Source organism: Cryptomeria japonica, chromosome 1, assembly GCF_030272615.1.
Source record: "Cryptomeria japonica chromosome 1, Sugi_1.0, whole genome shotgun sequence".
NCBI classification, from domain to species: Eukaryota; Viridiplantae; Streptophyta; class Pinopsida; order Cupressales; family Cupressaceae; genus Cryptomeria; species Cryptomeria japonica.
This window is the reverse complement of record NC_081405.1, coordinates 108,612,347-108,684,435: the sequence shown is the minus strand read 5'-3', so window position 1 is coordinate 108,684,435 and position 72,089 is coordinate 108,612,347. Positions and strand designations below refer to the sequence as shown.

Sequence of the window (72,089 nt, the reverse complement as noted above, 5' to 3'; positions counted from 1 at the left end):
GGAGACAAGAATAGAGTGTTATCACAAGAAGTAAAGTTGTTGAAGGATAGGTGACTTATGCTTAATTTTAAAAACATAACCAAAATATTGAAGGATGCTTGTAGTGATCAGCACTGGACGAAAGCTATGAAAGAAGAATTGGAACAAATTGAGAAGAACTAGACTTGTGAACTTGTTCCAAGACCGATTAACAAGAATGTGATAGGAAGAAAATGGGTATTTTTGAACAAACTAGATGAGGATAGTCACATAGTGAGAAACAAGGAAAGACTTGTACGTAAAGGCTATTCATTGGTAGAAGGAATATATTCTGAGCAAACTTATGCTCCTATAGAAAGAATGGAAGCTATCAAAATAATTTTGGATTTTGCAGCACATAAGAATTTAAAGTTCTATCAAATGGATATGAAGTCTACATTTATGAATGGAGAACGAAAAGAGGAATTATATATAGAAAAACTAGAAGGATTTAATCTCTCAAACACTCTGGATATGGTTTGCAAATTGAACAAGGCATTGTATTGACTGAAGAAAGCTCCAAGAGCTTGGTATGCAAGGAGTGATAGGTATTTGCTGAAGAAAGTATTTCAAAAAGGTACTACTAATAGTAATCTCTATTGTAAGGTTGTAGATAATGACATCTTAATTATTATTGTTTATGTGGATGATATAATCTTTGGAGGAAATGATGGTATGTGCAAGAATTTTTCTGATGAGATGGAAGAAGAGTTTGAAATGTCTATGATTGGGGAGATGAATTTCTTTCTTGGTTTACAATTTACTTAGAAGCATGATGGTATATTTAATTCACAATCTAAGTATGTTAAAGAAATGTTGAAGAATTTTGGAATGGAAAATGCAAAACTTGTATGTACTCCTCTAGATACCGGTTGTAAGTTGAGAGAAGATGTTGAATCACCAAATACTGATCATAGAATATATAGATCAATGATTGGAGGATTATTGTAACCTAATTGCTACTAGACCAGATATCATGCATGTTGTTTGTCTTGTAGCTATATTCTAGCAAGATCCCAGAGAAACATGTTGTGAAAATAATTTTTAAATACTTAAAAGGAACAAAGTATTATGGTCTATGGTATCCTAAAAGATCTAATTTCACTCTTATTTCCTATACCAATGTAGATTGGGTTGGTTGTGTCCAGATGACAAGAAAAGTACAAGTGGAGGTGCATTTTTCCTTGGACTCTAGTTGGTTGCTTGATCAAGTAAGAAACTCAATATCTCTATCTATTGCTAAAGCTGAGTATATTGCTGCTCCTACTTGCTATACTTAGGTATTATGAATAAAAAAAATATTGATGGACATTGGAATATTGTTTGATAAACCTATTTCTATCTTTTGTGACAATATCAGTACAATAAATATTTCTAAGAATCTGGCACTGTATTCAAGAATGAAACACATTTCAATTCAGTACCACTTCTTGAGGGAGAAAGTTTTGAAGGATAAAGTAAATCTTGATTATGTTCCTACAAAGGAACAAATTGTTGAATTATTGATAAATTTGCTAAAACAATTGCAAAAGATACTTTTGAATATATCTGCGAGAAATTGGGGGTTATTTCCCATCCTTTTCTAAACTAAATGCATCTAGAGATGCATTAGTCTAGTGAACTTCATGAATACTATTATTCTGGACTAATGATTTGGTGCTACCTCCTAGGGGGAGCGATGTAGTTGTAGGTTTTTGAATTTTTTTTTATTCGAGCCTTTGTCCTTGATGGCAAATGGGGAGAGAATGAGATGATGCAATATCTAGAAAAGGGGGAGAGAACATGAAATAGATTGATGACAAAGGGGGATATTGTTGCAAGATTGATCAGAATGAGGTTCTTATGTGTTTTCAATGATTTGAAGATGCTTTGAATGTCATTAGTGTCTAGTTGGTATAAGTGATGTTGAAGCAGTCACTAGTGAGGAGGGACCTCAAAGAGATCAATCCGGACCGGTCAACAAGAGTAAACACAAAGATATGATGGAGTCAATGTAGAACAGGTTATTTTATTTCATGAAAATTGATTACAACCAATCGGTAGCAACCAGATTATAGCATAACTGACTCACAGGCCCGGTAGAACATATAGAATAGGTCACAACCGGGACCTTGAATCTTAAGATCTATCTTCTACTCACATTCTCACTAATTGATTCTTCTATATATTGCATTCTAATGTGGAATTAAAATTATATATATCGATCCAAAGGATCCAATCAACCCAAAAGGGATAAAACCCAAAGAACAAGACCTAACGTGTAAAATAAACAAGGTCAGCCTCTGCCAAGAGATTCTTCCGGAAAATCCAAAGGATGAAATGTAGATCACAGGATAAGGTTGGCCACATTCCAAGGAACATTGGAATCAACGCCTAAGGCTCTGCAAGCTTCATAAGGGGTTCCAGTAGATCACCAAAATAGGTCTAGGAAACTAGTAAAAAGAACTGTCAACCGGTAATAGGAAACTATCAAGAAAATTGAAAGCGATATCTTTTCGAAAAATGATTTAAATACGATGCGGTCTGGAACTAAGAAAGATGATCAAGTCTTCAAGTATAATCCAACTCCATAGGATCCAGTGAGACAAAACTGGGACACATAGAAAGGAAATCTAAAACTGCAAATAGAAAGAAAAACAAAAACAAAATGTTTTTGGTTGATGCAAGATTGCTATGAACCAAGGATGCTCTTGCATCAGGCATCCGAGGTTATTGAAAAAGTGAGCCTCTCACTTTGTTGGGGTCTGAGGGAAACCAAGGTGGTCTACCTCTGCCTAAGAAATCCAAGATGAATCTTTAACTGGTCTATCCTTCCACTTCAGAAGATACTCCTTATACCAATTGCTTCGGGTACTACGCCCAATCCTACTGTCCAAAATTTCTTCAATCTGATCCGGTTCCTTATAGGGCAACTATTTCTCCAAGTATGCAATACTGTCCTCACTGAATTATTGTTCATGATGCTCATAAAGATATGCAATGTTAAACACAGGTGAAATACTCAGACTATCTGGTAACTCCACTTCAGATGCATTTTCGGAACTGAAATTCCTCAAAAATCTTGCAAGGTCCAAACTTCTTCATCTGCAACTTGTTATAAGTTCCAAGTGGGAATCTCTCTTTTCTCGGATATACCATCACTTCATTGCCAAATTCAAATTCCTTATGTCTCCTCTTCTCATCTGCGTTTGCCTTATACCTATTGGTCATGTCTTCCAAATGCTGCTTAACTTGAGTATGCAATGCTGCCATGCGATCTGCAAAGTCTTCTATTTCTGAACTTCTCTGGTCTTCACTACTAATATCCCTCAATTCTGATATACCTCTAGGATGCACTCCAGTAACAATCTCAAAAGGTGTTCTTCTGCTACTCCTATTCATTGAATTGTTGTAGGCAATCTCTACTTGTGCAAGGATCAAATCCCAACTTATGATTTTATCTCCAACTAAACATCTCAACAAATTTCCCAAACTCCAGTTAACTACTTCTGTCTATCCATCAGTTTGTGGATGAAAAGTAGAACTGGACTTCAAATCTATCTTTATCTTCTTTCAAAGTGTTCTACAAAAATAGCCAACAAACTTAGTGTCTCTATCTGAAACTATGCTCTTAGGTAATCTATGCAATCTCACGACTTCCTTGAAAAATAGGGCTGCTACATGTAATGCATATGATGTCTTCTTACAAGGTATGAAATGAGCCATCTTCGAGAATCTATCCACTACCACAAATATAGAATCATTCCCTCTCTTTGTTTTAGGCAATCCAAGTACAAAATAAATTCTTATATCCTCCCAAGGTCTTACCAGTACTATCAAAGGTTTATACAATTGCACATTCTGAACACTACCCTTTGCAACTTGACAAACTATACAACTTTTCACATATCTCTTAACATCCTTATGAATCTGGGACAAAAAGTACTGCTCACCAATGCTACTATTTTGTCAATACCAAAATGTCGAGCTAGTCCTCCACTGTGTTTCTCCTTTATTAGATTCTCCCTCATAGAACTCTTAGGTATGCACAAATGAAATCCTCTGAATAATATTCTATCCTGTATGAAGTAATCCAACCACTTGCTTCTGTCTACCATAACTGGTTCTCTACATGCTTTCCAAGGTTTTGCAAAATTCGGGTCATCATCATATAAGGTCTTCAAATCCTAATACTATCTCTCTCATCTCTATCAAAAAATTCCTTCTCCTACTCAATGCATTAGCAACTTTGTTATATTTCCCACTTCTATGCTTCAACACAAATGTGTAGCTCTGCAAGAATTCTACGTATCTCATATGTCTCTGATTCAACTTACTCTGACTATTCAAATACTACAAATCTTGATGATTTGTATACAACACAAACTCCTTAGGCAACAAGTAATGTCCTTGCTTCTTCAAGGCTTGAACTATGGCATAAAACTCCTGATCATATACTGAATATCTCCTCTGGGAATCATTCAATTTCTCACTAAAATAAGCTACTTCTCTCCCTTCCCGACTCAAGACTGCTCCTATTGCTGTTCCACTTGCATCACAATCCACTTGAAACTTTATTGAGATCCGGTAAAGCTAACACAGGCTGCTCAGCCACTTTTTGGTTCAACAGTTCAAAATTTTTGTTTGCTCTTGTGGTCCACTTGAATTCCTTCTGATCTCCTCTCATGGTCTCAGTCATAGGGTTACAAACTGAACTAAAGTTTCTGATAAACTTCTGGTAAAAACTAGCCAATCCATGAAACGATCTTACCTCTCCAATGCTTTCCGGTGTAGGCCACTCAACCATTTCTTTCATTTTCTCAGGGTCCATCTTCAAACCATCCTCAGATATCACATATCCCAAATAGACTAACTCATCCTTCATGAAAGTACACTTCTTAATATTTATTAGCAACTTTTCTTCTCTCAACCTCTGCAAAACTTGTCTCAACATCAACAAATGCTCCTCTTTTGTCTTACTGAAAATCAAAATGTCATCCAAATACACAATAACAAACTTACCCAAGAATTTCTTCAATACCTCATTCATCACCCTCATGAAAGTATTCAGTGCATTAGTTAATCCAAAAGACATAACAAACCATTCATATAGGTCCTTCATTTGTCATAAATGTTGTCTTCCACTCATATCCTTCTCTGATCTTGATATGGTGATATCAACTCTTCAAATCTATCTTTGTAAAGTATTTTTCTCCACTCAAACAGTCCATTATGTCATCCATCCTAGGCAAAGGAAACTAGTATTTCACTATGATCTTGTTTATTGCTCTAGAATCATTACACATTCTCCACTCTCTATTCTTCTTAGGTGCTAATACTTGTGGTACTGCATAAGGGCTCAGAATCTCGCTGATCAAACCTTTCTTCAGCAACTCCTGCACTTGTCTATTTAGTTCCTCATTCTTTGCCAGTGTCAACCGGCGTGTAGCTTTGTTAGGAAAACTAGCTCCAGGAACCAAGTCCATGCAATGACAAACACTTCTCACAGGTGGTAATCCATCAGGTACATTATCTTAAATGATGTCTTCTTATTCTGTCAACAAATCTTTTATCTCTTCTGGTTGTTATCCTTCCGATTCCGGTTTCTCAGTCTTCTTAGGAATTAAGGCAAAACACACATTCTCATGTCTCATTCCATCTAGGAATTTCCTTCCATCTACCAAACAAATTCTAGCATTCATACAAACTTCATTCTTCAATTGTTCCTTCAAAGGAAACAAGGTTTGCTTCATCCCATTGGCCACAATAGTGTATGTATTCTTTCTCCCATCATGTATTGCCTGTCTATGAAACTGCCAAGGTCTACCCAACAAAAGATGAAAAATATCCATAGGCATAATATCACACAAGAATTCATCATGATAATTCCGAATTTTTAATTTCACCAAACATTGTTCACTTACTAACAACTTAAGTTCATCCTGAATTCATGCTATCTGATAAGGCTTAGGGTGTTTTAATCTTTCCAAACTCAACTTATTCACCATCTCTTCTAAAACAAGATTATCTGAACTACCACTACCAATAACAACTTTAGAACACTTACCAGATACCTTACATCTAGTCTTGAACAAATTATTCCTCTACAAAGACTCTTCATCTCCTCTAGTATGACACAAAGATCTCATCATCAATAGTTCTCCATCTTCCGGTTTGTTGCCTAATTTGGTGGGGTTTTCTTCCACCACTACTTCTCTTTCGGTATTCTCTATCTTCTTACTCTTGATTGCACGATGTCCTTCTCCTCCACACTTATAGAAAATTCCTCTAAATTTTCTCATCTTGTCTCCCAAAATTCTCATTTCGATTACCATCTGGCTCTCTCCTCTGGTAGAAATTTCTATCATCCTTCTGGTATGAATTACCTTCTTTGTTCATTTCATTATCCTTGTTCTCATCTATATAGGTTCCTCTTCCTCCCTAAAATATTTCTCTGGTAAACCTTCCACCTCTGCCTCTCTGCCTTTGCTCATGTCTTTTGTTTAGATTCTCTTCTGCCTTTAGGGCATACTGGTAAGTCTCTTCAACACTCTCCAATTTGATCAAACTGAGTTCATCTTGTATAGACATCCACAATCCATTCAAATATCCATCAACTTTCTCAACTTCATCATCATCATGTCTGGATCTGATGTTCAACTTGTAAAATGCTTCGGTGTACTCCTTCACACTAGATTCCTTCTATCTCAAATTATGCAACTTCCGGAACAGATTCACATGATAATCAACTAGCATAAACTTTGAATTCAACTTAGAAATCATCTGATCCCATGTCTTAATCTTCTCTTTACCTCTTCTTTGTCTATCAACTTGCAAATACTCCCACCAAAGAGATGTATGACCTTTCAACCAGGTACAAGCATATTTCACCTTCCTCTCTTCTCTTGTATTTTCAAAATCAAAATAATTCTCCATCTCCGAGATCCAATCCATCAATTCATCTGAATCCAACTTACCATCATATTCTAGTGGGGTAAAATGCGGTTTAGCATTAGCCCTACTCAAAACCCTCAAAAACCTTTCCTCATCCGAATCAACCACCGGTGGGTTTTATTTTTCTATCGAGGCTTCTTCTCTCTCATCTTCACTTACATATTCGATATGTCAGCCTCTTCTCTAGGCTGTCTCCACGGCTTCCAACTGGGATGCTATACCTCACAACATTTCCATCACACCAAGGTTTGCATTCCCACGTGCTCCACCATTCCTAGCTCCTCTTTGCGCCATTGTTCACATCAGTCCTCTGCAGTTGTAGGTCGGATCCACAATTCACCACCCTACAACAAAATTTCAAGACACACAACCTCTGGAATGAAACTTCACTTTGATACCGCTTGAAGGAGTCACTGGTGAGGAGGGAGCTCAAAGAGATCAATTCAGACCACTCAGCAAGAGTAAACACAATGGAAACACAAAGATATGATGGAGGCAATGTAGAAAAAAATATATTATTTCATGAAAATTGATTACAACCAACCGGTAGCTCAACCGGATTACAGCATAATCGGCTCAGAGGCCTAGTAGAACATATAGAATGGGTCACAATCGGGACCTTGAATCTTAAGATATATCTTCTATGCATAGTCTCACTACTTGATTCTTTTGTTTACTACATTTTAATGTGCAATTACAATTATATATATCAATCCAAAGGATCTAGTTGGCCCAAAAGGGATCAAGACCCAAAGAACAAGACCTAATGTGTAAAATAAACAAGGCCAGCCTCCGCCAAGAGATTCCTTTAAAAAATCCAAAGGATGAAACGTAGATCACGGGGAAAGGTTGACCACATGGCATGGAACATTTGTCAACTCCCAAGGCTCCACAAGTTTCAGAAGGGGTTCCAGAAGATCACCAAAATAGGTCCAGGCAACTGGTAACAAGAACTGTCAACCGGTAACAGGAAAATGTCAAGGAAACTGAAAGCGATATCTTCCCAGAAAATGATCCAAATGCTATGTGGTCTAGAACTAAGAAAGATGATCAAGTCTTCATGTATAATCCAACTCCACAAGATCCGGTGAGCCAAAATCAAGACACATAGAAAGAAAAGCTGAAACTCCAAACACAAAGCAAAATAAAAAGAAAATGTTTTTGGTTGATGCAAGATTGCTATGAACTAAGGATGCTCTTGCATTAGATGTTGAGTTTTCTATGTAGTTGTGTTGAGAGATTTGCTTGACATATCTTCTTTGTTAAATATCTATTCATGTAGTTTGGAAATTTTGTTAAGCTATGTTTGGAGATGTTATACTTTGGACTTGGTGTTCCAAATTGCTGCGATAAGGAAGTTGTGTTTACTAGTATGTTTGACAATATTTGTCAGTGTTTCCATATGAAATGCATCCTTTGCATTTCTCTGCATTATGGTTTTTGGCATTGCAGTTTTGGAGTTAAGTTGATAATGTCCTTAGCTTAATTCTATTCATTTCACACATGATCTTAGGTTTTGGAAGCATTATTTCAAGTTTGATGGTGTTTACTCTAGGTTTGGCTGACCTCAGGTGTTTACACTTCATATTATTGCTCTGATATTTATGGAATTTTGTATAATATGTTTGATGTTTATAAGATGTGGTGTGGTACACACTACATTATTTTCCACTACAGGAATGTTTAGTGGTGACCTAATTTGAATTGTATTCAGTAAAGCTACTTAGCCAACCTTGGGAGACTTCGCATATCTGAGGATGATCTAAATAAGGGATAATTTGTTGAGGATGATGTGGGTGTTGTGTGTGATGTATATGTGAATTAAATTCAAATGTGATGAAGGTGTGTGAAAGAGGATCTATCTCTTTGATTGTTTAATGTCTGGTGTTTAAGTTGTTGAAAAGTGTTGACTAGTGTCAAATTTCATGCGTTAGCTACTAGAAGTAGTGAGGTGAAGGTATCTATAGATTTTAAGGTTGTAGAAGTCCATCAGTGGTGGATTATTTCTCTTTTATTATTCTTCATTTTGGTAGTGAGCCCTCTAGTATTTAGTCTCTTTTTCTTTCTCTTTGGCAATGAGCCACTGATAGTGAGAATTTCTCGTAAAAATTACCCTAACTGGTGTCACCCTAACAAGTGTTCATATATTGAGAATAGCTTCTCCATAGTTTTTCCCCTAGTAGAGTTTTCCACATAAAATTTTTCGTTTCATTGTGTATGGTGTGCTTTGATTTCTCATGTTCTTTCATGCTCATATCTTTCAGTGGAAATTATGTATTAAAGTTAAGTTATTGTAGATCTAATTTAAGAAATAGATTTAAGATTTTATACAACTGATTCACTCCCCTCCTCTCTGTTTTCTTCTGCGTTAGAATATTCAACAACACTTTTAAGTAATTTCATATTCCAATCAAGAGAATCTACCTTTAGGATAGTATATATTAAAAGACAAGCACATGGCAACATCGAAATTATCCCAAACATAGGTAAGTTGAGATCTAATATCACATAAATGCAAGAGCACATAAGGGATCCAAAAATTTGGGGTCATTATGTGTATAAGATAAATAATTTATATCAACATCATCCCCCTAATACACTGGAATTAAAAATACAAAGGAGGAAGAACACATAAGAAGAAACAAAGGGACTTTGGGTCAACATGGAAGAGACCAAAAATTCCTCAATGCTTTGCATTATCCATAAAAGACAACACAAGAGCACATTTATGACATGATATGTGTACAAAAAATAGAAGAATGAAGATACAAACCAAGGAATACCACAACAATATTGGTCCCTTTGTATTGTTGTTCCAATGGAGAACCAAGGTTTATCCACATCTATTTCCACACAAGGACCATTCCCTAAGCAAATATCACTATGTTTATCACTAGGAGCTAGAGTTAATGCTCTAGAAAATATCAAGGACAACTCAAAAATATTTTCTATAGTTTCAACTATATCATTGGAAGTATCATCAAAACATCAGAAGAGGTGGCACAATGGTTTCATTGGTATTACCACAAGCATAATGAACCACAATAGAAGAATAGGGAGAAGATTAACTCAAAGTTGATAACTTAAGGTTTCTGTTAGGTTGGGCTAGCTAATGATCATTCTTAGGAGTGGGTATAGGAAAGGAAAGTTGAGAAGGTAGGACTGTATCAACATCCAACTATTTAGGGGAAGACTTGTTTCTTGTAGCAAGCTAAAAAGACATAACAAAATGATTTATATGGTGTTCTCTTGAAATATGATTTTATCAATTACAATTTAGAACTTATATAGGAGGAGGTTGGGTATCACTCAACATTAATTATTTCTCTCCCTTTTCTCTAGGAATGCAAAGAGCACCAAAAGGAACCTCTAATGATTGAGAGATATGAGTAGGTCTACATGGTGTGGGGAATTTTATACAATATACTAAGTTATAAGATGGTAGAGGGGGGAATGCAACATAGACATTAGATGCTGTAAGAATGGGAAGGATTCTAGGTTCAAAATGTAGTTCACTCATTACCTATGAGGTAGGAAGAGTTACTTCTATATCCATAGAAATCATAGGATCCTTGGTGGTAGTAGTTACAACGAGACCCAAGGAAATACCTAAGAGTAACTCGACTATTCTCTTAGATTTGAACTTTTGGTAGGCAAGGAACAAGGAACCTTCGTTAGGTCAAATTAATTGAGGTTCTTGAGGCCAAAAGTAGTCAAGTGTAAAGTTTCCATGTCTACAAAAGGGATGAAATTCACTATGAAATATAGTATGCACTTGTCTTTCAAATGATAATTTCAAACACTTATGGAATATACAGGGGAGTACTTTCACAAAAGTAAGCCAAGTATGATGGAAAAGGGCACATATAGGGTTTTAGGTCCAACTTTAACTTGAAGCCCATTATAGAGCCAATAGTGGGAGAAGTAAAATCATCATGTACATTAGTCAATACTTTAAATTTATCATAAGTGCCTTGATACAAATTATATGTGTATATTAATTTTTTGGTGATCACATTAACCATACATTCTAGATCAATAAGCACCCCACTTGTGGGTTTTCCATTAATTCTAGTAGTAATGTATAGAGGGCCACCAAGTGCATGCATTGAGTTATCACTTTGAGTGAAGGTGATACTAGGTTCATGCTTAGGTTTAGGTTTCTATTATTTAGGACAAGGTTATATCACATTAACTAGATGCTCATCTTGGTTGTTTAGGGAATCCATGTCCATGTAATCTAAATTAGGCTCAACAACATTTTTATGGAATGGGATGCCAAAGAAGTAGTGAAAATTTACAAGTTTTGATTAGGAGGTACTATGGATTTATTCCCTTTGTCATTCAGACCAACCACTATATGATATTATAGTCAATGAGGTCAAGTGGAATTCATGTCTTAGATGCATACATTTCTTGGTATCATGTCCAAGAGTATGATGATATTGAGAAAAAGCTTGTGGCTTAAATGAAGGAGGTAAAGGTTTGGAAGTCTCTATGGGATGGATTGGGGGATGCAAAAGAATCTCATCTCATTTGTTCACTTCATGTACTATCTTAGACATCATTTTTTCATTTTCAAGCTTTTCTTTTTAAGGAAAATTCCTATTATCTTAGATCCTTTTGGTTACTATTGCCAAATAATGATTTACATATTTCTACATAAAAATAAAAATAGATTATACTTATCAAAAAACTATATGCAAGTTAGTAAAAATGCTTACTATGACTATAGAATTCTCATATGACAATATTCACAAAATTTTTATCTATTCTTTTTTCATTTGTCAATAGATTCTTCCATTGAGGGATTCATGGGTTGCAATTACAAAAGGCTACTTCTAGTCTCAGTTATGTTTATATGTTGGAAAGTTGTTACTACTACTTACAAGTGCCGATGCTAAAGCATATATATGACCTTCACTTCCCTATATGGAGTTAAATTAAAGAAATATTGGTTTGGAAGTGTCATTAAAAATTACATTTAATTTTGTTCCCATTTTAAGAAAATGTCTTTATCTAATTATATATCAATAAAGATAAAAATCATGTGCCAAATTGGACTCATTTCCATAGTGTTCACATTTTCCTATTCACAAAAATTCCTACACATTTATCAAAACCTTATCACCTTATGAACACATTCCCATAAAATCCACATTAATTGCCTCTTCTAAAGTTAAACATTCATTTTCAGCTTACACAACACTAGTAACTTGCTAGTTCCATTTCCATGGGTTTGACTCCTAAAATTCTAATATTTAAATTAAAATTTGGTCCACCTCCACCAATTGCATTAGCCAATATGAGCCAATTAACCATATCTTTTGCATGATTTGTTTCTATACCCTTGTATTTAAAGGTATTCAACTACATTAATTTACCATCCTCAAGTTTTACTCAAAAACCATTCACATTTAAGAAGCAATCAAGGATCAGGTCTCTATTAGAGAACCTAAAAAGAGTCCAAACATGCATTGTCTCATCCAAGAACATCATGATTGTTTGTTGTACTTGTGATTGGTCCTTAACACAGCTATAAGATCTTTTTTTTTTCTCTTTTTAACCTAGGAGAGTGTGACCCTAGTGACGACCACCTTTTAAGGTATTCTTAAATTCTACTCGTCCTTAGAGAAAAGAAAAAATCAATGAATTTAATGAACTAGAGTCTAAAGGTGGACAAGTTCTTAAGATCAAATCCATCTGAACTAGAAAAGATTGATGCTTGCATAATCATTGTAGACCCATCACATAAAACCTAGACAGAGAATAGATATGATATAAAATTTAAGATGAAAAATACATTGAAATTATTGACTTTTTAATTTTAGATCATCAAAATTTATTACACTCCTACCATCCTAAAAATAAATTTTTCCTTATATAAGTACATTTGCCATCCTAATAAAATATTTAATATTGCAAACTTATTTTCATAAGTCTTTATGAATAAAATAAAATAAAATTTATTTAAAAAAGAAAGACTTGGGCCAATATAAGGAAGCACCAAGGTAAAGAAACTAGAGATCAGAGAAGACAGAAAAGTTTATAAGAAAAGCCTTTTTCAGAAGGTTCAAAAGAATTACTAAAAACAAATTAGAAGCACCAGGATAAGAAACATGAGAGGAGAGAAGACAGAAAAGCCAAGCCTATAAAGAATGTATATTTTCCTTTGCAATTGTACATATCTGTGATTTAACTTTCAATATTATACCTGATAGGCTCTATTTTTTTTTAAAACACAGTTAGTTATAAGAAAAGAGGATGTTGAGAATAATAATGCCGTTTATCTAGCATACAGGTATTATTAAATATTTTACGAAGTAGCAAGAAATATTAGACATGATAATAAATTCTAAACACCATATTTTCCTCTGTTGTCAAACTCATAGACGAATGTACACAGACAGTTAACTAAACACATTAGACACAAATCTTTAAAAAAACTTATAAAAGATAATGAAAACGACATACATTCATTGATACTTATAACACCCAGAGAAGCTACATACTCCTTGAGCACTATAATTTCAGGATACATTTATATTTTTGGGATGCGAAATGGGAATCACAAATACAATACTTTAATACTAGAATTGAAAGATACAATTATTCTTTGGTAACCATGGAAGTAGGATATAGATAAACATCACAAATAACAATTTCTCAATAAGAAATCAATTGCTCAGGTCCCACCGAGGTTTTTCCTGATAGTATCCACCTCATAGGCGTTAATCTGGAATGCCTTGGCCAAGACTTCGTTGGGAATGGCCGGATTAGACGCAAAAAGAGCCAAAGGAATTATTTGGGCACCAGGAGCTTGACTGTTAAAAGCTCCTATGAGAGAGGCAGTTGTGTCTCCTGTGTTCTGAACAAAGTGTATGAGGGCCTTGGGGAACAGAAAAACATCTCCTGTTTTGATATCTGCAGAGAAGAGCTTGTTGGTAGTGTCTACAAACCCAACGGTGAGATTTCCTTGCAAAACGAAGACGATTTCAGAGGCTCTTGGGTGAGTGTGAGGTGGAACTTCTCCTCCCACACCCACATCTACACGAGCAAACACTACGCCCAAAGTGTTTATTCCAGGAAGCACTTGTGGTGTTGTAAAAACAACACTTGCTCCAAACAGATTGCCTGATGTGTTTCCTTGGTTGCTCAGAATAGATGTGGTAAAATCCTTTGCAGTAGCGTAATTGGGATTCATACAAGGAAACCCATTTATGAAAACTGTGGATGACTTGGTATCAGCTACACAAAAATCCTGCAAAGAATCTGGGTCTGAACTTATTGTGGGCACTAATAAGAGCATTATGAGGGGAAGCACAAAGTATGCCATAGCAGTTATGTGTGCTAATTTCTAACTAGAGAAGAGGATAACAATGAACTTGGAGCTTCTGCATTTGATCGACTGTTTATATAGACTTTTAGAAAGTTCTAAAGAAGAACAAGTCTGCAACTCCGACTTGGAATGAAATAAAGAAGAGTATAATTTGATGGCCGGCCAACAATTTTGGACTGACACGGCCCTGGAATCTCCCGTTCTAGCCTGTTCTCAAAAGTCTCCGGACTTATTTCTAGAAGATTTGATTTCGTTTCGTCTGTAAACGTATGAGATGGTGTAAGAACAGAATTTATGGTGAAACATGACAGTAGTCTTTATGATGAGAAGTCAAAATCTTTCTTATGTATCATCTAGTTATAATTATCATGGTGCATCTGATAACTGACCTTACAAATGTTGTGATATGGTTTTAGAATTTAAAATCTTACATTACAGTTCCATTTTTTTTGAATGTTTCTTTTTAACTTTGTTAATGAAAGTATACTTTTGCTAATGTTAATCTATATTAATCAAATTAATTCTATAAGCAATTGTATATTAATGTAGATTAATTTATTATAGTAGTTAGAATTGATATGTGTGAAAGGAAATATAGAGGAATTGAGTTATTTTTTTAAAATGAGAGAATATTATTTTAATGTAGTGTTGATATATTCATCTTAGTATTAGAAATGAAATATTTTTCTTAGGTGCATCTTGATATTATATTAATTTTGATTTTTTTTTTTTCTTAAATTCATATTATAAATGATTGGTATTGCGTATCCTTCACTCTATAGATTTCTATGTCTACAAATGTCTAAAATTCTAAGGTTTTCTCTTCTATAAGGATGAGTAGTGTTTAAGAGAACACTTTAGTGAAATAATTGGTTTTAATGACAATTGTCTCCGAGGTTAAGCCTTTTGTTTTGAGAAACTTTATGGTTGTGGAAAAGATTAAAGACACAACTCCTTAATAATGCAAATGTCTAAACATGAATCGATGTAGATAGGTTCATTTTAGTGCTTTATTGTGAATAGTCTCTATGATTAATTTTCACTTCAAAATCTAAGGTATTTTATAGGATTGGATATGGATGAATGCATGATGAATGCCTTTCAATGCAAAAAACACTAAATTACTATACTAACATAAACCAAGTAGGATCATACTCATGAATAGAAAAAGTGAGAGTCACTACAACTTGTATAAGAAACTTTTGAATTCTATTGACCAATCCCAAGTTATGTGGCAACCTTTCTACATTTTATAAGATTGACCATTATCAAGGGAATCAGAATAACATGAAAGGAAAGAATGTTTAGTCATGAGGTAATAATAGGTATAATAAATGACAAATACATATGAAGATGGGCAGATAAAAATGAGGTTTGATCTAATATATGAATATATGCGTATGCGGAAATCAGTGAGAAATTAGGAAATGAGTACAAACTTTGACAAGTGAATTTCATTTATTATTTATCAATGCATGATAATTGTTAGCGAAAATATAAAGAATATATAGCTGAAATAAAAAAGAAAAATAATCAAAATTAAACTCTAAAAAATATCTAAATATCTAATTGAGGATTTTTTAATATTTTCTCATGTCACAATACAATATGGATACTCAAATAATCATGCAATGTTTTTGTAGTGTCATCATGATGTATTGATTTTCTTTTTGTATAAATTGAGGAAAAAGAAATAGATTTATGATTTTTCAAATGAGGAGATAAATTGTTGAGAGTAATTCACCTATTCTACTAACTTAAGTTTCTTTTTATTAATTTAATTTTAAAATTCATTTACATGTCTATTTGATTTTTTTAATTTCCTACATTTAAGAATGTGCAATGATTAATTATAGAAGCTATTATTTTGTGAAGGAATAAGTGGAAGAGATTGACTTTAAGAACTATTTAATGTTAAGAGGATAATTGATAAATTATTATATTATTAACTAACTATAATGTTTTTGATTAGGGAAAAAGCGGGTTTTAGATCCAAAACAACCAAGTTACAAACGAAAATTTAAAAATAAGCAGTCTAAGTTCACCAACACTGAAAAGTTATCAAACATACAAAAAGATAGTAGATGAAAGGTTCACTAACTGTGATGTTATTTTAAGTGATAAATATCAAAATTAATTAATTGATACTAAAAATGATTAATTAATAATTAGTTGAATAGTTAATGATAATTGATTAGTTTTTTATTAAGGAACAAATAGGTTTTGAGTGGACCTAAAACCCCTTACAACAAGTCTTGAAGGGACCTAAAACCCTCAGATTTTGAACAGATCCAGAACTTACAGAAGAATGCTGCAACAAAAATCAGCAAAGACTGCCAGCACCCCACCCTCAGCCAAAACGAAAAAATCATTGAAGACCTAGCTGAACAAAGGAGGACAAAGCCATCCTCCAAAAAGCTCAAACAACACCAAGAGATGTCGAAACAAGAAAATACAAGGGTTTTATCAAGGCAACCTTAACCTTCATCAGATACCAATGATTTTTCCAGGCACCCATAAATTGAACATTGAGTTTGAGCAATAATCCCTAAACTACAACCGCTAAATTCTTGATGATAAGCATACATGACCAATCTGGGACCAAAGGGTTTTGAAAGGCTCCCCAAACCTTCATATTGGGTTTTGAATTGGCTCCCAAAACCAACCATTTGAACCCAGTAGAGACAATGCAACTATAAGTCAACACCCAACCAACATAACCCCTTACCACCTCAATATGAAGGAGACCCACCTCAATAGAAGCTGAAGCGAAAGAGACCTCAAGCTGAACCAACCAAACATCGTTCAACCCCACCAAGCAACACCTCCCATATTGTTCAGCAAAAAACATCTCCACTTCGATAGAAGATAGCTCCACCTCAATAAGACTATCCAAAAAAGACCACAAATGTTGAATCAAAAAAATAAACCAACCCAGCCTGGAACTCTCCACCTCAATATGAGAGATCAAAGCCAAGCCAATAGAAATAGTAAATGAAGTCCCGTTAGAATCCATACCAATAGAAAGAGCCCACCTCCATAGGTCCATTGAGAAAAGCCTCAGAAATAAGGACATGAAATGAAAAGCTTTGCACGGAAAAGAACATTGGACCCAAACCATGGATCCCATTGCAACACGCACAGTGATCAAAGGGAAAACCTACCAAAATGAAACCCGAGCTAGAGCCCTCCAACTAACAAAGTCGAGATAGACCAACAAGGAGGGCTATAGATGGCAGAATGGGGACAACCAAGTCTTGAAAAAAGCAGAACAAAGATGGGGGCACACACCCCCAAACATAGAACCAAAGGAAAAAATATAGAGGCAACCTAGATCCACCTCAACCATATTTGCAACATTCTCAACCTTGTCTGCAACACCAACAATATCTTCCCCACTTGAAGTCCAAACCCTCGGGCGTCCTTTGCAAATGCACATGCATTGGCTCCATCTCTTGCACATCTTTAAATCTCTGCACGTCTTCCATTAGGCAAAGACCAAACCAAAAGCCATAGTAGCCAACATGAAGGGGTGGGGGTCTCTCGCATCCTTATTAAGCTTCATCTTTCACTCCCTCAGTGGTAGAGCATCCAAATCTACACCCACCACACCCGCATCTCTCGTAGCTCCTGCCACACGGTCCTCTGCACCCCTTCCGCAGAAAAGGAACCACAATAATAGGAAGAGGGGGAACAAAAGCATCATCTTTGTTTGTGTTATCTCCATCCTCACCGTCCTCAATGCATCCTCCTGCAAGAACCTTCGCAACTCCCGCTCTTCCCATTTCAAAAATTAGTCATAAACCATATGGATGTTATTATATGATTTTTTTAAAAACTAAATTGAATTAATCAATGTGGTGATGTTAGAGTGAATTAACTATGATTAATTAATGTTATACTATGGTTAAATTTAAGTGCCTACAACTATACTAAGTCATTCAATCAAAATGGGTATAAAAGAAAATGAGAATTATTGTGTATATATGTAAATTAAAAAATTATATTTTAGCTCCATTTTGAAATGCATGTGAATTCTAAATGTATATATATGATAATGTAAATAAACACAAACAAACATTGATTTGATGTAAATATCAAAACATGAAGGGATATTAGGGTATACCTAAACTAATAGACCCAAGTGGAAATTGTTGTTTACTCTTTCATCCTTCACACACATACTTATTGGGAACCTAGAAACTCGAGAAAAGATGTATAATATAATGAATGAGCAAAGACAAGCATAATTGTAATATGAATTAATTATAAACAATAATTAGAGAGGAGTGAGTAGGGTTAGAAGAGTTATTCCGTTAAGAAACTAGTAATGACATATTGGGAGCTTAAATTTTATGTGATAAGGACCCATATTGACATGGTATTGAGTGTTTTTTTAATACCCATGATTCTCTACAAGCTCGATAGAGAAGTGTGTTAGTAGTAGAATTTCACCCCTCTTCAAATTTTTGCATTGAAAAAAGCACACAATTAGGGCATCTAGGGACATGTAATAGATGAAATGTAAATGTAAACTTAGTATAAACAAAATTTAATATACAAATTAAATAAGTATTATGTTTACATCATGTAATGTTTTAAGCTACAACTCATATATACTAGCTAGGACTCAAACCTAGGACCTTTCGTTTGCTACTGGCTTTCTCTACCAACTCATCATTAGTCTAGGTGAGGCTTAATTCTAACACCCCACATTAAGATATAACACATGTGCTTGGATTTCATAGTCTAGCTCTAATTCAAACCTATGACCTCTCATTTATGATTGGAGTGCTCTACAAATTGAGCTACTTGTCGCTCTTTGGCCAACCCATCATCACTCTAGGTGTGGCTTATTTCTAGTATAATAATCAAATAAATGATGATTAATGATGGGCATGATAAGCACATATGTCATGAAAATATGAATGTTAGTAAGATAAGGTGATTAGAACTAGATGAAAAAGCTCAAGAAGGCATTATTTATGCATTGCAATTCTTTGACACTCCCACACTCTTCTTCGAAATATGTAAGATTTGAATGCAAAAATTGGTGTCATTGCATGTCATTATGTATGAATTCATTTATTATTCATCATGTTCCATCATAAATGACTTTAAATTAATATTTGGTTCATTTAAAGCATCATCACACATGAATTTACTACTGAAGGTGAGAGTATAGTGCATATTATATAGAAAAATAATATCATATACATCCAAGGGGTGCATTAACTCATAGTCCCCATGAAAAGTGGGAGGTTTTACTTTCTTGGTAAATGCCAAAATATGTGGCATAACCTCCTTACATGAAGATAGGGAAGGAGTTGAGAAAGTTGTCACATAAGACCAAAAGAGGGTGAGAAACCCAACTAATAACTCACTTAGGAAGTAATAAAATAGTGGTTATGAGAGGTGGCACAACAAACCAAAAGAGGGTGTGTAACTCAACTACCATGTGAGGTGGAGAGTTACACATGTAGCTGAAGTATTTTTCCATGTGTCCTCATATTAACCACCCCTAATAACCTAACCAAGATTAATAATATATGTGTAGGAAAAATAAATACCCCCTAACATAAGGAAAATAAAAAACCTACACTAACAAAGCTCCGCCAAGATGCCTCATAATCCTTGGAAATGTATATCTCTTGAGATGAATTCTTAAGTTCTTGAATTACCACTTCACTAAACTCCAAAAGCATAGATCCATTGATTTCTTGGAAAAAACATCTATTTATCATCAAGTTGTTTCTTGATTCTTGAAAGGCTCTAATTCCCAGGATCACACCTCTTAAACTATTTGGGCAACAATCCATATTGAGTTCACCAAGTCTCTTATCTATCTTAAAAAAAGACATCACAATATTTATATTCTTTAACTGTGTTAGCATCAAAAAGAAAAGAAAAAAAACAACACATCCTTCTCATACAAGCATCATCTATAATTGAGAAGATTATTTAAGATGGCAAAAAATCCTCCAAGCACTAGTTCCTCCAAGCTCTAATACAATCATATTGTATTTTATCTATTTAGTATTTGTTTGATTTTTTAGAGGCTTCACTACTTGTAGAGTGAATAAAAATAATGAAAGTAGTATATTTAGCCATGTTTAAATGATAAATATAATAGGTGCTCATTTCATGTGATATTGCACCCATTTACCAAAATATTTCAATAATACATATAAAAAATATGAAAACTCCTTATTGGAGCAACCAAGATCTTCTTATAATCACAAAATCTCTATAAACAAGCAATTTGAAAAATGAGAAATATCATAAGCATGTAATGTAAAATGAACGAATGGTCTTTGTTTATATTAAAGTCACAAAAGAAGAGACGAGAAGATAGGAGTGAAACTTTGACTACCCCTCCAAGTATGAAACAAGTGCAAGACTCTATGGCCAAGTGTTGGGACACTTGGTGAGTCTACATGATGTGAGAAAAAAGTCTAGGTAACCTCTAAGGAAGGTTAATTATAGTGCAAATAGAAATCTACTACGTAGGCTAAAAGCTAAATAGTTTTACAAAACTACTTTTAAAACTAACACCCCCTTAAGAGATAGTTAGGGAGTAGGCTAATCACTGAAAAAAGTGAGTTTCAACAACATGGTGCCCATTATTTTAATTCTTTTCAGGGTCTAAGAAAATGAGACCCTATCTCTCCTATCCTGTTTACCATCATGGCTGATAGTTTTGGGAGATTTATTCAGAAACAAGTTGCCAATGGTTCCTTAAAAGGCCTGAAACCTTCTTCTGCTAGCCCGATCCGTTCTCACCAACAATTTGTGGACGATACTATTTTGATAGGGAGTTCGCTTGTTGGAGAAGCCAGGGTTACTAAGAATATCTTTAGTCTTTATGAGAGAGCTTCAGGACAAATGGTGAGCATAGCTAAAAGTTCTATATTTTTTCTCAACACTCTTGAGGCTAGACAAAAGAATATTGTTGATGTCCTTGGCTGTTTGGTGGGGGTTTTTTCCCTCTACCTATTTGGGATTGCCTTTGGGGCCCAAGCCTCCTGATTCTTTTTGGCTCTCCTTTATTGACAGATTCAATAGGAAATTAGTGGGATGGAAAGTTGCTTTGTTGAGCCAAGCTAGTAAAGTTCAACTTTTGAAATCAACACTTCAAAATCTATCAGTGTATGCATTAAGTTTATTCAAGATCCCCTCTAAGTATGCAGACCTCATTGAGAGAATTCAAAAACACTATATGTGGTTAGGAGTGGAGGAGAGGAAAAGAATCCCTTTGGTGGTGTGTGAGAGTATGTGCAAACCCAAGAGGTTTGGAGGATTGGGTCTTAGGAGTATCAAAATATTTAATTCTACTCTCCTTGCTAAGCAAGTCTGGAGAACTTTTAGTTGCAGATGAGAATGGAACACTTTGTGGCATAACAAGTACCTTCATTATTTTTAAAACTTTCATGTTTTTCTTAATTCCCCATAGCTCCTAGTTGGATCTCATCTTTGGAATAATATCATCAAGGCTAGGGATGTTGCTTTACTAGGGTCTTATTGGAAGTTGGGAAATGGTAGGAGCATTGTCTTTTGGGATGATTGCTAGATTGGTAAGACTTTGCTGGCCTTAGATCTTGTTCTTGGTGTTTTCAAAGAGGAGTTTATTGTCTTATTTGGCTTGAGAGTGGTAGATTATTGGGTTGATGGGGGGTGGGTTAATCTATCCCTGGTTAGTCCTGCCCTTGGCCCACTGCAGTCATCTTTGAATTCCTTTTCTTTGGAGGATTTTAACTCTGAGGATGCTCTGGTGTGGAGCCGTTCTTCTTCTACATCTTTCTCAGTCACCTCAGTAGTGTGTCAGCTTGGTAACTCACCTCCTTCTCCTTGGTGGTCCAAAATATGGATCAAATGTATCTGATTCCAAAAACCAATATCTTTTCCTAGCTTCTTTTCCTGAACAAGATTCTTACCACATATAATCTCTTCACTTGAGAGGTTTTTCTATTCCTTACAGGTGTTATCTTTGTATGAAAGATGTTGAATATGTTGATCACTTATTTTGCATTGCCCTTTCACTATTGATGTTTGGAATCAAGTCTTTCAGCGATGTGAATTATGCTGGATCTTTCTTGAATCGGTTAAGGATCTTATTTTGCAATGGAAGGCGCCTTCTAAGAACCTTATCTTACAAACTCTATGGTATTTTGTGTTTCCTCATGTTGCATGGGGTATTTGGAAAGAGAAGAACAACCGTATTTTCAAGGACTCTTATCTTCAACTTGATATTGTCCTCAAAAAAATAAACTGAGCTATCAATGACAACCTTTCTATTGTGAACCCCTGGTCGAATTTCAATAGTAGATTGGTCTGCAATGACTATGAGCTTAGAGTTGCAAAGGTTTGGGAGGTGCAAGTGGATATCTCTTTGGCCTTGAAATCTAATCCCAAATGCAAAATTGTTAAATCCTAGAGTAGGCCCCCTCAGGGATGGGTCAAGATTAATTTTGATGGGGCGACCAAAGGTAACATTGGGCCAACTAGATGTGGGGGAGTGTTAAGAGATCATAATGGTATGCTCATTTTAGCAGTGGCGCTCCCCTTGGGAACCCATTCCAAGGCCTAAATCTTGCTAGGCAACATAATTTCAAATATGTTTGGATAGAGGAAGATTCTAAAAATATAATACAATATATCAAAGGTAGTTCTAAGTCATCATGGAACGTGGAAGGATGGATAAGTAAGGCTAGGGATATCATAAAATATTTTGAGAAATGTCTTATTTCCCATATTTATAGGGAATCAAATGTTGTGGTTGATTACCTTGCTAATAAAGGTGTTGGTAGTGCAAGACAAGTGACATGGACCAAGGAAGATAGGGTGGAAACTGAATTCAACATGCTAATTTTCCATGATAGAATTCAAGGCAAGATTATTTCCTTTAAGGACAATGAGTAAGGAGGCATCTACTACAAGAACTGATTCTAGAAATATCACCCTCCCTTTCTACTTGGCATGTTCTAGTAGCGGGTGGATTAACTATTGCGCCAAAGTTTGGCACACTTTGTGGGTAGCCATTTTACCTACTTGGGCCTTTCTCCTCAGTTTGTTCGCTGCTAATTTTCTAAGCTCTAGGGTTAATTTCAGAATGGGGGGCATTAGAAAGAAAGTTGAGCCTCTGAATTGTGAGCATGTGAAGAAAAATTAGGACATCTGGAAGCTACTCAAGAAAGGGGGTATTGTTCCTTACATTGAAAGATTGTAGGGAGTTAAAAAAGATGTCACTGGGTATTTTGAAATGCACTGGAGGGATGGGACCATCATCCTGCATGGGGGAAAGGTGACAGTGGATGAAAATTTGATTGCAGAAGTCATAGGCCTTTCTTCTAATGGTATGAAGTACTATAGGGACAAGAAATAGACTGATACTATGGTGGAGAAATTTCTCAAAACTGAGAAGGAAAGGGAGAAGACACTAGTACATTTGGGGCTCAATTTTGATGGCTGTTCGTTAGAATTTTGACTATTTTTCATCGGACTGCCGACAAACGTAGTTGCCGAAAACTTGTAGTTGGAGATTCTGACGGTGCTCACCAATGTCGGAATTCTGACGGTGGCCATGACCGCTCATTAGGCGAGATAATGTCATTCGACATACAACATCCTCATTGGATGTTTCCTGGGTGGACGTCAGAATTCCGACGCCCGTCTGACGAGAGAATGTCGTCGTACATACAACATCCTCATTGGATATTTTGTTGACTGGAGTCAGAATTCCAATGACACCCATGACTCTTCCGATGACAGCCATGGCCGCTTATCCAGCAAGAGAATGTCATCGGGCATACAACATCCTCATCGAATGTTTCCTGGGTGGACGTCAAAATTCCTATGTTTGGATTGTACCCTCACTATATTCTTAATTGTTCTAATGCAAAGTCCATATTAACTCTTCCCAAAGTTTCTTCAGTACTGGTAATGGCTAATACATATTACAAGCCAAGATTTCAAATGCTTCCTTTTTAAAACTATCAAGTCCTATAACTTTGATAAAATTTCTTGACATCCTCGTATATTAGTAGAAACAAACAATTGTTTCTCACCAATGCAATTGTCTTGTCTACTCCAAAGTGCCTTGCTAAACTGCCATGCTTTTCCTTAATTAGAATTTATCTCATTAAACTTCTTGGTATGCACATTTGACTTAAACATCTCATTTTGAATCAAGTAATCTAACTACTTACTTTTATCAATGCTTATTAATTCCTTACATGCCTTTTGTGCCTCTATGAATTTAGGATCGTCTTCATACAAATACTACTATTACCCTAAAGTCCACATCAGACCTAGTGACAACATCCCTCCCTATGGGTTTGAAGTAGTCAAAAGCCAAATTGAACCCACAAGATGCCACCAAATCTCTTGTCCAATTTTCTGTCTCTTGCTCCCTTAAATCTCTGGTAGACATCATTAAACATATTTCATTCATTTGTTCTTACCCCACATGGACTTAAAAGCCTCCCAAACAATTAAATTAAAATTGGGAATAAGCACGAAAATAAAATAACTATTCAGTTTCATAAAAAAAGGACCAAATATAAAATCAAGTTCAAGAATTACTCTTTATCAGCAATATGAATAGCAGCTACCAAGTCAACCTGCACATAAATGAAAACCATATTAGGGCTGCTAGAAAATTTTAATTATAAAAATTTCAGATATATAAAAATTAAGAAGAAATTATATTTCACTATGAGCTGAAAAGACGAATTATATTTTCAAATATGAAAATCAAACTAATTTTCTTTTAAACACAAGAATGATAATTCTTTAACCTAGAAACTGGGCTGAAGAATCGACCACAGTAATTTTTTGTGATAACTAACAATCACAGTCTGCAAATCCTCTCCATCAATTTCATTTTTACGGAGCTTGGTAAAATCTGCCAAAGAACTAAATTCTGGAAGTTTTTCGATGTAAATATTTTTTCCATTTTTATCTTCAGTCGATTCAAACCAATTCGAAAATTCTCTTACCACAAGCAATTTTATCAACTAGAAGAGCAATAATGTAAAGAAAGGAGCAACTAGAAGAGCCTAACTTTTCAACTCACAACTTAGCAAACAAGCTTACCTTGATAAGACCAGTATTTTTGTCCACTTCATACTTCACTTTACTTCTCTTACTAATTTCCACAACCTAGAGTATTAGAGAAAACATTTTAGTCGCTTAAATATCAAAGAATAGAAAACATGTAGCCAGTGACCAAAAATTAACATTTGAATATCAATATCAATATCAATATCAATATCAATATCAATTTCTTAATGAATATTTGCAATGAAAGTATGGTGCTAAATTTCAATTGTTTAATTCAATCCTAAGAATCATTTCATAGGTCAAGAAGTATGCAAATAACTGTGGCTACCGCCAGGATCAAGTAATAACTTAAACATTGAATGATGGGAAGGTTCTCCAACCAAAAACAACATGTTTGTGGAGCATATTTTCAAGTAGATTTATTTAGACAATCATTTATTCAAGAATAACATTTGCCAAATAATTTTAACAGGAGCAAGGCATACGACCCCAAAGAGTAAAGAAAGAAAGAATGAAGTCACACAATGCAATATGTACTTACACAATTAAAAATTGCAGGAGCTTCAGGTCCTCCATCCAGATGTTCAACATAAAGGGGTTAAATGATGTATCTAAATATAAAAACAAAGTAAAACCATGAATTACCAATAATTCCCGTCTTACAGGTACATGAGAAACAACATTAAAATGCACTTCTTTTCTGGTCTGAAAAGAATACGTGAAGATACCACAAGAAAAAGAACACCCATATTTTTTTTAAAACCAGACAATTATTGGAAATTAGGGGATAACAAAAGGGAGTTAGATTCTAGGAATCCCATACAGATTTGAAATAAACCTTGTTTATTGGCAACCAGAGTGTTTACATAAGAAGATAATGGTACACATGCAGTGTAAATACTCCCAGCCTTCAACTTATTCATACATATAAATTATAGCAGGCAAACATTGAGTAATCATTAGCATACACAACTGTGACATTATCCAAACCATCCAACATCACCCTATAATTGAATGCTACTAAAATAAGACTGTATATGCAAACATCTTAATGTGCAAGTATCTAAGCTAGAGTATTAATTAGATGTTCGTATAAACATAAATGAGAAAAAAGAAGATGGACCTTACCAATCTTGAGATCATGCCAAGGATGTGCAACTACAGACCTCCGAGACATGGATGAAATAATTCTTTCATTCAAAGGTGGATGAGGAGGGTGTGAATCCTTAGTTTCATTGCTTGCAACATTGGTACTGTGGGTAGTCATTGTTGAATCCTATGACATGAGATTCTTTGTGTTCACCTATTTTGTCTTTGAAGAAAGATATTACTTAAGCAGATTCCCTGTTCACCCAGTGGAAAGGGGAACAAGTAAACCCAAGCCTCTGATTACACTTTTGATTAACAACAATCAACCAATGATTGAGCTTAAATTTAAATAGATCTTGCATGGAATAATAGTATTTTATATATGTCACTACCTGCTAATTGATACAAGAACCATATTCTAAGTATTTACTTTCAATAAATAGTGAGTAAAAAGGAAAATGATGTAACTAATTGAGCTGAAAATTTGTAACTCTCAAGCAAGAGGGGAAACAAGCAGGTCCGGGTCATAATTATGCACAAAACAATTAAACTTTCATGAGCCAATTAAATATATGGTACATTTCATTACCTACTGAGATGGAAAATTGTTCATAAATGGCACAAGTTCTAAATATATATTTTAAGTTTAACAAACAGGGCAAAAAACAAGTAAAAAGAAATAAAACGTAATTAATTTAGCTAAAAATGAATATATTTCATAATTAACAAGCAACAGAAGAAACAAGGATGTCTAGGTCATAATTACATGCAAAACAATTAAAGTTTCATTTCATATTTCTGACTACCAATGCCAAGAAGATCAACAATTATAAATTATAATGACTTTACTATTTGGAAAACTCTTCAATATAAATATAAAATATCATCCTCTTTCAACAAGATTTGGTTTTACAAAATGATTTGTTGAATAATAAAGAAGCTACATGTATATGATCCAGATGGAAAAAAGTGCAACAAGAGAGATAACAGATCTAGATTGAAGGGTTGAGATTGAAGGATTGGTTAGAGGATAAGAACAAAATCACTATCAAACAACAATAAAGACAAAGAAACACTATGCATGCACCATGAAAAGAGCATCTTGAAGTATGATTTCAGACCTCAAGAACACCTATTGAAAATCACACACAGAAAAATGACAAGGTTGCATTCATAAGAACCCAAGGAATAGTAAGGAACAACCTTGCATCTTTTGAGACTTCTATTACAGTGAGTTGATAGACTTAAGTACAAAACCTTCTACAAACATCTTCAAGGTTTCAGTTTCAAGGCACAAACACAATCTAGAATTAGTCACAAAATACTGTACAAGCTATCAAATAGGAAAAAAGAATAGTCTCTGCCGAAGACAAAACACTAAAAATGAAAGACTATGCTAGAATAGCAACAATACTATTACCAAAAGAGATCAAATGCTACAACCTCATAATCCATATCGCAAAGACAATCACTGTATAATGAGAATTCTCAGAGAAATAATTGAACATGGGGGTTGTTAATAGGGTAGTTCAATGATAGGAAGTTCAAGGTTAGGCAAAAGATGCCATAAACCCAGAAAATGCAGTCATTTGAAATCTCAGAAAAGTGCAATGAAATATTTTTTAAAAAATAGTGAGCTAGAAATAAGGTTGCATGAGGACAAACCAATGATATTTGTGCCTAATGAAGATAGAGCATTTACATTTATACATAGTGACCAAGGAGTAGTTGCAGGCTTTCCTTGGACTATTATAGCAGTCATAGTAGAATGATAGCAATAGCTCGAGATTTGTCTAAAATCTTGTTAGGACAAAGACCATGACAATGATCAACAAGAGAAGAAAAATAAATAGAGAAAGCTTTAATGATGAGGAAGCACAATGAGAAAATAAGTCACAGTATGATGAAGGATAAGCAAAATGACCTTGTAGCAGCAAAATTCCCACCCAAAGAAAGTCTAAAATACAGTAATAGTGGGATCCAAGAGTTTTGATCAGTCAATAGCCTAGTTGAAGGTATACTATAAAGCTCATTGATCAATCAAAATATCATGCAAATACTTTAATGCTCAGTTGCATCATCATGAATCAATTCAAAGGCATAAGAGAGGCTTGAAATTTATTTATGTAGCAGTCATATCACTGTCATGAGCCATCAAAGAGTATTCTTAGAATCTCTAATGATATCTTAGTATGAGTTGAAAGTGCCAAATAGGTAAACAAGTTTTGTTTACTTAAAATGACTTTCAACCATTTTTACTTCTTGAAGTTCATATGAACAGTTAGACTCTATCATGCAACCACTAAAGGGGTTTAATTCATCACTTGATCGAATCATGTAAACATCACTTCAAGGCCTAACAAAGTGGAGGGATTTTGAAGTAGTTCTAGTAGTCTTAGTGCAGTTATGAACCCTTCAAGAGTTAGTTATGACTTGAGATAACTATCTAAGAAATGTCATTAAATAGAGAAGGTTTTTATTTTATAGGAGACTCTTAAAGCCAAAATCAGAGGAACATAAGTACCATGAAAGACAATTCTTCTTCAAGAAAACCAATAAGGAAGGTTACCATTAAATATTATGGCCAAAAAATCAAAGAATGACATTAAAAATGATAGTGAGATGCTAAAACGCAATGAAAAATAAAGAAAAGGAAGAACATACAAAAGGCACTATGAATTTACACTCACTGTTATAGCATTTTAGAGCATAGGAAAGTCAATAAGGTCCCTAGTTTTAAATCACAATTCAAGGATACAAGGATCAACCATGATAGTGAGGATCTTATCGAGATAGATAGTCCCAAAAAGCTTAAGAGTTTGCAAATACAAGGATAGAGTTTGAAGGAGGTTAGAAAACTGCTAGACTATAATATGAAAAGAAATAATGAATGAGCTTATACTAGTCATGATCAACAACACAATGAGTAGATCAAGAGGGGTCATGATGAGTAGATGTTATGTTGATGAAGGTGGATAATCCTTTACACTATTAAGACATCCATTGAGAAGAAACAAGTTGTTTTGTTCACTATCATGAAGGAAAATCATAGGTATGAAAACAAAGGAGTTCACTATCAAATGTCCATAAATGCTAAACCATTTGTAGGCATTCGAATAATCATTGACTTCTATTGCATGCATGGTAATCCATAAATTGTGCCAAGCTAGTGCACCTGAATAATCGTTGCATACGTGGAATAATGGGAATATAACAAAGAACCTTGCAAGGCACCTTTTTTGTTATTTGATTGTTCGATATCTACTGATATGACATTTAGGGTATTCTGTTCCAAATTCATGTTGTTTATGATATATAATATGATCATAGGGACAATAATCTATTGCTTGATACTCCATTCCAATATCTTTCATAATGGTAGATAATTCTCGGTATGAGCGAGGTAGAATATTTGATGGTGGTAACAAAAACTCACATATCAATCTACAAAAAAGAATATAATTTGTTAATATAAAGAATATTAATGGTACACAATTCACCATTTATCAACATAACTGCCCTCATCATGGCGTCTAAAAAAATACTTAAGGAGGAAAATAGTTGGAGTGAGATGATACACTTAAATTTCATGGATAGATCATAATGAGCAGTTGAGGAATATGTTGAGGACCAAGAACTGTACAATGGACCACATACTCTTGTTGAAAAAGGAAATTGTCGTAGGCATCCCTCTACCTTCTTTAATTCTTCATTCTACTCACTCTCTTCTGAAATTGCATGTTCATTGGATGCATTGTTTGCTATATGCTTCCCTTTCCATGCAGTAGTCTAGGTTATGCTTTGCTACATGAAACAGCAAAAAACAAAACTTTCATATTTTGCCTCATAGAGGCTTGAAGGACAATTAGGTGCTGCTACACCAATTGACTATGAGAATTCTATGAAATGCTCCAACCATTGGTCCATTCTCATGTCTTTTGGTCATCTAAGACTCTTTTTTACTGTTAGGACAATCATTTATTCCCCTTTAGACTATGACATGATTTTACAACTAACTTGTGAACTCCTTGACTATTAGGACAATCATTTTTCTTTGTCCTTTACTATAGCTTTCTGTTCCTTTCCATGATAGTGGTCACACAATATTAATAAGACTATCTTATGTGATTCCTAAGTGACTACAACCTTACTATATTTTCACCTTTGACTCTTTAGATTTTCCATCTTGTGATTGATATGAAATTTTGAATGTCCAAAGACCTCTCTAATAGCTGAAGATAAACACAAGAACAATTACTAATGAGTAGTGACATGATTGTGCTCACTATTTTGTTGTCTTCTTGGGTTAAGTATACATTGTAATAGCATCTATGACCTACAAATAGTTGTATTAAATCTCATAGCTATGAAAGTGATCCCCACACTTGTAATTTTGATCTTGATATATTATTTCGACCTTTTACTATGGAAATGAACTTTACTCTTTTGATCTTTAAGAATTTTCTCACCTTTGTTATCTTGGCTTGGTAGTATTAAGAGACATTGGAAGAGTTTGTTGTGCTTAGTTTGGGTAGCAAATTTCTCTTTTTCTTCTCAAGCAAACTATTGAGCCAAATAATTGTTTTGGAGATTTCAAGTGGCCATGCAAATTCCTATGTTGTCCTAATGATATCAAATTCTAATGCAATCCACATGCAATTTCCTTTTATATTATATTTGATTCTAAACAAACGAATTGCATGGATGAATAGAAAGAAGACAACTTTATTACCTTAGAAAGATTTTCTTTAAAGTAGATGACATTAGATTTTATTTGTGCGAAGGAAAAACAAAGGTCTAAAAAAGTTTTAGAATAACCAAGAAGTAGATCAAATCTATGGTGATTGTGTATATCTTTTCTCTATTTGTTGTTGCTCTACTCTTTTGTGATACTTTTCTTTCTACCAATTACTATGCAAATTGCAACAAAAACATGGACAAGCCCATGAACTATTTCTCACAACTGATGCAAGAAATGGTTCCATTGAAATGGCTGTAGAAACTTTGGAACAAGTGTCCTCTAACACATAATAGTTTATTCAAGTCCTATAGCACACATAAGTTATATAACGTCAAATGACTCTGCACCCTCAAATGAACATCAAATAACTCTGCACCCTCTAATATCTAAAGGAGGTTAAAAGGTTTATAATATATACATTCCTATTCATGTTGAATCGTTCCTTCAATTGTGCTTGCAACATGGTATGTTATGCATTTTTCCTTCATTACATACAATGTACTCCTTAAAATGCAAATTTTTATCAAACGCTTTAACATTATTGAGTTGTTTGATAAATTGAGTGGATTTTGGATTTTTAGAGACTATTCATAGCCTCTAAGTTTAAAGAAAACAAGAAGCCTTTATAGTAAAAGGGCAAAAAACAAACAAAAAAGAAAATAGTTTTCTACATTTTGGCATTGTAGGAGTCAATGGATGGCATATGCATGTCCCCTTTCTTTGTGCTCAAAGGTCTTGCCTTAGAAATTTAAGGTTTTAGATTCTATCCTTTCATAAACTATATGGTCTTGGTCAACTATGTTGTATAACCACCTGGACAATGTATGGGGATGGAAATGCTTAGATTGAACTATTTGATGCCCTTTTTGCTTGTTGATATGAATTTTACCATCGCAAAAACTAGTTAGCAAACACAACCTTGAAGGGATATAAGAAGATATTCAAGAATGACAATTGATGAAAGAGGATAGTCATCATTTGTGTTTTCAAGATAAGGATATTTTTCTCTCAAGCAAGGATAATCATTGTATGAGAACATGGTGAACAAATATTGAATACACGTGCAAAAATGACACTTAGAGCATATAATAAGAACTTAAGAAATCCAAAATGATGTTCAATCATGAAGGACAAGAGGGTATTAAGAGAGATCACACATACTGATATCTTACCAATATCTATAAGAATAAGAGTTACAAAGAATAGAGAGTTAGAGGAAATGCAAAATGAAAAAAAGACAATAAGTTAGATAGTTGACATACATGACAAACATCATGACCATGTAATAAAAAAAGTTCAATTTGACAAACCCATGATCCAGAGAGATGACATGATGTTCATTGAAGATCAACAACAACAATTATATAATCATAGGAGAAGCCATGAACACTCAAATGCGGGACATTCAACATTGGTGCAAGGTTCACAATGATAGTCTATTTTTCAAAGGGATGATAATAGAAGATAATAAAAGATGACATATTTAAAGCCATTCACCTTTCATTCAATGAGAAGACTATAGTGATAAAAGGTCATTGTACAAGAAAGAAGAAAATTTATAGTGAATAATAGTTAGAAATAAATAGATAGGACCTCAAAGTCATAAAGGCCAAAGAAGCTTTATCACCATTAGTGAAAGAGATAGTATGAGTTGATAATCACCATGATAGAGAGCAAGTTTCATGATCATGTTGAATGCAATAAATAACAAAAATAAAGAGCAAAAAACCAAACTCTGTCATTTGAGAGTAGTAGAAAATGACCATGTAATGTTTTGACAAGAGAACACACATAAAACAAATGGGATATTATTAATGTGATAATTTCAAGACCCGATTGTTATTAAAAACACAAAAATTTCAGCTTGCGACTATGACCAAAATCTATCACAAAGTGAATTGCAACTAATATTGACTTAGAGTTTAGGGTTTTCAAGCAATAAATTACATAATTTTGCAATATTTTTGCAAGTTCCAATAGTGTCTTCAGTTGGGGATGAATGGCTAATGGACATTGTAAGAATCCAAAGAAAATCTCTAGGATGTGGACCAAAATTATGAAAAACAACTAAGACACATTGACACAAATAAAAACAAAATTGGAAAACGTAATCTACTATGCATAGAATCAATATTTTTAAGAAAAGAAGTGCATGCCCTTGATTGCAAAAAAAATGTTACTTGAGGAGTGTGCGGTTATGGAGAGATCACTCCAGGGGGGAGGGAGGAAAGAGCACCTTCAACTTTCGTAGACGACGCTCTCGACCTGTGCTTGGTTTCTTTTTAAATGAACCTGCATTATGTTTTTTTTAATAATAATACCCAAGTTTGTTGTACAAGAAAAGCATGGGCAACACAAACTCAGCTCGAGATAACTAGAAAGTTGTTTTGGTGATGTGAATGACCTTCCTCGATGACTTTCTCATCGGTGTAACTCCCTTTGATACATCAGGTCTGCATCGGTGTATGTCTTACCGATAGCCTCATCGGCTATCGACAAGACCAAATGTTCCCTTCGTCGCTAGTGTAAGTCCTTTCGATAGATTTCATTGGCATGTGCTACCCTGATCACAGGCTTCTATGCATACGAATAGCTTCAAAAGGTTCCAAAGAAGGTTTCCAATGGACAAGGCATATTGTGATCAAATTTGATTTTTTTACAAAAATGCCCGAGTTTGTCAGAATTTCGATGAAAAACAGGTTTGCATCGGTGTATGTCTTACGGATAGCCTCGTTGACTATCGACAAGACCAAATGTTCCCTTTGCCGCTAGTGTAAGTCCTGCCGATGGATTTCATTAGCATGTGCTACCCCGATCATAGGCTTCTATACATACGAATAGCTTCAAAAGATTCCGACGAAGGTTTCCGACGGACAAGGCATATTGTGATCAAATTTGATTTTTTTTACAGAATTGCTCGATTTCATCGGAATTTCCAACGAACTTGAGCATTTTTGTAAAATAAATCAAATTTGATCACAATATGCCTTGTCCATCGGAAATCTTCGTCGGAATTTGAGGCCAAATGTATTAGTGAGATGATGAAGTAGACTTCCAGTTATTATGACATTGGTGCTATCAAAGACATGTGAGCTTAGCTTCTCAAGGTACTTATGGAATATCTCACCCTTGATAGGAGTTTTACTAGTGTTTATGGTCATCATTTTGTTTTATTCAATTAGTTTAGACATCATATTAGGGTCTCTTTCCCTTTTTACTTGTTGTCTTCCCTCTGGGCTAGCTTTAGAGACCATAAGAAAAATCTAGCTAAGTACCCTATCCTTCATTAAGGGTTGCTTGTTTTAATTGATACCCATTTTCATGCCCTCCCTGCCCCTTCTCCACACATACCTGCCTCTTGTGGTGATCATACCAGTGCTAGGGAGTCATAAAATGAGGAGTCCAATTCTTACTCGGAGGATGAGGCTTTTCCTCCTCCCAAGAAAGCTAAAATTGAAAAGACCCCAAAGGATAAACCTATTCTGGGTAGGGGTAAGAAATTTTTGAAGCAAGTTGTTATTTCCTCTTGTTCTACCTCAGTGTGTAATGATTCCCCTACCTCTAGTGGCCAAAAGGAGACTTTCAGGGCTGAGGATTCTAGTAAGAGAGTCAGCCTGGATCCTAGAATTCAGATCAATGAGGCCCTCCTCTACCTCCACATCAGGATATAAACAAAGGCACTGGGTCGATCGCTTAGGGGGACCTTAATGCTAATTGCCTGAAGCTCAATTCTAAGAGGGATGACTATATGGATATTTTGGGTACGCTACGAGATCATGCCATTGACACCTTCAACCTTTTTAAATGGCTCTTTCACTAGAGGGTGATGAGCAGCAAGCTAGAGGCTATGCCTACTTCCAACCATCAGGACAGTCAGAATGGTCGAGCTCATTGGACCAAGGATGAGAAAAAGTCTGTTGTGGCTTGCATCAAAAAAGCTATTGAAGCTATTGATCACATGAAAAAGGGGTTAGGGATAGATTCATCCAAATGGAGGAGAATTACAAGAAGAATCAGGCCACCCTTATGACCATAATATCTATCAGTCACTAAATTGTTAAGAAGACTGCTGATGTAATGAACATTATGGTGAATAATCTTGATAGTGATCAACGGGACAAGATGCTAGTTAACCTGGAGGAGGATAAAGACAAGAATCAGGTGGATTCTGGCCCTTGTAAGAGATCTAGGGGGAATATGAAGAGGAAAGCTGCCTCCTAGACTATGGATTATTGGGAGTTAAGGTTTGTTGCTAATAAAATAAGTCAATTGGAGGCTAAGTTTGCAGAGACCTTAAAGAGCCTCATGTAGTTTATGTTCTTATTTCTGGTTTTGTTTATGTCTCGGTGTTGGTTCCTGGTTCATCGTTGCTGGTTTTGGGTGCCTTTTTGGATTTTTGCTTGTTTTTTGGTTGCATTTTGTACTATTCTATCTTTAGTAGCCTGTTTTGTCTTGTATTACTATTTTGGGTTTAATGCTTTGATTCTGAACCTTTTAGAATCTTCTTTGTAAAGGGTTTCAGGGTCCCTTCAAAACCTGTTTGTCTGATAAGGTACTCATGTACAAATATAAATATCTCAAAAATAGAGAAAAGGAGAAAACATAGTTGGAACAAGAATCCTCTCTAAAATAGAGAAAAAGAAATATTAGACCTCCTACAAAGATGTTTATATGAAGACAAATATGATGATGAACTCCTTAATCATGTTAAAATTTGTATATTATTTCAAAAGATGAATTGGTGTTTGCTAGAATCAATGAACCTCCAAATATGTAGATCAAGAGATACACAACTCTACATGAGTGAACATATAGAACACTACTCAATCATGACATTAAATTTGTAGACAGAACTATGATCAAAGAAAATGATAAAAAAGGCATGAGTGACCTATAGTACACTACTAAAAAGTGTTTGATATTATAGATAAATATTGGAATCTCATAAATGTGATCCACTGAGATGACTGCATAAGAGAGATAAAGGAGTAGGTATATGTGATTCCCTTACAAGTTTGTGAAGTTCATAAGGCTCCACTAAGGTTTCTCCATTGCTCCACTAAAACAAGGTAGCATTATCATACTTGTGTTAAAATTTCCTCCTTAATATTAATGAGGAATTGATATTGGAAAACTAACTAAAATTGGGCACAAACATGTGCACAAGATTGATTCCTAATATTATGTTAATAGATGCTCAAGAAAATTTCAAAATTGGATCCATTGGAAAATTGGTAATGTCCCGCTAAATATTAAAATGCTATTTCTGTGAAAATAATGTGGATTTTATTAATATCTCTTTTAACACATGTGGGCGAAAAGGATGGGCATCAATCTTGTCAAGTTGATAGTGGATTTTTTTCTCATGATTACCTCCTCACTTATGTTATCAGAATTAAATGTATTAAAAGTACTTATCCCACTAAGGCTATTGTGAGTATTATTGCTATCAGGTATATTATTAATATGCCTAATAATGCTAAATTATATGGCATTACTTGCAATGGGAAACTCTTCCTCCCTCACATGTCTTGTGATGGATATTTAGGTTGATTCTATCTCAATTTTTATGATATTAGTGATGAAAAATAAAATGTTGATAGGGAAAATCTCCAAATCTGAGGGAACTGCAAGAATTTCTTTATTGCTATCATAATTAGTTGTGAGAGAATATGGTTATGGGTTTGTAAAACCTACATTATTTTCAAATGCAATAGTACCTTGTGTCTGATTATGGAGAACAACATAAGGGTTTCTAGTAATATTGTTGAGTTAAGCTTTGCAAATTGCGATCTTGAGATAAAGGGTGGTTCTAGGAAACACTCAAAGGGTATCAATTATGACTCTCTCTATAATATTTTTTATTATGAGTGTGATGGGTTTAGAGAATAACGACTCATGATTGTGAAGAAAAGAATTGGTAAATACCAAAAATTCATTGATAAATTCCTTGAAGAAGGGGAACAACTCCAAAGATTTTAAAATGGGTATTATATACTTAACCTACTTTCCCTTATGCCCTAGTTAGTTTGTGTGCTAAGCATTACTTTACTTTGGAGGGTTATTGCATAATGGTCCATCGCTACCATTTTCTAATCCAAAACCATGTAAGGCATAATGAAAAGGTTAATATTCCTTTTTATTTTTTCTCCTCCTTGCGACACAATATATAAAAGGATGCTACTCCTCCCCTACACAAAGGTCTGCTTATAGTCTTGTATAACTATGCCCTAGCTATGGACCCTCATGGGAATCCCTCGATGATCTTTAATGATAATCCTTTACCCCCTCCTAGTGTTATTACGATTCAACTCATTTCTAGAAAACCCCACTCCTTGGAAAGAGGTAATCCCTTAGGAAATAAAAAATCTAGAAAATGTCATACTCCTTCTCGTATTACTCTTAACAATGAGCTTCTCAAGATAACCTTGAAAACAAATAAAACCCACTTCTAATTCCCTGGGGTCATCAAATGTAAGGAAAAAAGGACAGAAAGAAACTAAAAACAAAGGACTTGCTATAACCCTTATTGAAGATAGTGAGGATGATAAGAAGACTAGAAAGAGGATTACTGAGGATGAGGTTGGTGTTTTTTTCTCTAGTGGTTGTAGGTCATCTCACCTTGCTAAGGTTTCTACTAAAGATAGTAATCCTAACCCAAAAAGTAGAAGGTTGGTTGAAGAGCAGGAAGAGGACATTATGTCCCGAGTGGGTGATTTTTTTTTGGATATTAATGAAGACAGTGAGGAATCTAATTTTGAAGAAGACACGGTGTAGGAGAATGAAGAAGAGGGATTCCAAGAGGATGATAATATTTCTAAGGAAAATGAGGATAATACTAATAAAGATAATATTGGTGTTGATGATATTGAAGGATTGAAGGAAAATAATAATATCCCTATGAATAGCCAAGATAAAGTTGATATGTTTGATGAGATTAGAGTGTAGATAGCAAACCACCATATGAGAATGAGTATTTGGGAAACACAAGTGGAAGAGGTTTATAGAAAGCAAAAAATAAAAGAAATTGAGGGTGCCATTAATTCCCTAATTACTACCATGCATAGTATTATGAGAAAGGCTACTATGGGCACCTTGTTGGGTTAGTCCAAGATTAAGAAATAACTCAAGTGGAGTAGCCAAACTAGTGGAGCAAGAGCATAAGAAAGAACAAAGGCAATATGACTTTTCCTTGATGGAAAGAGGCCTTAATTGATCTTCAAAAGAACTGAGACATTATCTCTTCCCTTAAAAAGGATGTTTAATTTTGTTTATTGTGCTTCTCTTAAACTCTGATGGTTTTTTGGCTAGCCTGGGTGCCATGCTTATTACTCTTATGGTTACTATAGGTTCTATTATAAATTCTATATGTCAGTGACTTAGTCTTTGTAGTTTCTTTATTGTTGGGTCTTACAAGACCAACCTAATTGGTTTTTGGATGACTACTTCTTCGTTTCGTGTTGTTTCTAATAAAAAACAAATTGAAAATCCACCAAATATACAAGTAAAATAATAATTGATTATTATAATTTACTTTATACTTAACAACTCTTAAAAATCAAGTCATATGCTCACAACATCAAAATATACTTCTAGAAACATATTTAACATGTGTATGAAACACCATCCCATTGTCTTCTAATTTTATAATATATTTCCAATGAAAAATATATATAGTCAAAAACCTATTCTATTTAATTAGAATAAATTTATCAAATGTATACAATAAAATATTTATTCCACATACTAGACAGCAACAGATGAATTTGAAATGCTTAGATGAAAAAATTCAACTATAGAAGGAAATATTTTAAATCATCAATAACGATAACTACAAATATATCTATTAACTGATTTAATGCAATGGACGGCAAAGTATATTTAATTATAATTGTTAGTTAGAGTCCGACCTGGCCAGCTTGATAGATTTGCTTTAGATCTACTTAAACCATATAAAGCCTTTTTGAAACGCGCTTTTACTTTGTCACTAAATATAAAGTCTTCGCGGGCTCTCTCGCCAAAAAAATAAATAAATAATGTAAGTAGTATACCTGTGTGAAGTTTTATATGTATTTATATGATCTTATTCTATTTATTATATGTTTTTTATAAAAAAATTTTATTATAGCTATTTGTATTTTCATCTTTAGTTAGTCTTTTGCAATTTGAAAAAATGATTGTTATTTCATTGTAGAAAAAAAATGGTATTCAAGGCATCACCACTATTGTCAACTCGTTGCTTTCTAGTTTAAATTTTTTTCAAAATTATCTAATTTTCTCCACTCATCCGTCCACCTTGAGCTTACCAAACACAATTGATGTGACTGATACAATGTGTTAATAGTTAAAGACATTCAATGCACTCATTATAATTATCTTTAGAGTCAAACAATCATTCATTATAGTAAACAATTACTAGCCACACATTTTAGAGAAATTCAATGCATTCATTCTAATTATTATAAAAATCAAACAATTATTTTTTATAATTATTATAAGAGTCAAACAATCATTTATTCTTATTATGTTTAGCATTGTTCATATTTAGAAGACTAATCTAAATAATAACACCTTGTCACATAATGATAATCATAAATTATCCAAATATATTAGAGTAAAAAATCATATATCATGCAAAGTTGAAAACAATAATACTAGAAATAGCCAAGACAAAAATTAGCATAAGTATAGTTTTTTAGCCACTACTTATTCACTTGAACAATAGAAATCCATCATTGAATTCCAAGCAACTCACTAAAAGAGAGGCATTCATTATAGGTTTGGTATTGGAAAAATTCTAGTGTCTTAAATTCATTTGGTATTATTGTTTGATTGTTAATCCATTTATTCCACCCATTTATATTTAATTCTATAGTTTAACATTTATTTGTTAGAATATAATGTCTCTATCTCAACCTATTTTAGCCAAACTTTATTTACTTTTATTTATATACATTTTATTGGTTTACTTGAGATTAATTCTTCGAAAAAAAATTAATTTTTCTTTTATTTTGGTAATCTTCTATGTATCAACACATCTCAACTTTTTTTTTTGTTAGTATCTTAATTTTATTATTACTATTCCCTTTCTTACACCATTGGGTTTCATTGGTATATCTTTTCCCTTTTCAGTTTGTGTCCTCCATCATGATATTTTTACTACCACCATAGGTATTTCTCTTCTTGTCCTCCTAAGTTATTCTTAAATGGGGGTGTTAGTGTTTTTATTGTATTTATTGACACTTAGGCTTACTTAAGCCTACTTTAGTCATCCATATCTACTTGACACATGTTCATGCAAGTTGTCAAGATCATTTAGGAGTTGATTACAGAGGTGTCAACTTAGTTTCGACACCTCATGCTAGTTTAGTGGGAGGCAACTCGGCACCACTCATTAAGTGTTGGGTTTGACTTCTGGTTCAACCCAATCACTCTAAACATATTTACTCTCCTTCTCCATCTTATTTACTTGGTCGAATTTGCTCAATTTTGTATGATCTTTTGCTTATTTTAATCTCTTTCATTAGAGACAATTTTTATCAAATTTATCGCATGTTATTTCTAGATGACAAGTTGACTATATGATTTCAAAAGAATTTAATTATTTGAGTGTTCCTTTAAAATCTTTAAGAAGAAGGTTGAATATTTCCAAAAATATTAATAAAACTTATGTTCCCCATATATAAATGACTTATTAACTAGTTGACTCATTTACTTAGCTTAGTCTCACTTTTATTTTCTATTTTTTCTTTTATGATATTAATTTTTTTAAATGAAGTTAGCAGAGTGATTGAGTTTACTAGGCTTTATATTCCTTATGTGAGTCCTCAATATTGGGTTTCATTTTAATGGCACATAAAATAACCAGTAAACAAGTGAGAACCTTTTTTCTATTTTTTTGATATAGATATTACAATTAATTTTATTAAATGAGAGGAAAGTTAAATTTATTTTTGGTTTGGTTACTAATTAATATTCTAGATTTTCTATAAATAAAAGAATAACAAATACAACCCAACAAACCTAACATGCAAAATTCACATTTTATTACGAATTAAATACAAAACATGAGAATTTCAACATGAATTTAATATATCTTAAATCAAGACAAGCTAGAATTTATGCCTACTTTGCCCTTCTCTTGTACACCAACTAAAAAATTCTAATTATATGTAAAAATTATAATTTTTTTATTGTAAGATTACATAGTTATGTTTTTACCTACAATATAATTTACAACCAACAAGTATCTATGAATGAATTTAGATTCTTCTTTCATTTAATAAACTTTTTTTTGGTGCTACAAGATGGGAACATAATAGAAACTATTTGATTCATAGAAACTATTTGATTCATATACCAGTGTATTAGATTATATCGATCATTTCTAATAAATCTGTACTTTTATTCTTATTTACCATCAATTTATCAATTAATTTTTATAAGATTTAACCCTTACCATCTTATCACACAAATCTGATTTTGAAACCTTTTTAAAAACTATGACTACAACACAATATCCATTGTACTATATATCACATTAATCTCTATATATATATATCAAATGTCATCAAGATAGTGTGCCAATCTTACTTATTGTCTTCATTTTTCAATACCTCTCATACAATTAAATCTTCATTTTATATTGTCTTCAATTTTTGCTTTTAAGATCCCATAAAATTTATAGTTGTAACCAAAATAACTAAATAATAAAAATAATCTAAGCAATTGATAAAATATACACAAGTTTCTATGGGTAGATGCTCAAAATAAAAGAACCGTCGAAAAAACATTTATTTCGCACCAAAATTTTTATAAAAGGAATGCACTGCTGTGAGTGCACATAACAAGTCGAAAAGCTGGTAGATTATACAATTTGCTTCTTTAAAAACAATTCAATCTTAAAAAACAAAACAAATCAAAAGGCAGTGCATACATAAAACAGATAATTGGCAGATCAACAGATATTATTGAAGACAACAACCAGTAATTAGTAATCAACCATCAACAATGAAATCCATGGAAGGCAGAATGTCGTAATACTAAATCAATCAATTACTCAGCTAGCACCAAGCTTCTTTCTGATTGTCTCAGCCTCTGTAACATTGATCTGGAATGACTTGGCTAAAACATAGCTGGGAATTGCCGGCTTGGAAGCAAAAGTGACCAAGGGAATGACAGAGTTACCAGGAGCTTGACTGTTAAGAGCTGCTATAACAGAGGCAGGACTATATCCCACGTTCTGAACAACGTGTACGAGGCCCTTGGGAAACACAAAAACATCTCCTTTTTTTATGACTGTAGAGAAAAGCTTGTTGGTTGTGTCCACAAACCCAACTGTGAGTTGCCCCTCAAAACGAAGATCATTTCAGTAGCTCGTGGGTGTGAGTGAGGAGGAAGCACTGCTCCCACTGCCAAATCTGCGCGGGCCATTATTATGCCCAGTGTGTTTATGCCAGGGAGAACTTGTGTTGTTGTGGCAATCACACTCCCACCAAATGGATTTCCTGATGTATTTCCTTGGGTGCTCAAAATGGATGTAGTAAAGTGCTTTGCAGAAGCTTTGCTGGGATTGATACAAGGCAACCCATTCATAAAAACTGTGGAAGAGGAAGTGTTTGCTACGCAGAAATCCTGCAATGCATCTGGATCTGCACTTACTATGGGCACTAGTAAAACCAAAAGTAGAGAAACCCAAAAATATGCCATTGTAATTTTGAATAAGCAGAGAGTGAACTACAACAATATTGAGCTTCTGTCCTCCAATGCTGCTATATATAGATATCCATGCACAAACAAATGAGGAATTTCTTAAGTCAATTTTGAAATTTCGTGCTCGTTTTTCCTCTCATTCAAAGTTGGCGCTATCTGGAACTTAAAGAATAGTTCCTTGTCTAATTAAAACATAAGAAAATACAATTGGCCAGCGAAGAGAATGATGATATTTCTATAGTTCTAAGCTTTGTATGCTAGGTAATCTAGCCTAAATTTTAGGTTAAGGAATTTTACGGACGATGTACATGCACTCCAAGCCTTATGGAATGCGCTCCAATCTCTATGGAATGGATCTGCAGTTTACTTGTTTCAAAATTTGCGCCACTTTTTGGCAATTTATGAGTTATCATATGTTAGCAGCCGACTGCGGATGATCTTGACTGAGTCATTTGGTGGACAAAACGATGCCAGAGCCAACGAAAAGCGCGTAAGATAAAGTTCATAGGCATAAGAAAAGTTCAAAGCTAAGCGAGTCTACGCTAAATATCCAGCGAATTTTCTGAGCTTTCCAATTCTTTGTCTCACCCTGAAATAAAATTCAATACGGTGACGACTTTGCCGTTTACAGCAATTAATGGAATTATGAATATGAATATTTCTAAAAGAAACTAATAAATAACAATTTGCTGATATTAATTATAGAAATTAAATGCTGTAAATATTATTATTTAGGGATTTCTTTCACCTTAATTAGAGTGAAGGATGAACATAGAGATAGAGATAGAGATAGAGATATAGAAGGATGGATATGGAAAGAGAAGATTGTTTCCACCTTGATTTTTTAGGTAGAGTCAAAAGCAAGATAGAGATAGAGATAGAAATGGAGGAGAGGGATATGGAGATAAGGAGAGGGATAGATAAAGAAAGGGAAAGAGAGATGGATATATAGAGATGAAAGATATAAATATATAGAGAGGAAGAAATAGAGTGAAAGAAAGAGATGGAGATGGAGGAGAGGGATATGGAGAGAAGGAGAGAGATAGATAAAGAAAGAGAAAGAGAGATGGATAGATGGAGATGAAAGATATAAATATATTGAGAGGAAGAAATAGAGTCAAAAGAAAGAGATGGAGATGGAGGAGAGGGATACGGAGAGAAGGAGAGGGATGGATATAGAAAGAGAAAGAGAGATGGATAGAGAGAGATGGAAGATATAAATATATTGAGAGGAAAACATAGAGTGAAAGAAAGAGATGGAGATGGAGGAGAGGGATAGATAAAGAAAGAGAAGGAGAGATGGATAGATAAAGATAAAAGATATAAATATATAGAGATGAAGAGATAGAGTGAAAGAAAGAGATGGAGATGGAGGAGAGGGATATGGAGAGAAGGAGAGGGATAGATTAAAAAAGAGAAGAGAGATGGATAGATAGAGATGGAAGATATAAATATATTGAGAGGAAGAGATAGTATGACATAGAGGAAGAGGTAGAAAAATGTTATCTTATGATTTTCATAAATCTTAGGTAACCCTCTCGCCTACATCATATCAACAATTTAAAGCTAATTGTGATTGGATTATCAGAACAACTTGTTGGTTAACAAATTTTGTTCCCTTTAACAATATGACTCTATGCCCAGACAAGAGAAAAAACTATTAATCAACAATTGGATAAGTTGCAATTACCTCTACAACTTTCCCCTGAATTTTAGAGCTAAAGCTCCCTGTTATGATATGATTTTAGGGTTTTTGGGGAATGCATTTAACCAGAAAGTAGGAAAGGCAAAATTCTTATCATAAAAACTTTAAGCAACGGAAAAAATTGTACAAATGACAAAGAATTTGCTCAACCAAAAACTAACTTAGTTCATGTTGCATAATATCGTTCAAAGATAAACATTATACCACAATGAATAGTAGAGGGAGAACAAATATTTAATATTTTGAAATACAGAAACTAAATAGGAAGCATTCACATAAGAATAATACAATTTATTCAAAGTACCATAAAGTCTGATCTATTAGATAAACTATTCAACAAAACCAAAACATAAACCACATCATATTTGTCTTTTAGAAAACAACACAAAGTCTGTCTTTCCAAAATTCTCCTCCGTCTCTCTTTCTTTCTATCTCCTACCTATTTGGTGCTAGAGCACCTTGAAGACAAATGTAACACTCATGGAATCCCATGAGTCTAAACTATGTAACTAGGTGTCTTAAATGTGTTAGGGTCCTATGGACCACTTTTGCTTGTAATAAAGACCCAATTGTATGACCATTGACATGTCTGGCATTCATAAGCCTACATAGTCAAAATTAGTCAAAGGATCAGTAATCGATTAGGCATTGATGTTTTGAGTTCTTAGGATGATTTTGGATTATAAAGAACCTATAGGTCATGTTTGGGATGCAAATGATTAAAATTATCAAGTTGTCAAATATTGCTTGATTTTGACAACTAACTACAACTTGTTGTTTTCAGCCAACTACCCCTTCCAATGGTCATGAACATTCAAAAATCATTTGGGGGAGTTAGTTTAGACATCTATAAAGCCCTATGGATCGAAGACATTTTAAGTTGTTGATTTTTGGTGATTGAAGCAATAAGAAACTCTGCATTTTCCTGTAAATTCTCACATTATTCTCATTTCCATCTAGTCTATAAGACTAGTAGCAGTTAAATTTGGTCATGGATGCACAAACCAATGAAGTAGGATCATATTGAACTTGGTTTCAACAAATTTGGTGGAGTTAGGTGCATTTTATAGCCAAATTACTTGTATCGGGTCCGAAACCCTCTCCATTACTAGGGTTTGGACTTCAAATGCCTCTAACTTGATTTTACACAATGGGAAATTCATAGACTTGGGGGAAAAACAAGTAGAGGACATGTATTATGTGATTTAAAAATCATTTTGCAGGAAAGTGTTGGGAGGTCAAAGATTTTGAATGTATTAGCCGGGCATCTCTATGTGATCGGGTTGAGAAGAAGGATGAATTGTTATGTAATTGAATTCTTGGAGTGGATCAATCAAAACTAAAGGTGAATTTGGTTCTCCTAGGGTGTGGAAGAACTTTAGAAACCTTTGCCTTGTTCTATTCAATCCATTTGAAGGCCCTTGCTTTGTCAACCAGACCTAATTAGCCCAGTTGGGGTTTAGCCATCAAGAGGAGGAGTTGGAGTCTGCAACTTTGAAATCTTAGAGAACTTCAAAAAGGGTACTTAGAACACTAAATTTTTTGTAGGGTCCTTTGGCAAGTTGGAAATTTAAGGTGGAAATACTCATTAGGTCGATGTAATTCAATTAGGTCTCCTCCATAGATAGTGGTAAACAATCAAGGCAACAAGCCTAAGGGGTTGTCAAAATTGGTTGATTTGGAGTATTCTAAGCATGGTGAAACATTTTGGTCCACTCCATTCCATTCTGTAGTCATTCCATGCACAAGGGGGATACCCTAGCCTATGAAGGATTGGGTCTAGGAAGCGATCATGTGGATCTTGTCACACAAATCGTGTGTATGAAGTTTTGAACATCATAAAAAGGCTCTAGTAGTGTCCTTAGAGGCTCTGAGGGGTCTATGGGACTAAGTGGTTGTTCGTTACAAGGGTAGTTGTGGCCTAGATTGTGGGTATAGGTCTAGAAAACTAGGTTTTCTTGTTGGCTATGCATCACTATTTATACCTAAAATCCCCTTTTTCGATTTTCAAGAAATGGTTCCTTTCAGAGTAATGGTCTTGAGAATGACTATTTTAAACATGATTCTAGAGAAAAACAAAAATTACCAAAAGGTTTCATCATTAGTGATGAGCCAAAATAATGGCTCCATTTTGTCACATTTTTTCATAAAATTTTTTGCTTTGGTCATATGTTTGGATAATATTTGGGTCATAGAACTTCCCTGGTTGATGCCTTTTTGGTATTATTAGATCTGATTTATCCTTGACCCAAGGTTGTTAATTGGTGATCTTTATCCAATCAAACTATGCAAATTATCTGAATTAATCTTAAAATATGGTTTAATTTATTTTAATTTAGCATCAATGGATACACATGCTTTTGTGCACATTAACACCATAATGCAAGACCAGCCATAATGAGAGGATGACTAAGCTAATGGTTAAGGAGACCCATCATCATGCTATTGGATGAAAACCCAGTCAAAGTGGAGCACCATTGAAGGAGTCCATTAGCAATTGACCGCTTCCTCAACAAAATAATTAGTGGAGCATTCATGATTGTTCTTAATGAAGCATAAATCTAGAAAAGGAGATTGTGCTATATTTCCTCAGTAGTAGGATAGTTGTTTGTTCTATATTTTTGTGCTAACTAAGTCTTTTAATGTAATAAATCCCGCCCACCTATTACTTTGGAACGTGGGTTGATTAGTTGAAAGTTTGTTATAAGTTTTATTATAAATAAAGGTCTCTACTTCCTTGCGAGGATAGACAGTATGACCATAGAGTTGATAATATTCTTGTAAAGCGGAAAATCGCGGTCGAACCCTAGTTGGTCTCCCCTCTTCTAACTCCGAGGAGAGAGAAGGGAGGTTCGCTAGGATTCGATGGGTTTTCACTTAGGGGAGAGACTTTACATTCAAAAGAGGGGTTGAAACTCATAAGATTCAATCCCACACAATGTAAGATTGGATGCTAAATGAATTTCAAGGGTTAGGAAAGCAAGGCTACCCTCTTTTGTAAAGAATGTTGATTAAGGAAATTAAGCTAAGGATGCATAGAAAGTCATAAAGATTCACTTATAAACTGAGTTTAGATTATAGGATGAAGCTGCGGACCTGGAATTAGCAGTAGAATGTCGATACGGCGCTGTCCTGTAAATTTGAGAAAAAGTTGTCGGGACGATGGCGCCCGGCGCCACGGTCCTCCGAAAAATCCGCGAAACGAAGTGGGATCGGTTCGTCTCTGCACAAGGATTCCAGATCTTCAATCTCAGCCGCGTACCTGCAACCTACACACAGAAAAGCGAAGACGATTGGGGGGTTAGGGATTAGGGGTTTGCCTTTAGGTCAAACCCCGATTTTGGAATTAACCAAGAAATGAGCAAGTGCTGTAAATGTAAATGACTGTAATGACAAACAAGTACTAATACCTTGTTCTAAGGATGTTGGTATCCTTATGTGCGAAGGTTTAGATGTTGTATGTTGTAGTATGTAACATGTAATAAGTGATCTCCTCTTCAATGGTTGAATCCTTGACTTGAATGCAACACTTAGCCTTGAATGGAGACTTGAAATGATCAATTGCTTGAATGCTTGAATGCTTGAATGCTTGAATGTTTGAGTATAGTTTCCACGCTTTTGCACATATCCTCTTCATCTCTCAATGAGAGAGAAAAATGTAGTTTATATACTTGTCAATTAGGGCTGATAGACTGATTTTCCCGACCTTAGGCCGACCAGGGAATGTAATTTTCCAAATTGCAAACGAAAAGACCTGATACCACTTAGGAAACCAGGCCCAAAATAGGACCCAGGGACCAGGGCGCTGGGCACCCTGGTCCTGAGGGACCAGGGCGCTGGGCGCTCTGGTCCCACCTCCCGGGGCAGCAGGGTGCAAGGAGGTTCAGGCCAGGGTGCATGAAAAATGCAGTTTTTGGTGTCGTGAGCGAGTTTTGGGGTCTCCATTCAGGTTGCGTGTTGCGTCGCCATGGTGAAGACCGAAATGCAGTCGAAATTGCAAGTGTCGCAATTTTACGACGCTACATTTAGCCCCCACTTTAGCGAGAGTATGTATGCTCATACTTTCGGTAAAGTACAAGGAAACAACGTTGAAAGACTTTCACCACGTCAAGGAGGCAAGATACACCAAGCCCCCAGTGGACTAAGGATCTTACGACTTCGATTGACAAAGTAAAAGGGAAGATCACGAGGGAGAACCATGACTGTCAGTAGTAAGGTTCCCTCACTATGAGTCATGCAAAAGAAATACCAAAAATCTTCAAGACAAAGCTAAGTTTGCCAAGAAATTTTCAAGTATCTTTGAAAGGATAGACAGGGTGTATGCCCCCCTACGTTAAAGCGATCGCACACGCCTCAACGGGGGTGATTGTTTTAACGTAGTGATACACATAAGAAATGAGAAAGGAAAAGGAGCACGTTATCGCAAAGATTTAGCCCCCAAGTGTGAGATAAACCCAAGGATAATAGACACAAAACACAAAGCACAAGGTAACTTCGCTTTCCTCGAGGTCAGTATGCTGTATGATAAGTCATGTATATATCATATGGATGTATGCATAATTGTTCTTCATTCCCCAATCAAGGAAGGTCACCTAGAAGAAGGGAACACGTGTGTCTTTTGAGTCAACATGAGAGAGACCAAAGAGATCTCAATGCTTTGCATCGTCCTCAAGTAGACAACACTAAGGACGACAAATAGAAGAATGAGAATAACATATAGAAGAAGTAACAAAAGGGAGGGGGAGAGAATCTGCCATGCTAATGTAACTAGTCTAGCACGTCATCTACCCCCCGATCTTGCTGATCAATATTTCGGGAAGGCAGGGAACACGCTAGAGGAGGAACATCCAACACAGCAGATGGAGCTATCACAAGATCCAAACAAGGGCTATGTTCATGTTCCAAGCCACATTGTTCTTGTCTAGGAGCTAGGATAAGTGCTTTAGAAAATTCATTAGATAAATGGTTATCAACATCAACAAGTTCATATTCACTATCAGAATCAAGAGGAGTAACATTTTCATCATGCATAACATTTTCATCTATATCATCATCAAGATTTATAAAAATAGGATCTTTAACTCGCACAGGATCAAGACCATCATGCATCTTATGTTTAGGAGATTTAGGCTCAATATCTGGCTGAGGAGAAAATGGAATAATGCTTGTTGAAGGTGTTTTTGGAGATTGTAAAGTTTGAGAAGCAGCTGCTTGAGCCCTAAGACGACGCTTTCGTCGGCGTTCCCGTGCAGAACGATTACGTCTAGTCTTAGTAGGAAGTGTAGAAGATAGAGGAGGAGGAATGTTCTCATCCTTATCACTTGGATGTTTAGGTTGTGGTCTCTTAGGCTGGATAATAGGAGAAGAAGAAGGTCTCTTCTCTCTGTAGAAGGCAGGAGGAGGAACTGCTCCATATAAGGGAAGAATTTTTGGTTTAGGAAGAAGACCAAGTCCATCATGACGAGGAGGTATAGGTCTACTTTTAGAAGATTTATTAGGCATAGACATAGTCACATCCATGGGGACGGGTTGGGAATCTTCTTGGGGAAAGACATTAGTTTTGTCTTTCAAAGGAAGAATTTCCTTCTCAAGAATGATAGGAATGTCAAGTTTAGGTGTTCTAGGTTCACTTAGAGATAGGATCATATCTGTTTTCCACTTTTGATAAGATTTAAAAAGATGATCACTTCGCGGAGGAAGAGATTGGAATTGTTTGGGCCAAAAGTAATCAATAGGAACACTAGAGGTTCTTTCGGCTGGTTTAAAGAGACTATGATTGACAGTAACAACTTCACCATTATGGGAAAATTTTAAACACTTATGAATAGGAGAAGCAATAGCTTTCATGGAAGATAGCCAAGGATAGCCAAGCTTCACACGAAATTGTTCGAAAGAAGGAATAATAGCAAAGTTCACATCATGAGATTTATTATGGACCTCAATAGGCAATGTAATAGAACCAATTGCAGGAGAAGAAAATGCATCAAATAGTTTCACAATCACATCTGTTTTGTCATAGATCACTTGATTCAATTGCAAAGTAAAAAGAAATTCTTTAGTAATAACATTAACCATGCACGAAGGATCAATAAGCACTCCACGGCAAGGTGTATTCTTGACTTTTGCAACTATGTATAAAGGACCATCAAGTGCCCTAATGGTTTCACTAGAATCAAATGTGATGGAAGGTTCTTTAGGGATTTCTTGCTGCTCTACAAAGTTAATCACATTCGGAGTCATAGACACAAGACCATCAGATGAGAAAGAGGAATCATTAGCCTCAATCACATTAGAGGTATGAGAGGTATGAGAAGGTAACGGATCAGTAAAAATCTGAAGATTTTGGTTAGGAGGAGCTACAGATGTGTTGCCTTTATCATTCACTCCAGAAACAGAAATAGTATTATTATCAATCAAATCCTGAATTTTACCCTTTAAAGAAAAGCATTTTTCAGTATCATGACCAGGCTGACGATGAAAATGACAAAAAGCTTTATGATCAAAATAAGGCGAAGTAATCTTTGCAGGATCAATTTGTCTTACAGGAGGAAGAGTAAGCACATTTTGTCCCAATAACTTATTCATAATATCATGCAATGATTCATTCAAAGGAGTATACTTTCTTTCTTTTCTGAAAAATTTAGAAATAGGAGGCACACCTGATGCTGCATTCACATTGTTGTTGATGATGTTTTCATTGAATTTGATGGAATCTCTGTTCGGTTTAAACTTCCCAAATGGTTGTTGACTGCTATCACCCTTATCACTCGGAGCCATAGGATGTGATTGTTCCATTTGACTCACAGTCAGTTGATAATTGTGAAGAGTGGCACACAACGGTTGGAAAGAAGTAAACTTAGAAAACAGAAGTTTATCTCGAATATCTTTTTGCAAATTAGAAATAAAGATTCTTTGAATATCATTATCAGGCACTGGAAAAGAAATTTGAGCATACAAATGCTTATATCTACCAATGAAATCAGTCACTTTTTCTTTAACACCTTGTTTACAATGCATTAAATCAATCAAAGTAACTTTAGGACTTATATTGTTTTGAAATTGTTGAATGAAAGCATTTGCAAGTTGTTCGAAAGAAGTAATAGAATAAGAAGGCAACGAGCAATACCATTGTAGGGCTTTGTCTCTTAATGTTCTGGTGAATAGTTTTGCAAGCAACCTTTGGTCATAAGCAAAATCAGTACATATTGTTTGAAAAGTCTTAACATGTGTTAGAGGATCTCCTTTACCATTATAAAGCTCAAAATGCGGGATTTCAACATGTTTAGGAGGAATAGCTCGAACAATGTCAAGAGAAAGTGGGCTCGCAACATCAAATGTGGGCACACTAAACTTAGATTGATTCATAGAGGCAATTTGTTGCTGTAAAGAAGAGACAGTTTGTGCAAGATTATTAATGGTAGCTTCAGTCGAAGAGTTCATATTAGGTGTGTTAGATTGAGATGGAGGTGTGATGTTATTGAAAGAAGGTAAAGAGTAAGGTGGTGGGACCCTATGATAGTCAACCATAGGGGATGATTGGATAGGAGGAACACTACAAGGAGGAATGGAATGGTTAAATGAATTGCCCCCTTGCGTCATGTTCATTTGTGAAGATGTAATAGGAACACTTATTGAAGGAATGAATGAAGAAGTCGGATTGAATGAAGGAATAGGGTTAATTGAAGAAGGAGGATTGCCCCCATGACTAGTGATCACAGGAGGAATGTCTTGTATAGAGGTAGCCATGATGTTTGATGTAAAGGTAGGTAAACTAGCAATAGAAGTGGTCAAAGGAATAGAATGATTGACTTGTGTAGGAGGTTGTGTATAACCTAAAGATTCAGCACAACTCTTCATAGGCATCACATTCGAATCCACAATGTGTGCGATACCACGTAAAACATCAATTCCATTCTTATCACTTTGAAGCATACGTTTTAGACCCTCAATTAAAGGAAGAGCTTGACTATCGGGATACTCATGAGACATCCATTGGTGAAAATCGTCAAATTGGTTATCCAATTTGGAAAGTTGTTCAACAGAAACTTCACGGGGAGCTTCTTCATCATTAGGAGGATTAGAGGAATTACCCATGTCCTCGTTAAAAAGGCTACTCAAATTAGGTTCCATCTCCTCGGTAGTTAAACCTCGGAAGGACTTAATTCTACGGCTTCGTCTAACGGGAATAGTGTAAGTAGGGCTTACTGTTGTAAAACTCATGCACTAGAGAGAGAGGGAGAATTTTGAATTTAGAGGTAGCAATTTTTAGTAAAAATAGCCAATCTTCCAGATTTAAGCTGTTAAATGCAATCACAACAGTCTCCCGAAATTTCGGAAAAAATGTCCGGGACCGTGGCGCTCGGAGTGCAACACGGTCCTTGCAACTTTTTTTGAAATTTGCAGGGATAAAAGGTATGATGATTTTAGAGCTAATCTGAAAAAATTGAGGGATTTTATGATCTGTAGATAGGCCAAATTAAAGTTGCAATCTCAAAATTGAACCCTATCAAGATTGTCGAAAAATGCAAAATTTGAATTTTGAAAAAGAGAGGGAAACTGAAATTTTGAATTTTATGATTTTAGAGGGAATGTCAAAAGCAATGCAAATTTTGAAATTCAAAAATTGACTCAATTTCACGCAAAATTCAATTTTGAAAGCGGAAATCAAAGTTGTTGTAATTAAGCACTTAATTTCAAAAGTCACAAATTGCAAGAATTTGAATAAAGCAGTGAAATTTTGAATGAATGCAAACACAATTTTCAGATTTAGGACAGTAAGAAAGCAATTTTGACACAAAATTTCAATTTCCACAATTTTTGAATGATTAGGAGCCTTAAACCAAGCAATCACAAGACCAACTTTGACCATAATTTTGAAAGTGTTATAATTGACAAAATCAGCCAAAATTCTGGATTTTAGCAGGAAAATACAGCAAGATCTCGCTCCCAAAATTTTGAAAAAAATGTCGGCGACGATGGCACTCGGAGTGCAACACGGTCCTCGCAACTTTTTTCCAAATTTTCAGGGATGAAAGATATTGCGATTTTATTGCAGAATCCAAAGTTACAGCTGATTTGGAGATGTTTTGATCGGTCAAATTGTCAGATAAAGGTTGAATCAAGAGGGTTTCAAAAATTAGGGTTTTGACACTTAACCACTTAATTTTCAGAATTAAAGCACAAATATGAATTGAAAATTTGTAATAGAAGGGCAGATCTGAAACAGGCATTAACATTTAGACATTTCGCAGGTTCAATTACTAAAAAGAAAATTTAGGGTTTTTATGCAATCACCTCTAAAATTTTGCAAAAGATCAAACATGGAAATGTAATCAATTTTTTCAGATCTAAGCATGAAAAATCAGAAAGGATGTTCACGTCGGGTTCACCAAAATATAAAGTGGAAAATCGCGGTCGAACCCTAGTTGGTCTCCCCTCTTCTAACTCCGAGGAGAGAGAAGGGAGGTTCGCTAGGATTCGATGGGTTTTCACTTAGGGGAGAGACTTTACATTCAAAAGAGGGGTTGAAACTCATAAGATTCAATCCCACACAATGTAAGATTGGATGCTAAATGAATTTCAAGGGTTAGGAAAGCAAGGCTACCCTCTTTTGTAAAGAATGTTGATTAAGGAAATTAAGCTAAGGATGCATAGAAAGTCATAAAGATTCGCTTATAAACTGAGTTTAGATTATAGGATGAAGCTGCGGACCTGGAATTAGCAGTAGAATGTCGATACGGCGTTGTCCTATAAATTTGAGAAAAAGTTGTCGGGACGATGGCACCCGGCGCCACGGTCCTCCGAAAAATCCGCGAAACGAAGTGGGATCGGTTCGTCTCTGCACAAGGATTCCAGATCTTCAATCTCAGCCGCGTACCTGCAACCTACACACAGAAAAGCGAAGACGATTGGGGGGTTAGGGATTAGGGGTTTGCCTTTAGGTCAAACCCCGGTTTTGGAATTAACCAAGAAATGAGCAAGTGCTGTAAATGTAAATGACTGTAATGACAAACAAGTACTAATACCTTGTTCTAAGGATGTTGGTATCCTTATGTGCGAAGGTTTAGATGTTGTATGTTGTAGTATGTAACATGTAATAAGTGATCTCCTCTTCAATGGTTGAATCCTTGACTTGAATGCAACACTTAGCCTTGAATGGAGACTTGAAATGATCAATTGCTTGAATGCTTGAATGCTTGAATGTTTGAGTATAGTTTCCACGCTTTTGCACATATCCTCTTCATCTCTCAATGAGAGAGAAAAATGTAGTTTATATACTTGTCAATTAGGGCTGATAGACTGATTTTCCCGACCTTAGGCCGACCAGGGAATGTCATTTTCCAAATTGCAAACGAAAAGACCCGATACCACTTAGGAAACCAGGCCCAAAATAGGACCTAGGGACCAGGGCGCTGGGCGCTCTGGTCCCACCTCCCGGGGCAGTAGGGTGCAAGGAGGTTCAGGCCAGGGTGCATGAAAAATGCAGTTTTTGGTGTCGTGAGCGAGTTTTGGGGTCTCCATTCAGGTTGCGTGTTGCGTCGCCATCGTGAAGACCGAAATGCAGTCGAAATTGCAAGTGTCGCAATTTTAGGACGCTACAATTCTTATTCTCAAACTTTTGTGTGCTGAAATTAACATAAAATGAATAAGATGATGGTGATGGTATTCTGAGTTTATTAGTTGTTATTTGAGTTTTGGATATACTCACTCAAGGGGGTCCACTTGGTGAGTAATTCATGTGCATTTGTTAACTAGTTTCTATTTCCTTATAGTTGTTATTTTGGGGTTCGACTATTCCTGTAGCCACTGGAAACAGTTCTTGTGTCTATTCCTGCAACCAGAGCAGATAGAGTAGTTCTTGTCCACTAACCAAAATATTGTTATCAGTAATAGTTGCTTTAGTTGCTCTCAATTGTGAATTTTAATAAATTATTAAGTCATGATGGTCTTGCATATTTCTTTCTGAAACTTTCATTTTCCTGTATGAAGATAGAATGGCTTCAACTTGAGCTTAGTGCACATACAATGTTGGCCCATTTCAAGTTCACGAGCCTAGTCAATAAATTAAATGAATCTTTGCCATAAGAAAGGTAGCTACTTAGTAAGGATGACCAATCCCTGAGCTGAGGTTTTAGAACCCAGTTACTACTCCAATTGCGAGGACCAACATTTTTGGTGCCATTGTCGAGATGGTGTTGAGCTAAGAACCTATTGCAGCTGTTAGTTTTAAGTCTTTTAGCTTGTTTTAGGTTTAAAATTAGTGGTTAGAGTTCATTCACAAAATCTGCATGCATAGAAGAAGAAGAGATGCACTAGGAAGATTTCTTCCCTCATAGTCTCCTCATGAAGTAAGTCCAGACTAGGCCCCAGATATAAATACTTTTGCTGCAGCTTTTGTGGAAGCTAGAAACCAAGTTGTCTTTGATTTATCAAAGGGAGACATTGATTTATTAAACGAACCCCCTGAACAAAATATTTTATCTCTGGTTCCTTATCAACCACAAATGGCAATTCCAGGTGGAGGAGGACCGTCTCCTAATCCCACCTTTGAATTCCCTATTCATGACCTGCATGATAATGCAAATTTGAAGAATATACCAACCTCCTCTCTTCCAAAGTTCCATGGTTTGATTACAGAAGATCCAGATACTTTTCTCTTTGAATTTGATATTCTCTATAGAAGCTATGATTATACTATTGATGCTCATAAACTCAAGCTATTTCCTGCTACTCTAAAAGAAGTTGCTCTTAGGTTGTTTGTGAGTATAGGGAGAGATGCAGTAACTACTTGGGATGAAATGACGAAAAAATTCTTGAAGAAGTATAAAGATTATTATAGAGGAATTGATCAACATGGTGATGATATATTCCGCATGACACAAAAAGAAGATGAAAGTCTAGAAGACTATCTTGAGAGGTTTCTATTCAGTGTCAGGAAGTCTAAGCATAGCACCTTAAGTGAAGAATCCTTGAAATTGATTTTTCTAAGGGGAATTAATGAGGATTGTATTGAATCACTAGATCTCATGGGAGGAGGAGATATTACTCAAGCTCAATGAGATGACATCAGGAAGGTCTGTCAAAAATACTCCAAGAACTCTACCAAAAAGGGCAAATACTATAGGCCTAGATCTTCAGCAACAAAGGCCTCTTTAACAGTTTCTAGGATGGAGATAACTCATCTACTAAAGGATTTCAAGGAGGAAAGTATTAATAACATGGACACTCAATTGGATACACTTCAAGCAAAGAAGAAGCATGAAGAAGAAGAAGCAATGCTTCCTGAATTTTGTCCTCATTGTAGGAAGAAGGAAAAGGACCACAAATGTAAGATTCTTGCTAAATTTGACAATCACCAAGCTCCTCCAGATTTCAAGCCAATTTATGGAGATGATGAGCAACTCTTCTATGTTGCACAATGAAGGCCATGGCCCCCAAGATAAGGTATGCCACAAGATCCATTATCTTTTTCTGGTCCTTATATGAATTCTTATGCACAAAATAATTAGTGGTAACCTCCATACTCTCAAAATTTTGGGAACTATATACCTTAGCCTTGGAATAATTCCCCAAATTCTTGGCCCAATTATCAAAATCCTTCCTTTCAGTGGCAACAACCACAAGGGAATTGGTCACAACCTCAGGGTCCTTGTCAGTCATCTTAGAGTAACTAGCAGCAATCACCTCAATGGAGGGGAGGTCAGCAATGGCCAAATCAACTCTCTAGTTTCCTGCAACCACCACAACAGTCCCAACAGCTAGTGTTGATGCCATCAACTACTAGTGATAATCCTCCTAAGTCTACTCAATTATCCACTCAACCACTGCCAAATCCTAATAATAAAGCTCCACAACAACAACAAGTTTATTCAGCTGATCTTAATAAATACTTTGCATACTCTCTTAGTGTAAGTGACATTCGCTTGCGGTCAGGAACAACTTTACCTGCCCCATCTCCTCCAACTATAACTGAATTACCATAAGAGGAAATTGCACAAGATACTATACCTAACCAGCCAATAGATCCTAAACAAGTACCTCAATCTAAAACTTCAGGCACCTCTGTTAGAACACCCCCATTTCCTCAACGATTGCAGGTAGAAGTGACTACTAGACAACAAGATGACATAGCCTTTGACCTTATTGACCAGTTAAAACATATATGTGTAAATATTCCACTATTCCAAGCTATTAAGGAGACATGTCTAAAGAAACTTGGACGAAAGAAAAAGGATCCACAAATAGTCCATTTATTGGGGTAATTGGCAGATATTATGATAGGTAGAGTTACTGTCCCTAAGTACTCTGACCCTGGAAGTCCTTTTGTGAAAGTGGTCATCAATGGAACTCCAATTAAGAATTCCTTGATAGATTTAAGAGCAGCTATAAATGTTATGACCAAGGATGTCATGTAGCAACTTAAAATTACTAGTCTTGGGTCCAGCCCAACAGTCCCGCAGCTTGCAAATAGTTCTATTGTCTGACCTGATGGTATAGTTGAGGATATTGTTGTCACCTTAGACTCTTTCAGAATACCCAGCTGACTTTATGATACTCTCTCCTAAAGCAACATTGGGAGGATATCCAATTATTATAGGAAGACCTTGGCTTTCTATAGTTGATGCTTACATAGGGTGCAGATCAGGGGATATGACCATTTTAGATGGTATCACTACTAAAACACTTCCACTGTATAGTGTGGCCAGATGTAGGAGAAGAAGTAGAGGAACTTAATTCTATTCGGCAACTTATGATGTTGACTAGGGAACCATTCATAGAACTCCAGGAGGATGATAAGGTATTGTCTAACATCATGGAAAATAATTATGGTTCAATCCAGCAGGTACCTGGTCTACCATCGTGTCCTTTGCATACTCTTCTTCCATCCACTAGTTCTGTGGGTTCTCTTGTAGCCACAAATATACTTCATACCTTGTTGCCTTAGGAAATCCAAACTTCTTGTTTAATCAAAGTGTGTAAGATATAGTCAATTGCTCAAGTAGAGGTTTGTCTAGGAAGATACCTGAATATCAATAGTCAACTAACGACACATCAAAAATTGTCTTTGACAGAACTACTCAAGACCCATAAATAGGCTTTTGCATGGGATTATCATGATACAAAGGGATTATCTATCCTAAATTATGCACTCACAAGATTTATATTAGAGAGGATTGTAAGCCTTTTAGACAACCTCAGTGGAGGATCAATCCTACATTAAGGGAAATAGCAAAGGAGGAATTGAAAAAGTTGCTCAATACAGGGTTTATTTATCCTATTTCAGATAGTTTATGGGTATCTCCTTTGGTCATAGTTCCTAAGAAGGGAGGTAAATGGAGAGTTTGTATGGACTGTAGGGAGCTCAACACTTCTACTAAAAAGGATCATTTCCCACTTCTTTTCATTGGTTAGGCACTAGATTCTTTAGCAGTAAAGCAATACTTCTCATTTTTGGATGGGTTTAGTGGTTATAATTAGATTATAATTGCTCTATAAGATCAATAAAAGACTCCTGGCAATTGACACTCATCCAGTTTAGTTGTGTTGTCATTGATGACAACACACATAATTTTATGCAAGATTCTGGCTATCTAGGAAATCAAGAGCTTGTCGGTGTTGCCGGGGAAAGGAAAGAGGAAGATTGAGGAATGTGGGCCTAGTAAGGATGAGTTGATACAGAGAAAAAAGGGTAAAAAATCCACTGTGGAGAAAATTCAAGAGGACATGGGTAAACAAAAGGATACAGAGGTTGATTCTAAGGACATGGGAAAAGATGGAAGTGAGATGGAGATCGATGAGTCTAACGGAGTGAAGAGATGGAAAGAAGAGGAAGTGGGGGAAGAGGAAAGAGGAGCTGAGGATGTTTCTGATCAGAGTAGCCCTACCCACAACATGAGTATTGGTAATGTTAATAGCCAGCCCATGGAGGAGTAGGACAATCAGATTAATAAGGAGGAAATGGAGATGGAAACTGAGCAGGAGAAGGATACGGAGGAAACGAGAAGGGAACAGGATAAAGCTGGAGATGGGATTATTCTGGATAAACTCAAAAACAAGTGTGAGGCTCGAATGGGTTTTGATAGGTGGGTATATTAAAGAATCAAGAATCTAGAAAAAATTGATAAGCAGCAGGAGAGGCAGGGAAAGAAAGATGAAAGTAACCAAGAGTAGTGGAAAAAGGTTATGGAGGAAAAAGTGGAGAAGTTGGAAGCTTAGATTAGTAAACTCGAGGAAGGAAAAACAACCATGAATAAATTTTTGGTTATGATTCCGGATATCCTTACTTTTGTGACCAGGATGGCTCCAACACTTCCAAACCTATTGTGGATCTAGATGTTGATGAGGATGCTATTGAGGCAAGGATTGTGGAAAGTGCTCCTGGTGGTGCAACAAAAAGGACTAGGGCGAGTATGAAAAAAGCTGCCTTTGGCCTCTTCCAAGGAAATCCCTATGCTCAGGGATAATATTAAAGATTTGCAAGGGATTAGTGGAAATTTGGCTAATGCCCTTAAAAACATTAAGTAATTTGTCTTTTGTCTTTTTCCTGTTTTGGCTGGATGTTGCTGGTTTTGTTGGGATTTTATGTTGGTTTTTGCCTAGAACTGTGTTGGATTTTTTGCAGAATGTCTTTTCTTGTTTCTTAATGACATTATCTTTTATGGATCTTTTGTAAGGATCCCTTCAAAACTTGTTTTTCCTGTAATAAAAAACACACAACATTTTGTATTAGACACTTAACCGATACTCATCGATATTCATGATTCGGCAATCGACAGACAAGGGAAACTGACCAACTAGGAACTACTATATGAGGCCGACATAGGAGATTGATTTGACAAGTTTACACGGAAACAATCAGCAACATCAGTCACAAAGTTTAATGTATTTATTTTTGTCTACGTTGATATGTAAATAAATTGTAATATCTTTGTAAGCCGACATAAGGGATTCATATTTATGATTGGGAAGGGTATTTAAGTCAGTCTGGTTAGGTTATTTTGGATATACATACAGAGAGAAGGAATATATAGTGGTGTGATATTATGTGAGCAATGTTGATCGAATAAATGCAAATATAATATTTTGTAGTCGGTCTTGGTTATTGGTTTAGAGGTTTGGGATGCGAAGTAAGTTAGCAGTAAAGGAGGACACAATGAAAACTAGTACAGACACTGCTTGAACCAAAACTCATCCAGCATAGTAGATGCATTCTATGAGTTCAAAATTTTGTCTGTAAACTAGTATTTGGTGTTTGTAGTCAGTGAGGCTCTTTTTGTGATGAGCAGTGTGCTCTAGACTGTTGGCCTTCCTGCATGTGCAGGACCCTGTTGTAATATTTATTCATTTGGCAAATGGATGGATATTGTGGGTCACCACTCCCACCATGGTTTTTCCTCCTCAATGAGGTTTTCCACATATAAATCTCTGTGTTATGGTGTATGTTCTTGTGGTTGCGTCGTTTCTACTTACTCTTATTTTCTTTTATGGTTACCAGTTACTGAATTTCTTTGTTAATAAGGTTAAAATTTATCTCACCGATAGAACACTTATTCACCCCCCCTCTCAGTGTTCTTGGATTCCAATAATTGGTACCAGAGCTTGGTACCTTGGAGTAAGTCTAACAGTTTAAGGAAGATCCTGAATCCAAAATCCATGGAGATGAGTATGGAGAAACAACTTGAAGTAGCACTTGAAGATTATGATGTTGAAAGGATGAATAAATTGAAGTTGCAAAATGAGTTGAACTCTACAAAGGAATTCATTCTTATCCTATAGGAGAGCCTGTCATCTACTCAAGCTAGAGGGAAGGAACTTTTACAAAATTAGGGTGATGAAGAAAATAATGCCCTTAAAGAACAATGTCGGAAGTTGAGTCAGGAGAATAGTGTCATGAAGAATGAAATGTAAGCCCTAACTATGAGGATATCTAAGGAGATTGAAGACAAGAAGAAGAATATAGAAAATGTTGCCAAATATCTGAAAGACTGATCTGAGGAATGCGCTAGGCTATCACATGAGAATGATCTATTGAGAACTGAGTTGGTGCAAACCCAAAATAATGAGCAGGTGTTGGAAAGATTGATAACAATCCTAAGGGGAGATCTGGATACTACAAATGAATATAAAGACAAGTTTAAGGACAATTCTGCAAAGTTTAATGAGATATTGAAGGATCAAAGGCGTAAGGGAGACACTAGAGGTCTTGGATTTGAGCATGGAGAAAGCTTCAGTACTACAAATGAAGTTGAAGCAACTGATCAGAAGGAGAACCCACCTGTCAACCGGAACCAAAAATCACTTGTAAGGCAACCCAATGCACATAAATTCAATGGTAGATATTTTGTTTCCAATAAATTTGGTCATATGGCAAGACATTGCAGAAACAAAGAAAATCAGGACAATAATGCAGTTCCCCGTCAGTGTTGAAATTGTAAGAAGTATGGTCATAAGACAAAATATTGTAGAATGAATGTGAAATGCAATGCATGTGGAAAGTTTGGACATATGGTTAATCAATGTAGGTCAAGGAATGATCAAGGATACAGTAAACGAATTCAAAAAAATTATGTCACTTGCTATGCATGCAATAAAATAGGACATATTGCAAAATTCAGCAGAAGCAAGAACAATCTAGTAGGAAATGATGAGAAAGGAAAGCAAAGGGTTGATGATATCTGAAAGGAGCATGAGAAGAAATGGGTTAGGAAATCTGAAGATCAACCGACAAAGACAAACAACCTGGTTACTCAACCAATAGAGCAAAATGTTCCTGCACCGACAGGAAACTCATCTGGTAACTAAGGCATTAGCCTTAGGGGAGGTAAATTAATGATAGATCTTGCATTACCCCTAGTAACGATCTAAAATCTTGTTTTAGATCTTGGATAAGTCGGTCTAAAGATTTTCCGGTACTGAGATTGTGGATTTTAAATCCATTATGATAGGCCGACACGCATTTATGTCAATGTGAAATTAGGGTTTTTGCAAAATAAGAGGGAAATGTTGGTTCATTTCTGATCACACAGCATTCAGAGTGAACAAGACTGAGTTTAAGACGATTCAAAGCGAGCAAGAGCATTTTCAAGTGAATTTTAATGCATTTAGAGTGGATATTCAAGAGCTTTCACTGGTGAAGGTTGTGAGGTATTTTATCAGTTTCCATGATATCTTTCGTTTGCAATGGCTTCTGGGTCAGCTCCTACTCTGGTAGGTTTGGATACTCCTGTTGTTGTTGACATCAAGGATCATCCATGCCCTATTTTCAAGTAATGCCCTCAGATTGCAAAGGTCGATGATTCAATCATCGCGTTTTCTAGGGTTCCAGACGGAATTCTGTATATTGAAGATGTTCGTGCATATATCGACTGCACTCTGGAGGATTTTGGTTTTGTTGAAATCAAAACAATGTACATGACAAATCTGTTGGATAGGAAGGGATCGATGAAACCAGAATTCCAAATTTTGAACGATCGGGGTTTCACAGACATTTTGGAGATGCCGAAATTTGAAGATGAAATGATTTGGTATGTGTTGAGACGTGTCCATGGGGAATTCATGTGGCTAGATCGACCTTATTAAATCACCAAGGAGGCTATTCATGTAATCACCGGTTCGCCCTAGACTGGTCAGACTCCCGGAAAGAATAAAATATCTAACAATGAGGTGGAGAAGTTAATTGGTGCAACTTTTGACAACCGGTCAATGAGGATAAGCACTATCAGAGACAAAGTTGTTCAATTTGCAAGTATGATCATCAGTTACAAGGTAACCCAATCAAATTGATTGAACTCTATTTTGAGTTCATGCATTAGCTGTGCTCATAAGATGGTCAAAGAAAATGATATGTATGATCTTTATCAATGGATGTGTGAAGAACTAGTTTTAAACCTAGGGAAGATTAAGGGTAAGAAGAAAGGTGTTTTCTGGTAGGGGAACCTTATTGTTTGCTTGATGGTTTTCTTTCTGAATGAGTTATCGAGATCCAGTAAAACACAATGGGCATTTGATATGCCAATAGGGAAACAAATAACAAATGCTATAAGAAGCTTGGGACAGGACAAAGAGAGGGACTCCATTTTATTGGGTTATTTCAAATCATATCAGAAGACAATGAAGAAAAGAGAAAGAGTGCCTAAGCATATTGTTGATAAATACTCTATAGAAATATGCTTTTTGGTGAAGAAGGATGAAACATTGATGGAGGCAGTGCAACCACAAAAGGTCTAGGTCACTGAGATTGGATATGAGGTTGATGCTGAGATCTTGGGCTTATATGCCAAGACTCTTATTGATGCCCCGGTTGATGAAGCTAAGAAAACCTTTGGGACAACAAAGCAAAAGGAATCCGAAGTTCAGATAGGTTTTAGCAAGAAAAAGAGGGAAGAAAAAATCAAGAAGGTTGGGGAAGTTGTGGAGAAAATGTCCTCTGAAATGAAACAAATCATTGGACTAGAAGAAGGGTCATCTCCGGTAGCAGTTTAGTTCTCCACTGGCAGCAACAACCAAAAAAGGTGTATTGAAGAGGAAGAAGCCGAAAAAATTATATTTCTCCTATTGAGTACAGTCTCTATATTTATTTTGTTCCCTCAAACATTCCCAAGACTTACATCAGGATACAGAGGAAGAAGCTCGAGAAAGGAAAGAAATAGAAAGTAAAGGTCACCCCTCTAACAGCCCCGAAGAAAATTTTGAAGGAGAGGAAACCCACAGAGAAGAGGAAACTGGTTAAAGAGACTACTTCTACTGACAAAAAGAAGAAATCAGATATAGATATGGCTCTTGAATCCGGTAAGAGTAATGAAGTCAATCCTCCTCTCTTAGTTGCTGAATTGATTGATCAAATAACTAAAGATGGAATTTTGAGTAATATATAGCATTACAATGTACATATGGATGATAAGGAACAAATGGAGATTGAGGAAGAAGTTTTGTTATACTTAGATATATATATAAGAAGGCATTACTTGAGATTGAAAAAAAAATACCAGGAGATTCTTTGCAGTTGAAGAGGATAAATATATAAAGATGTAGGAGTTATTGACTCTTTGTGGTGCAATAATAGATGAGGAGCTACAACAGTATCTGGAATATGCAAATAAAACAATTTTCCAAAGCAGACACCAAAATGTGAGTCTAATGGTAGGTAGAGTAATTGAAATCGTTAAGGAGACCCACGAGGCATGGGTAAAATTCTTTGTACATAAACCTACTTTCTTTACTCCACCGGTATTCCATCCTAAGTCTAGTATTCAAGACATCTCAGTTGATAGTAAGGGGAAAGGTATATTAGGTTTGGATTCATCAGTTTTGGAACAAAAACTAACAAAGGATATTCCTCAGGAAGTATCACCTATACATAATATGGAGAAATTGGTAGATAACATTGAAGTTGTGCATGATAAGAAGGATACACTAGAACATAACATTCTAGATATAGAGGTTATTGATATGGATACTGATAAGAAACAGGTTGAGGTTATTGAACCTCTGACAAAAAATGGACATATAGAAGAGGTTAAGGTTGAGTAGGTTACTGCACCAAGTGGCGAAGCCACTGGTGCTAGTCAACACGTTGGAGAATCTAGTAATTCATTGTTAGCACTTGGCTCATCGAGTCAAGTTGATCTTAGACAGAGGAATATTGAGCAACTAAACAGTTTTGAATTGATGTATGTTGTAGCTCAGAAGTTAAGGAAGGAAGGAACAGAAGAAAAGAAAATCATTGAGTAGGCCATTCCAGTTTTGTAGCAGGTAGTTCCAAGATACACTAGTCTGGTAGCTAGCCCCTTATGTAAGCTTCAGAGTTTGATTGAACACATTGCAAAATATTTTCAAACTCTTCAATAGATATCAAATTGGGAGTTAATAGAGAGGTACAATGGAGCTAGGATGGTCACTATAAAGTTTTGATGCCAATAGCTAACAAGATGAGAGGGGGGTGAATCATACAAACTTAATCTTCCATAAAATCAACAGATTCAACCTCGGTAACTTATACTTCAACAATATAACCAAAAACTGCTAAACATGCAAACTCATAAAAACATAATCATCATAACACATATAACACCAGATTTAACATGGAAACCCAAATAGGGAAAAACCATTGTGGGATTTTGGATCCACTAAGAAATATACTCTTCTAGAGTATGCTCAGTTAAAAGCAAATCATGTTAAAGATTACAAACACATTGCTAGATGTGACCTAGTTAAGGGATTTCCCTTAGATCTATTAGGATCTTCACTTTGTTAGAAGTGACCTTGTCAAAGGATTTCAAACACTCATTTAGAATGTTACCTTGCTAGAGGGTTTACAAATAAGACTGTTAAGTCCACTCGGTTAAGAGATTTTCTGTCACTTACAAAATAACAGTAATAAAAATATATCTGCAACTTCACATCTAAAATGTTAAAGTAGATTCTTATTTGCTCAAAACAATCTTGTCATTGGACTTATCTTGTCCCTCTGCTGGGCTCCCTACTCTGTTATTCAAGCAGGTCTTCAAGCTTCTATGCTCGGTAATCACTATGTACCATCCACGTGCTTACACTTTCCCGCATACATTGTTCATCAATAATTTCTTATTTATAAACAATTGCTAACCACTTAATCTCCTTGATCACATTTCCCATGATCAATCATAGCCATCAGATCTTCAATCTTGACTAGGTTCAATGTATCCTTTCGATCTGAAAACATTTTACCTCACCTTGGGACTTGCATTCCTTTCTTGAAACTTGCACAAGGTTATTACGGTTCAATCTGCACTGAAGATCTTCCTGCTGATCTCCCATTGCCATAGATCCTTAACAAACTCCATGCACGACATACCAATCATTTATACATCTCCAGCTTATCATTGACCTTCATTAAATAATGCTTGTATTCATCCAATGCGATCAGTCATAACTCGGTTGCAACTCGGTAAATACTAAACTTTAATCGGTAGGCATTCCACCTTCATTAACCGGTATTGATAACCTTAGGGTTTACCGACTAGGTTCCTTGCTCAGTGACATAGTATAGTATTAACCTTACAATCAACAAAATATGTAGGATATCAAAACAATCTAAATATCATGATCTCATCATTGTCTAGCTTGGTAATAGTTTCCCATTGAATATCTTATTCCTCCTCTTTCTTATCACATTCTTTCTGTGTCTTTTACCAACATCATAATTCTCTTCAAATCAATCTTCTCAAGATATGGCAACATCATACTGAATCAGGAAATCAATTTCTTGACATCAATGACAAAATAATGTTATAAAGATAGTTATCATCCTTCTTCAGTTATATCAATAATCTTCAACAACCTTCTCAATATCCTTAATGAATATCAACAATCTCCTTCTATTGAAATGCCAACAATCTTTCTTTCTACTGAAATGCCAACAATCTCCCCCTTTGGCATTGATGGAAAAACCAACTTTTAAATGGTAATACCAACAAGATATTCAGATTGCTGTTAGACTTCTCCTATTATTCTTGAGCTGTTAAAATCTTCTGAAGTCTTCTCCCTTTTTCATTAGGCTTCCGAGTTGTTGTCTTGCATTTAGTCTTCTCCGTTTTGTAGTAATCTTCTCTCCTTTTCATTAGTCTTCTGTTATTTTCATCAGTTAGGGCTTTACCATTTTAGGATTTTACCATTTTAGTCTTCTCCTCCTTTGACAACAATGCCAAAAAGTAAAAGAACTAAATCATGATTTATTCCCCTATGAAGTGATTTGTCTTGTTGTGTATCATCTCAGTCTCGGTCAGAGAAACTTGTCTCTATTCACTATTTCCTGCACACCTTTAGAAAACCTTCTAAAGTGCATAAATCAACATCAATCCACACATAATATTCTGTAGATTCATCAAATTGATGCTTTCACCAAACTCTGTTAGTGTGTAGAAGATAGGGGTAGGACCCCTAACTTGCTTCTGAGATACTCAAAAGTGTCCCTTGGTAGTGGCTTTGTGAAGATGTCTGCTAATTGCTCCTTTGAATTGATATATTTCAGCACAACTTTCTTTTCTTGAACTTCTTCTTTGAGATAATAATACTTTATAGATATATGCTTTGTCTTAGAGTGCATTACCAGATTCTTTGAAATGTTAATGGCACTAGTATTATCACAGAATATAGTTACTGGCTCGGTAACTTTCTCATTTATACCTTCCAACAGTTGTTTGATCCATGCTATATTTGTGCAATTCAATGCTGCAACAACATATTCAGCTTCTGCTGTTGACTGTGAAATACATCCTTGTTTCTTACTAAGCCAACTTACTAGTCTATTACCCAGAAAGAAAGCTCCACCACTTGTGCTTTTCCTGTCATCTATGTTGCCTGCCCAATCAGCATCAGTGTAAACTTTTAAATCAAAATCATTTCTCTTTTCATATACTAAGCCATAATCTTCAGTGCCTCTCAGGTATCTGAAAATTCTCTTAATTGCTATCATATGGGTTTCCTTGGGATCTGCAGAAAATCTTGCAACAATACCTACTGCATGTGCTATATCTGGTCTACTGTGCACAACATATTGCAACTTCCCAATCATAGATCGGTAAAGTGTCTCATCAATAGATGCAGATTCATCATTCTTTGATAGTTTACAGTTAGTAGTCATAGGAGTACTAACTAGTTTAGAATCCTCCATTCCAAATTTCTTCAAGATTTCCTTTATGTACTTGGATTGAGTAATGAAAATCTCATCTTTCATTTGCAGTATCTATAAACCTATACAATACTTTATCTCACCGATTAGTGACATCTCAAATTCTTTGTACATTTCATTTCCAAAGTTTTTGCACAAGGAGTCATTACCACAAAAAATAATATCATCAACAAATATGGCTGAGATCAGTATTCCATTGTCCTCATCATTCTTCATGTACATATTGCTGTTTTCACTTGTCCTTATAAAACCAATCTTGATTAAGTAAGAGTGCAATCTCTCATACCATGCTCTAGGTGCTTGTTTTAGACCATATAAAGCTTTGTTTAATTTACATACCTAATCTTTACTCTTGTCTTCAGCAAATCCTTCAGGTTGTTCTATATAAACTTCTTCTTCTAGTATACCATTCAAAAATGCAGATTTAACATCCATTTGATATACCTTGAAATTTTTGAAAGTAGCATATGCCAACAATTTTCTTACTCCCTCAAGTCTAGCCACAGGTGCAAAAGTCTCACCATAATCTATTCCTTCTTCTTGAGCATAACCTTTGCAAACTAGTCTTGCTTTGTTTCGAATGACCTCACCTTTTTCATTTAGCATGTTCCTAAAAATCCACTTACTACCGATTACATTTTTGTCCTTCAATCTTGGGATCAGTGTCCATGTGTCATTCTTTTTTATTTGATCCATCTCTTCTGTCATAGCACTTACCCAATCTTCACTGTTAAATGCCTCTTTCACTATTCTTAGTTCAAATTCAGATATCAGACATGTGTTCTATCTTAGTTTGTTCCTTGTCATCACTGGATCATCCTTATCTCCTATAATCTGACTTGATGCATGATGTCTTCTGACATATTTGGCTAATATAGGCTCAGTAGGTTCTGTATGATCTTCTTCATCACTCAGTAACTAGACATTATCTTCATTTTCTTCAGCAGCTTTCTCAGTAGGACTTCTCGGTTGAGCATAAACAAATTCTTCATAATCTTCTGGTTCTTTGGAATTTCCTTCATCATTTCCGTTTTCAAATTCATCAATTTTTACATTTGCACTTTTCACTATTTTATTAGATGATTTGATCAGACATTTAAATGCTTTACTTCTAGAAGAATAACCAAGAAATGTTCCTTCTTCACTTTTCTGATCAAATTTTCCATTTCTGTCATCTTTGTGAACATAGCATCTACTTCCAAAGATTTTAAAATAACTTACATTAGGTTTCTTGTCATACCAGATCTCATATGGTGTCTTCATAGTTCCTTTCTTTAGTTGAACTCGGTTCAAGGTGTAAACTACAGTGCTGATTACTTCTCTCCAAAATGTTTGAGGTACCCTCTTTTCTATCATCAGGATTCTTGCACAATCTACAGTTGATCTATTTCTTCTCTCAGCTATCCCATTTTGCTGAGGTGTTCTCGATGCAGATACTTGCCTTTTAATACCATGATCATTGCAGAATAAGTTAAATTCATTAGAAGTGAACTCTCCTCCTCTATCAGATCTAAGACATTTCAGCTATCTTCTTGTTTCATTTTCAACTCTTGCCTTGTACCATTTAAACATTTAAAAAACTTCTGATTTTCTTTTAAAAACATAACTGACATGATCCTTGAGTAATCATCCACAAATAATATGAAATATTTATCACCATAATAACTTTGAACTTTCATGGGACCACAAAGATCAGTGTGTACTAGATCTAAAATTCCTTTAGAAGTGTAGGACTTACTTGTAAAGCTTGATCTTGTCATCTTACCCATCTGGCATCCTCGACACATAGCATTCTCAGGTTTTTCCAGACTTGGTAGACCTCTTACTCAGTACTTCTTGCCTTTTTTGATTAGATTATCAAAATTTACATGACAAAACCTTTTATGCCATAACCAGGTATCATCTATCTTAGCATAAAGACACTTGTTCCGAGTTGAGTCAAGATGAAATGTATTACCATTTGTTTGTGTTCCGGTAGCAGCTAACTTTCCATGCTTGTCCTGAACTTTGACAATTCCTTTTTGAAATTCTATTCGGTATCCTGTATTGTTTAGCTGTGCTACACTCAAAAAATTGTATTTCAAACCTTCAACCCAGTATACATCATCACATTTAGCATTGTCAAGAAGTGTTATAGATCCTTTACCTTTCACCGGACATGGTGCATCATTCCCAAATCTTACATAGCCTCCATGATAGTCTTCTAATTTAACAAACTTGTGTTTATCACTTGTCATATGATGTGAGCATCCACTGTCTATGATCCAAGAATCATTATTATTTATGTGAGATATTAGGGATTTTTCTTCATACCTTTCTTCATCAGATCCATCTTTAATAGCCACATAAACAACTTCCTCTGTATCCATTTCATCAGATTTGTCATCATTGGATTCCTCATCAGCTACTAGGCATGTCTTTTTGTCTCTCCTTCTGAAGTCTCGGTGTCCTCTGTATTGGTTGTCTTTCTGCCTGTTATCTCGGTATTCTCTCTTTTCACTAGATTCTTTGTCAGGACAGTTAGAAGCCATATGTCCTATTTTATCAGAATTGAAACATTTTAAAGTTAGCTTTCCTTTATACTTACCTTTTCCTCTCGGTAAAATTCTGGCTAATAATGCTTCAAACTCTTCTTGCTTCTTGATTTCCTCATACAGTTTGTGCACTTTTTCCATGTTCTTGCGAAATCTTTCACTTTCTCCACTGTGATTCCCTTCAGAGTACTTACTCATTCTATCATTGTAATCATCAGATTCACCAATATGAAAATAACTAAATGCAGATTCTACTTTATTTACTGAAGACCCACTGTTATCAAAATTACTTAACTCAAATGCATGTAGCTTACCAATAGTAGCATCCAAAGAAATTGGCATGTTAGGTACAGACCTCAATTCATTGATTATAGAGACTCAAATAGCATAAGAAGGTAGAAGGGTTCTCAACAACTTACTTGTTACATCCTTTTCTTCAATAGTTCCTCTTGCCCCTTTAATTTGATTGACAGTCTCCTTTAACCTTGTACTGTATTGGGTTATGTTCTCACCTTCATTCATTCTCATGGATTCAAGTTGTCCTCTTAGACTATCTACTTTTTCTCTTTGGACATGTTAGATATGAGCTTAGTCCACATTGCTTTTGCATCATTACAACCTTCTAGATCATTAAACTCTGAGCTAGTCAATGCTGATGTTATTTCAATCATATCTTGAATGTGTTCTTGCTTTGCCTTTATCTCTTCCAAGGTCATCAAGTTGGTGCTTGGTGGTATGTAATCATTCTCCAAATAATATGTTGTATATTCTCCAATTCCTGATAAATCTAGCTTCATCCTTTTCTGCCATGTGGAGAAACTTGACTTGTTCAGCTTTGGTGCATCCCTTTTATACATCTTCGGATCTTTGCCTCAAGTACCTTTAAACTTTTCTTCCGGAGTCCAAAGCTCTGATACCAATTGTAAAGTTCTGATGCCAATAGCTAACAAGATGAGAGGGGGGGGGGGGGGTGAATCATACAAACTTAATCTTCCATAAAATCAACAGATTGAACCTCGGTAACTTATACTTCAGCAATATAACCAAAACTGCTAAACATGCAAACTCATAAACACATAATCATCATAACACATATAACACCAGATTTAACGTGGAAACCCAAATAGGGAAAAACCACTATGGGATTTCAGACCCACTAAGAAATATACTCTTCTAGAGTATGCTCGGTTAAAAGCAAATCTTGTTAAAGATTACAAACACATTGCTAGATGTGACCCGGTTAAGGGATTTCCCTCAGATCTGTTAGGATCTTCACTTTGTTAGAAGTG

At 35.3% G+C, this 72,089-nt stretch overlaps 1 protein-coding gene and 1 pseudogene across 1 annotated transcript; both read right to left on the bottom strand.

Annotated features, from left to right (window-relative positions):
- Window positions 1-13,636: 13,636 nt before the first annotated feature.
- Window positions 13,637-14,287, bottom strand: LOC131026797 (germin-like protein 5-1). Its single transcript, XM_057956776.1, has one exon. It carries the CDS (start codon window positions 14,285-14,287, stop codon window positions 13,637-13,639), a length of 651 nt encoding a protein of 216 aa, XP_057812759.1.
- A 27,953-nt stretch (window positions 14,288-42,240) lies between these two features.
- Window positions 42,241-42,890, bottom strand: LOC131026798 (germin-like protein 1-1; annotated as a pseudogene).
- Between the last annotated feature and the right edge of the window lie 29,199 nt (window positions 42,891-72,089).

Excerpts from the sequence above, each read along its gene's own strand:
- LOC131026797 (XM_057956776.1), bottom strand. The coding sequence starts at position 14,287 with ATGGCATACTTTGTGCTTCCCCTCATAATGCTCTTATTAGTGCCCACA.